The sequence below is a fragment of the Suricata suricatta genome, chromosome 9 (genome assembly GCF_006229205.1).
Source record: "Suricata suricatta isolate VVHF042 chromosome 9, meerkat_22Aug2017_6uvM2_HiC, whole genome shotgun sequence".
NCBI classification, from domain to species: domain Eukaryota; kingdom Metazoa; phylum Chordata; class Mammalia; order Carnivora; family Herpestidae; genus Suricata; species Suricata suricatta.
Genome location: NC_043708.1, coordinates 58935804 through 59007892, shown reverse-complemented (window position 1 = coordinate 59007892; position 72089 = coordinate 58935804). Strand labels below are relative to the sequence as shown.

Below are 72089 nucleotides of genomic sequence, written 5' to 3'. Positions count from 1 at the left end.
ATGTCCCCAGGTTAGGAAAATTTTCTGCTATGATTTACTCACATAATCCTTCTACTCCTTTGTCTCTCTCTTCATCTTCTGGGACCCCTATGATTCTGATGTTCCTTTTTAATGAGTCACTAATTTCTCTAATTTTTAAATCGTGATCTTTTGCTTTAGTCTCCCTCTTTTTTTCTGCTTCATTGTTCTCCATAAGTTTGTCCTGTATATTGCCGATTTGCTGCTCTGCCTCCATATTTGCCACCGTGGCATCCATTCAAGATTGCAGCCCATTTATAGCATTTTTAAATTTCATCCTGACTAGGTTTCACTTCTTTTATCTCCACAGAAAGGGATTTTAATCTATTTTCGACGCCAGCTACTATTCTTATTATCGTGATTCTAAATTCTGGTTCAGACATCTTGCTTGTATCTGTGTTGGTTAAGTCTCTGGCTGTCGTTTCTTCCTGCTCTTTCTTTTGGGGTGAATTACTTCATTTCATCATTTTGAAGGAAGAAAAGGAATGAATGAGGTAAAAAATTAAAATTAAAAAATTAAAAACAGCACAGGGGTGCCTGGGTGGCTCAGTCGGTTGAGCATCTGGCTTTAGCTCAGGTCATGATCTCATGGTTTGTGGGTTCGAGCCCTGTGTCAGGCTCTGTGCTCACACCTAGCTCAGAGCCTGGAGCCTGCTTCAGATTCTGTGTCTCCCTCTCTCTCTGTCCCTCCCCTGCTTGTGCTGTTTCTCTCTGTCTCTCAAAAATAAATTAAAAATATTTAAAAAATTAAAAAAGATTACAAACAACACACATATACACAAATCAAAGATGCTAGATCCTAGGTGTGTTTTGGTCTGCGTGTTGAAAGGAGCTGGATAGATTAGAGAGAAAAGGGGGGAAAAAAGGAAAATGTTTGAAAACTTGAAAAATAGATACAATGAAATAGGATAAAATGAAATGATGGAAGTAAACTAGAATTTGAAAAATTTACAAATTACTAAAAAGTAGAAAAATATAAAGAAAAATATTTTTAATAAAAATAATTTTTTTCTTTTTCTGTATTTAAGAAAAAGAAAAGAAACAAAAAATAAAAAGAAAGAAAGTTAAATAGATGGACCAGCGAAAAGACTGAAATATAGTTGAAATTACATCGTTTTCCTCTAGAAGTCAAACTCTGAAGCCCTTTATAGTCTGTAAACTAAGCAGGCAGAGATTTGTACTTCTGAAGAGCGAGATTGGCCTAGTTTGGCAGGGCTTAGTGTAGCAGCTCTGTTCTCCACTAGATGGCGCTGCTTAGTTTACTGGGATGGATTGTTGTGGCGCGCCTGGGTATGCGTACGCACATGCGCGGTAGGGGTGAAAATGGTGTCACCTACCTACCCAGTTTCTAGTATTGGAACTCTGTTCTCCCTGATTAGCAATCAGCACCCATCCCTTGCCTCTGGCTTGACTCCACGCCTCACTTTTACACTGTCCATGACCAAGCCATCAGGTTGCTAGGCGGCACCTCCCTCAGTTTTACCTCAGATGCGGCTGTTTTTCTTGACCCCTCACTTCTGAGGAACTGCGGCTTTGAACCATACTGCCCCTCTGTGGGAGGATCTCACCAAGCAATGGCCGGTGCAGACCATACCCAGGAAGGTTCATGGGACCGTGCTGCTGCCGATGTCCAGAGACTGCAGCTGGGTGCCAGCTCGCCCCAGAAAAAGTCCACGTGATTGGGTAGCAGCGGCATATCAAGGATTTTGGAAAATCACAACACTTCTGGCACCAGGGTTCACCCTTAACGACCTTGTTCCAGCACCGGCGAATGTGGTTGTTCTCCGAGGTCCACTGGAGCCTTTGCCTTGGGGGGGGGGGGCACACAGCCTCCCGCAGTGTCCTCCCAGCCAGGGAGCCACCCCTCCCCGCGTGGCCCGAGGACTCCCAGACTTCACCCTGCTCCTGGGGATTCGCCCTTCTCACCAGAGCATCAAGGTATCACACCAGGTATCAAGCTGTGGAGCTTCAAATTCTGAGCTCCCACTGTTCATAGAGTCTTAGTGGAATTTGAACCCTCTCCTTTCTCCTTTATCCCTTTTTGGTCCAGTCCTTATGCTGTTTCCACTTTCCCACTCTCTCTCCAGTTGCTTGGGGTGGGGGGTTGCTTTTCCGGTACTCTCCCCTCTCTCTGTCCTCTCTTTGGAAAAACAGCTCCCTGCCCTCTGTGGCGTCTCTCTCCCCCAGTTCACCTCTCTGTGCCATGTACCTGCTGAGTTCTGTAGTTCAGGTTGTGCATATTGTTGTGTTAATCCTCAAATCAGTTTTCTAGATGTGCAGGATGGTTTAGTGTTGATCTGGCTGCATTTCATGGATGTGAGACCAAAAAATACTTCCATGCTCTTCTGCCATCTTGGTTCCTCCCAAGTTTTGAGTATTTCTACCTTTGCTTTTAATATACTTGATTGTAAATTTACATAATTTTAATAATGGATGTGTTTAAAAACCAGCTTGCAAATTTCCTGAATATTTAACACTTTGCTATCCTGAGCTGGTGTAGCTGGCTCCAGCATGCCCCTGGGTAAGAGAAAGTGTGGTATGCAATGGTCTGACAAAGTAAATGGAGTATAACTATCTTAAGAACAGAGGTTATGAATTTTTTTTAAATGTTTAAATGTTTTCAGTAACCATATTGGTAATAATATTAGCATTATTATTCTGAGACTACTGTGTGTGTATTATGGGATATATTAATTTTATCACCCTCTACAGTCTTGAGAATCAGATTTCTTATATGGAAGAAAGGACATTAGGAAATAAGAGAAAAGAAGTTCATAAAAGCTTGAGTTGGAACTGGAGCTCTCAATGTGGATGAAATAAATATTTTACATAGATTTCTTAGTTCTGTCTGCTAAACAGGCCTAAAAACAGTGATCAATCTAGTAACAGTGAGCATCCTGTCCCCAGACTATGGCACAATCTATAATTCTTTTTACAATTTTCATTAATAGAAACCAGAGTTTCTTAGAGAAATGGTCAAATCTAGGAATTGTGCAAAAAATGAACAAAGCAAGCCTAGAATATCCTACATTACAATATAGAGAAAAATCAAATACTACTTGCATCATGTCAAATGATTCAGGGACCAGCTTTAAAGGGCTTCTAATGGTCAAAGATGAGACACTTTGAGCTCAGTGACAATAATTACAATAAATTGAAGTCCATCAAAATGTTTAAATTGCAAAGTTCATAATGATTGTGTGCGTGTGTGGAACCTTTGGAATATGAGAAGATATAATTCATTATTTTGAAAACTGGTAGATAAAGGGAAGGAATCCAACATTTATCCTGCCTTTCCTATATGAATTGCACCACTTGGTGATAAAAGAGTAGATGAGGGTAAGTGTGTTATTATAAAGGTAATCCAACAAATAAAATGATATGCAAATCACCATTTGGGAATTTCTAATGAATGGCTATGAGCACTAAACATCAGTGGCCGCTAAGTTCACAAAATAAGGAGATAATCAGAATTATGTGCCTCTTATAGTTTTGAACTGGAGTCTGATCCATTTTCTGGATCCAGCAGACAATTTGCAGACATTCAGAGGACAGAAGAAAATCTTAGACTTATTAAGAATATGCCATCAGCAAAATCCTGTCTGTGGAAAATGCTACAGGTCAAATGGCCCAAGTTCTTCAACTGAAAAAATTGTAAGGAAATGAAAGGGATAGAAGAACTTATAGAGTAGGGGGCGCCTGGGTTCAGTTAGTTAAGCACCTGACTTTGGAACAGGTCATGACCTCCCAGTTCCCAGTCCATGTGTTTGAGCCCCTTGTCAGGCTCTGTGTGACAACGCAGAGCCTGGAGCCTGCTTTGGATTCTGTCTCCCTCTCTCTGCCCCTCCCCTGCTTGCGCTCTCTCTCTCTCTCTCTCTCTCTCTCTCTCTGTCAATAAATAAACAACAACAGAAAAAGAACTTATAGAATAGGAAATACTTAAAAGTCATATAAGTTATTTTCTTTCCTTTTTTTTTTTTTATTTTAGAAAAAGACCATACATGCATGGGAACTATGGAAGGGGAGAGGGAGAAAGGGGAGAATCTTTTTTTTTAATGTTTTATTTATTTATTTATTTATTTTTTTCACGTGGGCGCGTGAGTAGGGGTGGGGCAGAGAAAGAGAGAGGAAGATAGAGGATCCGAAGCGGGCTCCATGCTGACAGGCTGATAGACTGACAACAGCAACCTTGATGCGGGGCTCGAACTCACAAACCCTGAGTTCAAAGTCTGGCGCCCCGACAGGGAGGGAATCTTAAGCAGGCTTCATACCCAGAGTGGAGATCGTGACCTGAGCCAAAATCAAGAGGCGGATACTTAACCAGGTGCCCCTATAAATTTTTTTAAATCAGTCAAGACTAACCTATAGGGTGATGGGGTGTGCGTTTAGGTGACTAAACCATTTTTAGAAAGCAAGGAAGTGATTGAGAGGCAGATGGTGGTTATTTATGTGAAAAGAAGGGTTGAGGCGAGGATGGAACACACGGAAGCAGCTTCTGGAGCTGCTGGCAAGTTGTGCTAACATACTCAACCATCTTACCTGTGAACCAGGCCTCGATATTTTCTTCCTGTCAGCTAACTGCAGGGAATATCTACTAGGCCACAGATGCGGGCTTAGGGAGATGTGCTGGTACAGAAGAGGCAGGTGAATGGGCAACATGTTTGTGTCCTTTATCTGTGCGCTGTGGATCTGCTCAGTCCTTTCTGTCTCCCCTCCCCCAATCTGTGTACTACTGTATGCAATTTTTTAAAATTAATTTATTTTTTGAGAGACAGAGAGAGACAGAGCATGAGCAGGGGAGGGGCAGAGAGAGAAGGAGACACAGAATCGGAAGCAGGTCTCAGGCTTTGAGCTGTCAGCACAGAGCCCAATGTGGGACCCAACCCAACACACCATGAGATCATGACCTGAGCCAAAGTTGGACACTTAACTGACCAAGTCACCCAGGCGCCCCTACAATTCTTGATGAATAGCCCTGGTCACATAGTCATTTGCTGTCCCATGATCAGGTGCTCAGTCTCTACTAATGCCCAAGAGCAAGTCAGAAGCCACTTTTCAAATGATGTATAATTTTCTGTTCTAGAACACTGGAGGTCTGCATTCCAGGTCTCCTATTTGAGACTTTCCAGAAACTGTAGAGCATCCTTAGCTACCACAGATACCTCTAGCATATGGTATTTGCTGGATTGTAACCCATATGCCAGGGCAGCTTGTAGCATAGACTAAGTCTGTTGCAGACCACTCTCTTATTCTTACTGGCAGTAGCTTGCATCATCTGAGCAATGGGTTGGATTCCCAAATGTGTACACTGTCTCCAAAATCTGAAGATGGCTACGATTCATTGTGCCTAGTAGGAGATGCAACGTTTAATAAGTGGTCCTTTCCGTTAGATAGTACATCTTAGCCTATCCAGTCTCACCGAGTATTGTAAGTTCACTAATGGGGCAGGTGCTTGAACCATTGTGTGGTCTTCCTCCACTTAATGCACATATTTCTTATCAGAGCATTTAGAATACTTGCCCCTCACCCCACCCCCCTAATTTCCTGGGTTGATTAGTAAGATATCTCAATGTAACTGACCAGCATAATATTCTGTGAAATGTCCAGACAATCAAATTCCCTTGGACTATATTGTAACAGAGAGCAGGAGAATTAATACATATCCAGTATAACCCTGGGACAAGACCATGAATGTGTACTGATGTCTTGTGCAAGTGAGTGTGAATTGCTTCTGATCTTTTTCCCTGGTAAGGATTTAAAAGACTACGTTCTCCAGATTAATGGTTGCATACCACATGCCAGAGTTTGTCCGCCTATTCCATTAAACATACCACACATCAAAATCACAGCACAGCAGCTGTGGTTGGAGCTATCATTAGTTCAGTTTACAGCAGCCCACTGTTCTGCCGTGCTCTATGATTTTTGCTGATACTGGATCTGTACATTAAAGAGCTATGATGAGGACCACCTCCTACCTCCTTTACATTTTTAAGTATGTCATGGCTCTGACATTTCACCCAGGATATAGCATTACTTTGAGTTTACTAATAATTTACTGCTAAGGTATTCTGAATCTCAATTTTCAAGTCATCTATGCTCTGTTTGTGTAACATGTTATCAAAAAATCTATAGCAGACATTTTAAAGACTAAAGTTTCTAAATTTTCTGCAATACTATAAGATTTAATACAATTTTATAAAACTAAAGGTACTGTTTAAATCTATTGGTTTACTTACTATAAATAATTGAACACATCATATTCTATAATTCTAGAACCCTTTTTTCGCACTGTGAGTGATTTTCTCTTTTGCATATTTTGACATGACTGTCAAGGTTCTTCTGAGAACAGAACCAATAAGATTTATACAGGAAGAGATTTATTATAAGTAATTGACTCACTTGGTTGTGGGAGCTGAAAAGCCCAACGATCCACCATCTGCAAACTGGAGATCCAGGAAAACTGATGGCGGAATTCTGTTACCAGAACTACCAGGCTGCACCCAAAGTCAAAAGGACAGGCAAGGCTTTACTGGGGCTACAGCTCTAACAGAAACACAGTACTGACAGAAAGTACCTTAACTTGGCCTCCAGCAACAAAGAAGGCCCTGCTTATATAGAGAAGCCGCCCTTGTTACAGGGCTGCATAGAGTTCTATTCTATGAGAGAAGCAGGTTAACAATAACAGTGAGTGGAAAGCTCCCCAAGTGCCTGGCTTTCTTCACTTGAGGCTTGTTCCGATTGTCTCTAACTCTCAATCTCAGTCTAGATGCAAAGGACCTGAGAAGCAGGGGAGCAGATGGCATAAATCCCATCCCAAGGGCAGGAGACGACCGTGTTCTGGCTTAGCAGGCAGACAGGAAGTAAGAAGGGGCAAATTAATCTTTCCTCCCCCGTTTTGCTCTATTTACACCCTCAAAGTAGTGGATGATGCTCACCCACATTGGGGAAGGCAACCTACTTTTCTGAATTCACCATTAATGCTAATCTCACCTGGAAACAGACTCACAGACACCCAGGAATAATGTTTAATCTGGGCACCCTTTGTCACAGGCAGATAGCTGTCTATTATTTTTCTTTCTTTGACAGTATTTTAATTGTTTTCAAATGAATTTTTAAATTTGGAAGCTTTAAAGCTTTCATTTGTATATTATTAGAATTGAAGTATTAGTTTATTTGGGTTTTGTACATTTGTTAAAATATTTAAAGAAAACATGTACTACTAGGTCTTGGGCATAACTTTTTCTTTTTAAAAATAGTTTAGAGGCAGGGTGCCTGGGTGGCTCAGTTGGTTAAGTGACCAACTTCAGCTTAGGCTCAGGTCATGATCTTGTGGTTTGTGAGTTAGAGCCCTGCATCAGGCTTGTGCTGTCTATTCAGAACCTGGAGCTTACTTTGAATTCTGTGTCTCCCTCTCTCTCTGCCCCTTTCCTGCTCATGTTCTCTCTCTCTCTCTCTCTCTCTCTCTCTCTCTCAAAACTAAACATTAAAAAAAAAAAAGTTCAGGGATGCCTGACTGGAGACTACTGCCCTTGATCTTGGGGTTATGAGTTTGAGCCCCACGTTATGTGTAGAGATTACCTAAAAAATATAAATCATAAGTAAATAAAGTAGTTTAATAAAGTCTAAGATTACTTATTATTACAGTAAATGCTATTCTTATTTTGTTACAATTTAAATCTCTAGATCCAGCACTTGAACTTGAACACACCTCTATACTTTTTTTACTTTATATTTTTTCTTCTAAAATAAAACCATCCACTTAAGGAGAAATCTGTACCAGTTGTACTATAGTGTTACAATGATTATACTAGAAAATTTCATATTTCCTAGTATCCCTTCTAAAATGCACATTGAAAGTTTGTGAAGAAACTTATTTGAAACTCTTGAAAATCTGAACACTTTTGTGAATAGCAGGAAAAAAATGCTTTCTTAGTTCTCTTCATAACCCACTGTGAATTATATTAATCTAAAATTAAATTATGGAAACTTCAGCATCAATTCTCCCATTGTGATCAGATTGATCATCATATTCCAAAAATCAAAAAGGATGCCAACGAAGAGAAGATCAAATGACTTTTTTAGCTAACGTGTTACTTATCACATGTGCTGTGCTGTCTCTCTTAGACCGATTAGTCGGTGACAGTGGTGGTTGCAATATGCACATTTCTTGCTAAGGCTACTGGCCTTGTATTCTGATATTTTCTATTCTGTGGTAGCCAGCTTCCAAGATGGCCTCCAATGTTCTCACCTCCTGATATTCACATCCTTGTGTTGTCTTCCACACTCAGTATGACTGAGCTGCACAGCCAATAGGGTGTTATCTAAACAATGGAATGTGACTTCTGAGGATGGGTCATAAAACAACATTGTGGCTTCTGCCTAGCTGTCTCTTGGATCACTCACCCTGGGAGAAGCTGGCTACTCTGCCATGAAGACACCCAAGCAGTCCTGTGGAGAGGAACTAAGACCTTCTGATAATAGGGCACCTTGTCAAACTTGTGAGTGAGCTATCATTTCAAGAATGTTATATAGATGAGGTCATACAGTATGTAATTTTTTGGATTGGCTTTTTAAACTCAGCATAGTTCTCTGGCATGGGACCACAGCCTTTTCTGTGGTATTTGGTCAGAGTAGAGTAGTTATTGTCTAGAGATTTTCTGTCTTGTTAGACTCTCTCTTTCCTGGTCCTTTGGCTGGAGAGAGCAGGTTTCTGTAGGGACTTTTTTGGTTGGTTGGTGATTATACGTGGCTAGTTTCTTCAGCTCCAAATTTGAGATATAGGAGACAAACAAAAACAAAACAAACAAAACCCCAGGGAACTAACCATCATGTTCCTCAGATCCTAAGTCCTTTAGCCAGTCTGCCTTTCTTTTCCACCTCACAGAAACTTCTTATGTTTATTTTATATGTTTTCAGTTGTAGTTAGTGGAAGAAGTAGGGAAAATTATTTCTGCTCTACCTTCTTGGAAGTGGAAGTTCCCAGGGCTGCCTCTTAACTACATGAAAGGAAAATGATTGTTTTATGGTGTATCTCTACACTTTTTGTCCTGATGGTTTGAATACTTTAATTGCAGGTGAGAATATGCTGATCTTTATTCATTTGTCCAACTCTTATTATTTAATTAAAATCCATAGAAATTAACTAGCTCTTTGGATTGTCCATGTTACTTCTGATTGTTTTTATACTTACTTGAATGGGTTAAGAGAAGTGCATAAGAGTGTGGAGGGTCATGAGCAAACAGTCTTGGGCTGGCTCCTGAGGTAGCCTCAGGAGCCTCACACTCAGCAAAACCTTTTTCTACAACTGAATTATATCCCAAGTCTTATAAAATGTTTTCTTTTTTTTTTAATTTTTAATGTTTATTTTATTTTTGAGAAAGAGAGAGAGAGCACACACACACACACACACACACACACACACACACACACACACACGAGTGGGGGAGGGGCAGAGAGAGAGGGAGACAAAAAATCTGAAGCAGGCTCCAGGCTCTGAGCTGTCAGCCCAGAGCCCAAAGTTGGGCTCAAACTCACAAACTATGAGATCATGACCTGAGCCGAAGTCAGCTGCTTAACCAACTGAGCTGCCCAGGAGCCCCATTATAAAATGTTTTCTAATTGACAAGTTTAACATGGGCTCAATTGTCTAAGTAAACACAATGAATAACAGACTGTTCCTATATTCCTTGGCTTTGAGTCATGCTGCCCCTTATGGGTGATTGGCAGTTTTGGGGGAACCCAGCAGTACAGTGCAGACAGCTTTCTGTCATTTCAGGTAAAGCTTCAGTTCCACCCTGAGTGGTGTACAGACAGGAAAGGAGGTTTAAATTAGCACAGAACCAAAATTGAGCCAGTGTTCATTCTTCACATAGGATGTGGAGAGATACGACCCCACCAGTGCAATGAATTCTTGTAAGATCAGAGTTACCCATTTTTAATATAAAAAGGTATCCGAGCTGAGCATAACTTCTTAGGCCTCTAATGTCAATGTTTTTACTTGACTTGCTCCTTGTTCTCCCCAGAGGAAAACAGGTTTTGCCTGCAGTCATTTGAGCTTCCTGGTCTCCTTCTGCTTTATCTTTATTTTTTAGAATGTGCATGATCTGTTTTCTTTAATTTATGTTTTCTCTTCTTTTAAGCTTTTTTATAAGAATACCTCAGTATATCTAGTTTTCCTATCCTTAGCCCCACCTTAATGAGATAGATTACATCACGGTCACCTAAGATTAGTAACAACTACTTTTTATACTATCCTTTGTGCCTAAAGCCACCTTGTCTCAGTAGTAACTGCCAAAGAAGCCAGAGAACAAACTGTCCTTGTTCCTCTGAGGTAATATTGCAGCGTTTGTTGTGAGCGTTAGTCTTGCTCCACCTGCCTGACCCACTCTCCCTTTTCTCCATTTCACAGAGGCGTTTCCTTGTTTTGCTTATCAAGACCTAGTTATCCCTCTACCAGTGCAGTATAACTTTGGTCTCTTTATTTTTAGAACCTTGAACTTTTCTTGGCAAATGATATCTCAAATTCCCTTGGCTAAACTGATTGATCTCCCAGTCTGAGGCTTCAAGACCAAGAGTTTGTGGAATCTTTACTTCCTGCCTGATTCCTAGACTTCGGCTTACTTTTGAACCTTGGCCTCAGTGACTAGCTTTGGGTCCCTTAACTTGTTTCTGATCTTCACCCTTTCTCATATAATCACGTGGCAAGATTGTGAAACGTGAACTCCTTTATGTCAGACTTGACCCCATCCAGTCCTCTCCAGGCCTACCCCTACACTTGGAAAATTTGACTTTCCACATCCAGTTGATCATGAAAGCCTATCGATTTTGTGTTCTAGAACTTTCTGAAACTTATTCCCTCAGCATGGGGCAGGACTGCCTCAGCTGCAAATTAACAGAAACATAATTCAAGGCAGCTTTGAAAAATAAAAAGGAAATTTATTCTTCCTTATTACTAGAAAAGTCCAGAGACTGAGTCAATTAGATCCATATATTCAAACAATTCATCGGGAGCCTGCCTCTCTCCATCTCTCAACCCTGTCACTTCTGTGAGGCTTCACTTTTTGGCAAGCAGATGTTTTATGGTGGGAAAGATGGTACTCTGCAGCTCCAGACTTACACAGTGCTTACAGATATGACTTTTGGGTAAGGAGACTGGGGGACTGGGGTCTAAGGATGGGAAGGAGACTTACTTTGGCAGGATTTGAACTTTTTTTTTTTACCTTGTGCTACCTGATTTAAAAAGTGCACAAATACATCATTACAAATTGTTTTATACATTGGACATTCAATGTGTAGGGATATGAGATAAGTAGAAAATAAAAACTCTGTTAATAAGGTAGAAGGTGACAAGGTATGGGCAACAGTATCAAATACTTACTGTCAAGGGGACAAGCAAGTAAAGAACTGAAAGGAGTTGATTGGATTCAACAACATGGAGGTCAGTGATGAATTTGACAAGAGGAAGTCTGTTAGGATGAATACCAGAGTGTAGCTGGTTATGAAATGAAGGGGGGCAGAAAGGGAGGGAGCACGTTGGCTGGGGAGAAAGGGGAGATGTTGGCTGATGGAAAAAAGCCAGTAGAATGAGGCAGTTTGAAGATACAGGACAGAGTAAGACACTTGAGAAGTCATAAGAGGTAGGCTCCTTCTTCCTCTGAAATAGGGAAGAAGAGAAGATTCACATATAGATAGATTTGTGTTATTGTTCTGGTGGCAGGGATTTGAGGGGGTCCTTTTGATGGCTTTTGTTTCTCTATGAAAACAGAAGTCTGATTGCCTCAGATTGCCTGCTGAGTGATTCTGTAAGGCTGAGTTGGGAGAGGTGTGTGTGTGGCAGAATACAGAAGTTTGAGAAGAATAGAGAAGATTTTATCTATGTTACAAAGATGTGGAGAATAGAAAAGTAAGACAACTATAAAAACATAATTCTGTAGTTTCTTTTCAGTGCTGAGAGCCCATTTGAGGTTGATGACCACAAAACGATAGTAGCTTCCATCTACTTGACTGTGATTTCTCTCCAGCAAGGCGCAGAGGACAATTGGAGGAGGTAGAGAGTTGGTGTTACCCAGGGTCGGAAGGACAATGGGACAATGGAGTTTACGGCTCTGCTCTTAATAGATTGTCTGTTCTACCTTCTTTGATAACATTTTCTGTTGCTTCCATAGATATCGATCTGATCAAGTAATGCTTGTCATTTTATTTTCTTAGAAAATTCTATATTTCATATATATTTTTTAAAAACTTAGCATAAAGTTGTAGACAGTATTTTGTAAAGAAAGTCTTCCATATCTATCATTACAGTCTCTATTTTATTCCTTTGTGCAAACATTTGTTCTTTTTTCTGGAATAGCTAGATGTTTTTTTCTTTTCATTTTTCTTCCTCAGAGAACCCATTCTTAATTTTTCTTTTCAGTTTCACTCTTTTTAAGCCACCTGTAATGTTCATGCCTCTTTCTGTTTCTTGCATTAGACAGCAGCTGTGGGGAAGAGGACACATTTCATTCATCCTTGTACCCTCAATAACACTGAATTCGGGTATCTTCCACAATCATAGGATTCAATTTGTTTTTATGGGATTGGTTTAAATTTCACTGTCTGGTACTTTTCCTTTAGACTCTGTAAAAGAAACTAGGGACTTGGTTAAATTTGCCTTAGTTTTTTTACGTTTTATATGTATGAATTTTTCCACTTGCAACAAATTGGTGGAAACTTTTACACATTATATTTCACAGGTTAAAAGGCTGTACTTACTGCGGCCATGTGGGAAAGAGAGGAGACACCAGAAAGCTCTATTTCATGGTTTCTGAAATTGGAATTAAGAGCTGATGTTTGAGTTGTTACCCGGCTATCACTTTGCTGGCTTTGGGTATAACTTCAGTGCCACGTACTGTGTCGTATGAATACACCACAACTGAAGAGGTTGATTTTCTTTCGGCAAAAAATGTTTCGGTAGAATGCTAGTGAGTGGTGAGATAATGGGTATTTGGGCACTCTTGCACACCACATGGAGAAGTGACTATCATTATGGCCTCTTTGAAAAGCTATTTGGCAATATAGGAAACCTTAAATATGCACATAGCCTTTGTCCCAGACATACTGTTGCTAAGAATGTATCCTTTGACAATAATATAGACAAGAGGGCAAAAACATATGTATATACATGGATATTTATTGCATCATTGTTTAGAGTAGAAAAATGGAAACAATCAGAATTTTGAAGAGTGATTTGTATATATTTCAATATAGCTATACAGTAGCTGGCATATTATGCTGGTATTTTGTAAAAACATGAATGTGTGTATATAATATTATCTGTATAATTATATATCATTTATACTTAAAAACCTAGAAAAAGGTTTTAGTCAAGGTAGAGCAGGATAGAGATGGCACACTCACTTTGAGTAATTGGGGAGGGTGCAATATAAGGATTATTCAAAAGTGTAGACAGGATATGGAGAAACATCAAGGAACAGTATAGAACCTGGAGCTGATAAGGGTGTGGAGGATAGGATGTCCTTACCATCTGCAGATCTGCCTGAAGGGGCTGGAGGAAGGGGGTGTGAGGCAGCGAGCTATGAGGAAATGCCTTTGACAGGATTTGTGACTTTTGCTAGAGGCCTGTAGTCTTCGCATAGCAACTCTACAGCGTGCTTGCTGAGGAATTACTGTCTTGGCCTCTCTTTCCCTCCTCCCCATATTCTTATTCTTCATTCACTGAGCTCAAGTAGAAGACAGCCTACAGAAGGTTCTTTGATGCCATCCATATGGATCAATTTCTCAATGGTGGTGGGATTGAGGGGGATCTGGAGGGGCAACTAGAAACAATCCTGACCAACAGAGGTACACCCATGTGTTAAGAGGTTATCTTGGACAACAAAATTATGGGTTTATATTCTGGCCTTGTTCTTCTGACTTTTAGAAAATGAACACAAATGACTTGTGTGTTTTTTTAGGTTTATTTATTTTGAGAGAGAGAGAGAGAGAGAGAGAGAGAGAGGGAGAGAGAGAGAGCAAGCATGAGTGGGTAGGGGCAGAGAGAAAGACTCTCAAGCAGGCTCCGTGTTGTTAGTGCAGAGGCTGACACAGGGTTCAATCCCACAAACTACAACATCATGACCTGAGCCCAAATCAAGAGTTTGACTCTTAACTGACTTAGCCACCCATGTGCCCCATGACTTGTGTAATTTTCTTTTTTAAGTTTAAAGATTTTGTTTTTCTTCCATGGCCATAGATTACCTTAAATTATCTGAAAAGCATGAATTTACTAGGCCAAAATTCAGTTGTCTTGTACCTACACAGCTGAATACCCACTCTTAGACCTTAGCCCTTAATTACTTAAAAATAGCCTCAGGGTTGCTTTAGTTATGAAATGGGATTTGCCTGATTCCAACCCATGTTAGCATTTGGGGGGTAGGATGGGGAATTGGCTTTATTTGGGAATGCTTATTGTTTCTTGGTGAAATTCTTAAGACCACTGAGACATTTAATGTCATCATATATAAAAGCAGTCTGAGTTTTGCAGAATAAAGAAGCTTTAAAAAGCCAATATAATTCTGTAATCCTGGTAGAATATAGAATTTACTTTAGTTGGATTATGAGATAGTGTCAGTGAAGCATTATTCTTGGGATGAACTTATTAGGCTAGTTTAAGAAAATAGCCTACATTATGTCCTTCAATGGTATGTAAGGAAATATTTATATTATTGATTTGTGAATACTGCTCCACCATGGGCAGCTTTAATGTATGCTTATTTTTCTTCCTTTATTTTAAGATCTTAGGACTTGGTAATAATATATAAGTATTCTAAAACTATTGTCTACAGTTAGCTAAGAAATCAGCAATGTCTTTTAAAGGTCTACCGTCAATAGAAAAGTGTTTTGTGTAATTAAGTCAACTATGCATCGTTCCATTTTCTCCTCTTTTTCTCAGCTATTTCTTTTATCTTTAATGGCACAATTTTTTAAATTGTGTTTTCTATTAGTGACTTTTCTGGGGAAAAGATAGGAATATGTGTATGGCATGTAAAGATGCTATCTGTGAAAACCAGTGAGGAAAAGAAAGTCTTAAAGTCAGCCAGAGAAGAAAAAAGGCATTTTATTAGTTTCTTACAGCTACTAACAAAATACCTTAAACTTAGAGACTTAAAACAACCCACATTTACTATCTTATATCTCTGTAAGTCAGAAGTCTGACGGGGGTGTCACTGGGCTAACAAAAGTATATTACCAAGGGCTGCATTCCTTTCTGGAAGTTCTAGGAAAGGGTTGGCCTCCTTATCTCTTTCAGCGTCTGGAGGCCACTCACATTCCTTGGCTCATGGCCCCTTCCTCCAGCTTCAAACCCAACACCTAGCATCTCTGTGATCCTGTGTCCACAGTTACATTTCTTTTTCTCACACTTTTCTGCCTCTTTCTTCTATTTATTTGTTTTTAAATGTTTATTTATTTTGAGAGAGAGAGAGGGAGAGAAACAGAACATGAATAGGGGAGGGGCGGAGAGACACACACAAAATCCAAAGTAGGCTCTAGTCTCTGAGCTGTCAGCACAGAGCCCAACATGGGGCTAGAACTCATGAACTATGATATCATGACCTGAGCTAAAGTCAGACTCTTAACTGACTGAGCCACCCAGGCTCCCCATCTCTTCTACTTTTAAAAACCCTTGTGATTAGATTCTACCCACACAGATGATGCAGGATAATCTTCCTATTTTAAGGTCATCTGATTAATAGCTTTAATTCTATCAACAACTTTAATAACCTTTTGCATCTAACCTAACATAGGTTTCAGGAATTAGAACATGGACATCTTTGGGAGCCATTTTTCTGCCTACTGGTCCATTTTTCTATCCCATAAGTATATCTATCCATGTCCCACATGTAAAATACATTCATCCATCTCAAGATCTCTAAAAATTATCTACATCTCATTAGCTCAAAAGTCCTAAATCTCATTATTTAAATTAAGCATAGGTGGGACACCTGGGTGGCTCAGTTGGTTGAGCATCCAACTTCAGCTCAGGTCATGGTCTCACAGTCTGTGAGTTCAAGCCTGCATCGGGCTCTCTGCTGACAGCTTGGAGCCCGGAGTCTGCCTTGGATTCTGTTTCCCCCTTTCTCAACTCCTCCCCTACTCACACTCTGTCTGTCTGTCTCTCTCTGAAAAATAAACATTAAAAAACATTTAAAAAAATCAAGTATGCGTGATTTTTTTTTTGGCTTACCACATAATGTTACAAACAGAGAAATAAACATAAGGAGGACAGTAGATTTCTTACCTGAAACAATGCAAGTGAGGAAACAGTAGCACAACCTCTTTCAAGCAGTGAGGGAAAAAATTGTCAGTTTAGAATTCTATACCCAGCAAAAATATATTTATTTTATTCAATTCAAAAGAAGGTAGAAAAAGAGGAAAAAATGAAAAGAACAGATGGTCCATATAAAAAAATAGTAATGTGATAGAATTTAACTTAACCATATCAATGATGTAATAAATGTTATTACATTTAATGTAGGGTGGTTTGAACACCCTAATTATAAGGCATAGATTATCAGAGCAGATAAAAGCAAAACTCAACAAAATGCTGCTTACAAGAAACACAGTTTAAAAATAAGGACACAAATAGGTAAGAAGTAACAATGGGAAAAGATATTTTATGATATTAATTATATAAAAGCTGACGTGGTTATTAATAGCAAACAAAGTAGTTTTCAGAACAATAACTATTAGTTGGGATGAGGAATGTGATTTCGTAATGATAAAAGAGTCAGTTTTATCATGAAGCAGAGCAATCCAGAACATTTACACAGCTAAAAAATTTCAAAATACAAGTAACACAAAGTCATGGAACATCAAAGAGTAGACAAAAGCACGATTATATTCAGAGATTTAAAAACCTTTCTCTCAATGACTCATGAAACAACCAGACAGAAAATAAGCAAGGACATAAAAGACTTGAACAATATTATTAACAAACTTCAACTAATTGACATTAAAAAAAAAACCATCCAGAAACAGCAGAATGCATATTCTTTTCATATGCACCAGGTCATTTAACAAGATAGACCATATCTTGGGGTATAGAACATAAAACATAAAAACATATCTTCTCTGGTCACTATGAAGTTAAATTAAACCTCAGTAACAAAAGGTCTCTGGAAAATTCCCAAATATTTGAAAACCAAAGAACACATTTCTAAATTCCAAGTAACCCATGGAACAAAGAAGAAATCAAAAGAAAAATTAAAGTATTTTGAGGTGAATTAAAGGGAAACCACAACACACCAAAACGTGTAGGATATTCCTGCCAAAGTAGTACTTGGTGGCACATTTATAGTACCAAGTGCCTCCTTTAGAAAAGAAGAGAAGTCTCAAATAAATTATCTCAGCTTCCACCGTAGGAAACTAGAGAAATCAGAGCAGATGATACCTAAAATAAAGAAAAAAAAAGAATAAAGAGAAGAGTAGAAATAATTGAAATAGAAAACAAAAACAGAAAAGTCAAGGAAACCAGTAGTGGGTTCTTTGAAGAAAACAAATAAAATGATCTACTTCTAGGGGCCCCTGGGCAGCTCAGTAAGTTAAGCATCTGACCTCGGCTAAGGACATGGTTTAGTGGTTCATGAGTTCGAGCCCTGAGCCTGTGTTGGGCTCTGTGCTGACATCTTGAAGCCTGGAGCCTGCTTCGGATTCTGTGTCCCCCCTTCTCTCTCTCTCTGCCCCTCCCCTGCCTGCATGCTCTCTCTGTCTCTCAAAAAAAAAAAACAAAACCATAAAAAAACAACAACAAGTGATCAACTTCTAACTAGAGTGATCAAGGAAAAAAGGGGCAAGACACAAATTACCAATATCAGGAATGAGACAGGACATCACAATAGGTCTTACAGCTGTGTAAGGATAAAAGGGTGCCTGGGTGGCTCAGTCTGGTTAAATGTCTGACTTTGATTTCACCTCAGGTAATGATTTCACAGTTTGTAAGACGGAGCCTGTCGCCTGGCACTGCACTAACAGTGCAGAGCCTGCTTGGCATTCTCTCTCTCCATCTTTCTCTGCCCCTCTCCTGTGAGCTCACTCACTCTGTCTCAAAATAAATAAATACATTTAAATAAATAAACAGACTTAAAAAACTAAAGGATAGAGAACTATTACAAACAACTTGAGGCCAGTATGTTTAACAATGTAGATAAAAAGGAACAATTCCTTGAAAAATGCAAACTACTGGAGTTCTCTCAGGAGGAATAGATTACTCGAATAGTCTTATATCTATTAAAGAAATTGAATGTGTATTCAGTGTAGTTAAAAACATTTCCACATAGAAAATTCCAGCCCAGGAGGCTTCATGGTGAATTCTCCTAAACATTTAAGGAAGAAATAATACCAACAACACTACATGAATACTTCTAGAAAATTGAAGAGAAAAGAATACTTCTCAATTCATGAGAACTGAGACCAGAGGTACTATGAGAGCAGAATAACTAGGGTATCAATAAGAGAAGAAAACTACAGACATATATCTCTCATTAACACATAAGCAAAAATCCTAAACAAAACTTTAGCAAGTCAAATTCAACAATATACAAAAAGCATACATTGTGACCAATGGAGTGTATCCTAGGAGCATAAGATTGCTTTAACATTTGAAAATCAATCAAAAATCAGCATGTTAACAAACTAAAAAGGAAAATCATATGTCTATCTCATTATATACATAAACACCATTGAACAAAATCCAACACCCATTCCTGATAAAAGCTGTCAGCAAACTAGGAATAGAAAGGACCTACTTTAACATGAAAAAGACTATCTGTGAAAAATCTAGAGCTAACTTCATACTTAATGTTCCTTCTAAAGTCAGGAAGAAGGAAGGGAATGAGGAAAAATGGTGGTATCGCATGCCTACATACTTATGTTAAAACCTGCCAAATTGAATTGCACACTTATATATAATCAGTTTATTGTATTGTAGGGCAATAATTCCTAAATAAAGGTTTCCCCCCCCAAAATGCTATATCCATTTATTATTTTTCAACCAGTACGGATTGTGATTGTGATAAAAAAAATCCTCAGAATATATTTTTGAGCTACTTTTTATATGTAAAAAGTTAGTTTGGAAGGCACAAAAGTTTATGAGACCTATTTTTACCAATGTTTCCCTTTGAGTGAAATACTGAGTTCTTACTATGCAATTATCTTTTAGTTATTATCCATGGAGTGTTAGCCAAGTGTTCTAGACCAACAACAAATTTCAAAATCTTTTTTCTTTCAATGTTCTATAAATAATAGTGATAAACACTTTCCAATGTTCACTTTGGCAGAATGTGAAGACACCTGAAATTGCCTCATTATCTTCTCTGACTTGTCTCCTTTCACATCTCCAGCAGGTAGCGTGCATGTCACAGAATTCTAAAAAGCAGGCACACTGAGGTGGTATCAGGGCTGTTTGGGTTCCTGGCAATCCCATGAAGTTTTCATTCACATACAAAGGGGGCTTTTAGAAAGAAACTGCAGATTTGTTTCCTGTGAAATAATTTCTTTTTTCTTCGATGCAAATAATATGACATTTTTCAAAGCTCAGGGTGCAAAAAACATGCTTCTGAATGTTGAGTTTGAGAGCTCTGCATATTCTGGGTAGCAGAGATTCATGAAATTTGTTTTTGAGGGATAATGGACATTTGGGAGTTTTTCCTCTCTAGTTTCTACTTTTGGGTTAAAGATAAGTCCAGAGATTGACTCTTCACTTAAAGATTGTTCCACAACTTTCTTAACCAGTGCATGTCGGTTGTAAAGGAGTAAAGTCACCCTCTTCAGAACGTGTTTTGCATCCATTCTAATCTGGTCTCTGACAATTGCTGGTTGCCTCTAATTTCAGCTAAATTATATGGTAGCTGACATAGACTCTAAAGTAATTTTATTAGTCATTTTGTTGCATTTCAAGAATGCAGGCATTTAGAAGTTCTCTAAAAGTGTAACAGGATAATGGATACATAGACATCAATGAACATTACCTTTGTTTTTGTCTCCCTTTAGTCAATCATCACATTTATGGCTCATAATAACTTGTGACTGATATTTCTAGTTAGAGCCAATCAAGGCAGGTAGTTCGTCACTTTCTAAGACAGATATTAAATGTCTCTGCATTTCAGCCCTGACTGCAATGCCCTTGGCTCAACTGACATCTTAACATTTGTTGATTAGAGTTTAGATTATATAAGCTAAGAACTTGCATAATACTCATTAAATAATTTCACACATGAAAAATTTAAAAAACATGTGTGTATGTATATATATATATATATATATGTTTTAAAACAATTGCTTTGATAGAAAACTATAAAAATGTGACATAATTTTATCAGTTATATTCTGTACCATATTTTTGAAGTCATAAAATGTTTGACAATGTGATAGTCATATATTTTGCTTTATCTTTTCTCTTGGCTACAATGATTCAGATATTTGAAATACTTGTGGCTCTTTTCTTTTAAATTTAAAAACATTTAAAAATATTTACTTTGAATATGATCAGAGTTTAGTTCTACAGATAACAAAAAACAGACCAAACTAATAATTACCTAAAGTTAAATAAAGAGTCAAATTATATATAAGGTGAATATATACACTTATTTTTTTAACTTTATTTTGAGAGAGAAAGAGAGGGAGCAGGTGTGTGTGTGTGAGCAGGGGAAGGGCAGACAGAGACAGAAAGAATCCCAAGTAGGCTCTGCACTGTCAGCACACAGCCCTACTCAGGGCTCCATCTCCCACGGTGAGATCATGACCTGAGCCAAAGGCAAGGGTCAGATGCTTAGCTGACTGAGCCACCCAGGCGCCCTTGTATGTATATCTTTTAAACATTTTTGAATCTAACTTAGTCTGGGAACTTAAAACTTTTTACCTGGATGCTTGAAATAACCTTTCATTTGGTTCCATTTGTGCTCAGACTGTAGGGTGGCTTCAGTGATTCCCATTCCCTGGTGTTCACATCCTGTACAATCCCCTTCCCTTGAATATGGATGGGCAAGACCTGTGACTTGCTTTCAGCCTATAGAATATGGCAAAGGTGAAGGGATTTTTCAGATATACTTAGAGTCCTTAATCAACTGATATTAAAATCAGTTGATAATCAAGATTATCCTAGGTGGGCCTGAGTCAATCATGTAGGAACTCTTAAAAAAGAGGGTCTGCCAACAATATAAGGGAGCTTGGAAATGGATCTTTCCCCGGTTGAGCCTCTGCTGACTCTGCTGACCCTTGGCTTGCAATTTAGTGAGGTCTGGGAGCTGAGGACTCAGCTAAGCTCAGCTTCTGATATAACAAAACTGTGAGGTAATAAATTATGTTGATTTAAACTGCAAAGTCTGTAGTAACTTGTTACACAGAGCTGGGAAACTCATATAATCCCCTCATTTCTTTCTAATCTCTTCTAATTTTTCTTTGTTTTCTTAAAGTTTATTTATTTAAGAGTAGGTGGAGGTGCAGAGAGAGAGAGAGAGAGAGAGAGGAAGAGAGAGAGAGAATTCCAAGCAGGCTCCACACTGTCAAAGCAGAACCTATGAGGGACTTGAACTCATGACCCGTGAGATCATGACTTGAGCAGAAACCGAGAGTCAGATGCTTAGCTGACTGAGCCACTCAGGCTCCCCCTGATTGAAAATTTTATTTTTATTTATTTTTTATTTTTTTAAAGAAATTGGATAGTTTTAAGGAGTATTTAATTTTATTTTTTTTAATGTTTATTTACTTTTTGAGAGAGAGAGAAACAGAGCGTGATCAGGGGAGGGGCAGAGAAAGGGAGGGAGACATAGAATCTGAAGCAGGCTTCAGGCTCTGCACTATCAGCACAGAACCTGACATGGGGCTCAGACCCACAAACTGTGAGATCATGACCTGAGCTGAAGTCGGACGCTTAACCAACTGAGCCACCCAGGTGCCCTCTGAATGAAAATTTTAATAGTATTTCTTCTCTGCTTAAAATCCTTCCTATGGTCTAAAAGATGAGGTCTAAACTTTCCACATGTGTTGAGAGTCTTCATGATTTGCACTCACCTGATTTCTCTCCTTCTCATTCTTTTCTCTTATGTACATCCTATGCTTTTATAATAAAAACTCCCATGTACCCAAACAGTCGTTTACTCTGTTCTCTTACTTCTGGGTAGATTATAAGATGGCAGTTCTGTTCCCCATCAAAGCTATGTGTGACCATGTGACTTGCTTTGGCAAATGAAAACAGCAGTGTTGTGGGTAGAGACCTTGGAGATGACATCCTCTTTTCTTGCTTATTGCAACTGGTGATGCTCCAGATGGTGAAAACTCTGTCAGTCTGGGTCCCAGAGTGAGAAGACATGAAGAGTTCCGAGGCTAACCTGATGAATTTTGTGAGCAACTATAGGTCTTTGTTATAATTTTGATTCCTGTGATCTGTGTTGCATTATACTGACTGATACATCATTGCTTCTTGGGGACATATAAATCCTGTAGGACTCAGCTCAACTGTCTGACCTATGTAGGATGAAAGGGCTTTCTTCTCTGTTCCAAAAAATCTTAAATATACCTCTTTATCTCTTTAGTAACTCTCTCATAGATTGCTCTGAGGGGTAAATATATAAGGTGCTTGTTAACAATGATTGGCACATGGACTGTGCTCAAAAAGGATTAGCTGTTATTATTATTTTATAGCACCTCTCTTATTTTATTGCCATTACCTTTTAAATGTTTGTCTTCTTTGTTTCTGGGCACCTGGGTGGCTCGGTTAAGTTTCTGACTTCAGCTCAGGTCATGATCTCGCAATTCATGGGTTCGGGCCCTATGTTGGGCTCTGTGCTGACTGCTCAGAGCCTGGAGTCTGTTTGGATTCTGTCTCACCCCCTCTCTCTCTGCCCCTCCCCTGCTCACACTCTGTCTCTCTCTTTCTGTCTCAAAAATAAATAAACATTAGAAAAATTTTTTAAATTTGGTCTTCTTTTAGACTATGCTCATTCAGAGGGCAAGGACTGTGTTCTCTTCCATGACTGTATCATGGACACCTGACCCAGTTCCTAGAACATAAGAAATGTATATTTAACATGTGCCAGACTTCTTTATTTCTAAGTTTCTTCATGTAAAAACACAGTCCCAATGTGAATTTTGTTACCATAGGTTTTAGACAGTGTGAATAAAACGTGTTTTTTGGGGCACCTGGGTGGCTTAGTTGGTTAAGCATCCAACTTTGGCTCAGGTCATGATCTCACAGTCTGTGGGTTCGAGCCCTACATCAGGCTCTGTGCTGACAGCTCAGAGCCTGGAGCTTGCTTCTGATTCTGTGTCTCCTCCTCTCTCTCTCTGACCCTACCCCGCTCACACTCTGTCTCTCTCTCAAAAATAAAAATAAAAATTAAAAATAAAAAAACAAAAAAAACCTGTTGTATTTTTCATTATTATCAGAGCTCTTGAACAATGAGGAATAGTTATGAGACTACATTGAAGATTTTCACAGAATTCAGTCTGTGATTTTGGACAAGTTATTTAACCATTTAAGCTTCTTTTTCCTCATTTGTAAAATAGATAACCTACCTCATGTGGTTGTTATCAGGAATTAACTTTTGTAAAATGACATAGTGCTTGGCATGTAAGAAAACTTTTTTTTATTTATTATGAATTTTTAATGGCTTGAATTACATATATTGTGAAATAATTACTGAAATAACATTAGTTGGCATCCATCACATAGACACAATGAAAAGAAAAAGCCAAAAAAGAACAAAATATACTTTTCTTAATTATTTGTTATTTGTTGTTATTAGTTTTTGTTTTCACCTTTGGCTTTTCTCCAGCTTGCTTCAGCTATTTGTTCAGGTGTCTGCTTACAAAACTAGGAGTCGAATACTTTCCCCTTGATTTTTTAGAGAAGTGATCTGATATTACTTTTTACCACACGCCTTGAGTTTCACACTCCACTTGTAAGTAATGTGAAATAATATTGTGTATATTTAACCATTTGAATTAAAAACACAGCAGAAGTTTCTACTGTCATCGTACAAGAAATTCACTAATGTATTTGGCATTCTCAATTCTACAAAGAAAACTCTGCTTGTCCAAAGAGATGTTAGAAGTGAAAAGCACATCTTACATATCTTTCCTGCCAATATCACAATTACATCGTTTCTATCTCAAAGAACCAAGTATTATCTGTATTAAATCTAGATGTACCATTTTTTACAGATCCTTGCATCTTTAAAGGTAGCTGCCAAAAATACTCTCAATGGGTAATCTTTAACTCATTCTAGAAAACCTGTTCAATTCCTTTCAAATGAAATTGCAATCTAGTTAAAACTAAGTATCCCTTTAGAAACAGAATAGAAGAGTGGAGAAGATTAAAAAAGAAAACGGTCCCAAAATGTGACTTATTCCTCTGGTTTGAAGTTTTAAAGAGACAGGCAAGGGAGAGCAGAATATAGATTTTCATTTCATGGTGAGTAAAAAATTACCTGAGTGGTAAAGTGGATACCGTTTTGCATGAAATACTGCAATTTCTTGAAAGAGTAATCTAAAAACTTATTTGGATTGTTGTTAGCAAAGTTCACACCAAGTTTCTTCAAAACATAGCTCCTAATCTTTTCCAAGACTTTTCACAGAACTATAATGGTAGAATGAGGAAAATACTTTGATATTAGAAAATATTTCCCCTGCATTGTAATGAAACCCCCAATTATCACAGTCCATTATTCTAGCTAGGCTTATATTGTGAACTCTTAGTCCTTTTCTCTTTCAAAAACCACGTTCCAAAATTAATTGTAGTACTCTGAAATATAAATTGTGGTGAATGAGTATTTGGAATTGATTTTTTTCTTATAAAATGTTTAAAAGTTAGAAGTATCCTTAAATGGTTGAGCCAATGTTTCATCTACTTAACTTTTAGAAGAAATTAAAATATTTTGTTTCACCACCTATAATGCCTTTTCTTTGATACAGATTTTCTTTTTGTAAAGTAGAAAGAGCTTATTGCTATCATAACAAAAGTGATAGGATGAATATTTGAAAAATAGGATTTTTATACATAAAATGATTTAGTGGAACTGTTTTATTTATCAAACTGTTATTTTCATACCAGGAAACTTACAGATTAGAAAATTCATATGTAGAATTGACAATTATATATTTATTTGAATACATAATAGCATTTTATTATAGTGCCACCATCACCAGTATGTCCTGGTGCCATAGGGGTTAATATCAAACATTTTAAAATGTAACCGTTAACAAGTAAGGATGTGATGGATTGTGTTTTTAGCACTTACTACACTCACACAAGCAACAAAATAAGAACAAAAGCAATTATTTCTAGGGTACAATATTTACCTTTTTATAAAAGTAAATACTACAAAAGAAGAGTAATTTGGAAAAGGTTTGTATGAACAAAACACGCCGTGTTTCAACTTTCACAGTTATATAACAACATCTGTAATTTCAGAGGTATAACTGTCAGTCATGAAAAGCACCGTATTCTAATATGGGAAGAAGGTCATCATTGTCTTAACAATTCCTTACATAGTGTAATATGTACAGTGTGCTTGGGTTTGGAGATCAGATTGACCAGGCTGCTTCCCAGGTTTCTCCTTGCTGTGTGGAACAGGCAAGTGACTCAGTGTCTCTCAGGTTTGTCACTTATAAAGTCACAGTGATAGCATCTATCTCCCAAGGTTGCTGTGAGGTTTAAATGAACCCTTGTAGAACATTTTGCCTGGTACAAGGTAAGCACTTAATACCTATTACTATTATTATTACAAGTGTAGTACTTTACACTTTACAAAGTACTTTCACATACAGTCTCTCATTTGAGATAATTAGTTCCTGGATAACAGTACAAATTTTATCACAGAAAGAACTACGTGCAAATATTTAATAAGCATGATTGCTATTGGATTTGTTCAGATGGAAAAGCAGCAGATTACATTCCCTTTGCTTTGATATAAAATCACAATGTGTTAGAGGTACTATTTTTTTTTTTTTTTACTTAAATTGTACCTGACTTCAAATCGTTTAAAGACACAATTTCATTCATTCACCCTTGTCAGGCTTTATCCCACAAAGCTATCTTTTATCCCTACTTTGTATTTGGGGAAGAGAAATGTGAAATAACTTCCTAAGGCCAGAGGGCAATCAGCTCTATAACCAGCCCTCACTTGATGATGAAATACTCAGAATATGCTATCTTCTGCTCTGGCTCTTGATGAATCCTGAAAATTTCAAATCTTCTTGGTGAGCATTTAAAGGCACAGAAATGAAAAGCAGACACTAAAACAGTGTGGTGTGAATGAGGCCTTTGGTAACGGTCCTGACATCCAGTCTTGTTCATTTATGCCTTTAATCTTCTCAGTGATCAGTAAGTATTAAACCTATTTTTAACAGTACCCTGTAACCTCCAACCTGAAGAAGATGAAAAATGGTTTGGGGAGCAGTTAAAAGCCCCATTATATGTTCTGTAATTTTTTTTACAAGATTTCCATGAAGGTACCCACATTTTACCGAAAAGTTGAGATTTTTTTTTTCTCTCTCTCTTGGTCTGGATGGAGTTAGGTTCTTGGCAGAAGGAAGCAGGGTAATATTGATAATAGTCTCAGGATAACTCAAGGACACTGTTTTAGGGGTATTTCTATAGGCAGATGACAATTGCTGACATTCTCTCACACCACAACAGCTGGTGATCATAGTGGCCAATTTGCATACTCAGTAAAGATGTCTGGGTTGCAGTTGAGCTCATTGACAAACTTCAGTTTGTTCCTGGGGGGAAAATGTTCTAAGAGCCTTGTGGGAAAACGGGACATATGTGGAGCCACTATTATTCCATTCTGATTTAAGCACATTGCTATTTATGAATGGCTTCCTTTTAATTAGGTGTTTAATTTAAAACAGAACTTATGACTCTAACAACCCCCAAAGCACATACTTGGAACATTAACCATTTGGGGGGAGGCAGAGTTCAAAGCCTTTCAATCATAAGGCTATAATTGATTGTGTAGCACATGAAAGAATTCTTTATCATTTTACAAGATAATTAAGAAAACATTATGGAAAACAGCTTCCTCAGCTAAATAAAACCTAATTTGTTTTTCAAAACTACATTTTTTGGTAAAAATTTCTACCTCAATAAGCATATTTATTTTTAGTTCTTGAGTGGGGTAAGTTAGAAGGGGTCTTTAGTAGGTATTTAACAAGAAAACTTATTTAAAAAATTTTTAATGTTTTTTATTTATTTTTGAGAGACAGAGAGAGACAGCTCAAGCAGGGGAGGGTCAGAGAGAGAGGAGGATACAGAATCTGAAGCAGGTTCCAGGATCTGAACTAGCTGTCAGCACAGAGCCTGATGCGGGGCTTGAACCCACTAACCGTGAGATCATGACCTGAGCTGAAGCCAGACGCTTAACCAACTGAGCCACCCAGGCGCCCCTAGAAAACTTATTTTAAAAGGGAAAAAGTAATTAAAAGTATTTTTAAATTTCTTGTTCCTTTGCAGGTAGTTTCCAAATCTAAAGCCGCAATGTAGGACAAAAACAAATGGAAAGGGACATTAAATTATTAATGGTCACAGGAACAAAAGTGCACTAAACTGAGTCATCAGTAAATTACTGTAACCCTAGGACTCAAACATCCTTAAGGAAAAACATGGCATGCATGGCAAATAATGCTTTAAGGGTTTACTTAACAATTTTCTCCCCATATGAAAATTGTTTCATGGAGTCATTCTGAGATTATCTCAGAAGTATTAGCAAAAGGAACTGGTCTGTTTTATACTTTGGGGGGAAAATGTTTGTATTTTAGAATAGCATTCTGTGATTATTTTTAATGGGAAAATAAAATATAGGTGACTCCTCCAGGAATCAATATCCTCTTTTCTCCATTCTTGGTGTTTTGTAGGTTGATTAATTTGCAGAGGTTGGGTTTGATTGCTGCTGAAGTAGAAAGCATTATAGATTCTCTGTTATTCTTCACTCCACTTGGCTGAGGTCTATGGTTCTATCTCTATGTATTTATCTACCTTTCCACATGGTGCTTAGCACTGTAGCTCTGGGCCTCTCCTAAACATATTGTGAAAATCTATTGTACTGAACTCTCAAGTCTCTTGCTGTGAATAGGTAACTACTCTACCCGCCCCCCACCCCCAGGAGAGCTGTTCTGTTAGGTAGAGGTAGATGAGCCAGACAGAAACAGGCATTTAGAAAACAGCTTTGTGTGTATATGAAGGATGTATCCAGCTAAGTTTTAAGAGCAAAAACGGGAGGCACTAAATGTCATAAAATTTATATAATTCATATAGCAATTAAAGAAACGATGACAGAGAAAACTTGCTCAACATCTAGTGTGTGGTATCTGTACATGGTTGAATGGAAGAGTTCAGTATTTCCAATCTTTAACACCCCTTGTACACCGTCTCAGCTATGGTTATCCCAGATAAATATTTTTTTTCAGTTTCTAATGAACAGTTAATTAAATGAACTATATCAACAATATTCTTTGCATCACCTCTTTTCAAAAGTTTGAGAGAAATAAAGCATAAAAAAAGGGATGCTGTTTTTTTGGTCCAGCCTAGCCAGAAATGTTTCTCACAGATGACTTCTTTAATCAAATATTTCTTTATATTTGAAATGTTTCAGCTTTAGATAGCTAAGTTATTAAAAGTCCTCTGACTTTTAAGCATAGGTATTTTGAAGTTGCATACATGCATGTATTGAAAAAAAAAGGTAATGTTTGTATAGCTTCAAAGGTTAAGTTGATTTAAATACAGACTGAATTGAGTATAATATAAAAGTCTTTCAATTTACTTGATCCATTTTTAGTCACTTGATGATGACTTATTGTACAGCTTGTTAAAATAACCTTCAAAACCACATTAAAAATGCAAACTATTTAAAGTCATGCTCTTGAGAAGGATAACTTAGTTACAAGCTAAACATATCTCTTATGTGGAAAGAGACTGATGCCTTTATAATTATGGTGATCTATAAATAATGAAAAACTGAAAAATTCCTCAAATGGGATTGTTGAAAATATTAGTTTACAATATTAAATTCAGTATATTTTCTGAAAAATATAGCATTAAATATTTTAATAGGAAGTCTATAATATACAGTATTCTGAATTCTTTCTAGAAGCAAATCCAGAATGGTATTGGTGAATAAACACCATTATAGCTCCAGCGAACAGCTACTTAAAAAATTTGCTCCCAATTAACCTTATAGACAAATGAAAATCTATCTTCTAAAACATGGACACATTTATTTCTATAAATATGTAAATTCCTTAGCATTTCTAGAACGTCAAAATAAAACTGTTTTCCATCTGTATTTATAGATCAGAGTTGGGAGCAATTTCTCTGTCCTTTACAAACAGCCTTGACTGCCTACTCTGAGTTCAAAACTGCCTTAAAATGTGTCATTTTTTTGTATACAAAAGGCATTCTAAAATTGTATTATGCAGTTATTGTGCTGAAAGAATGACCCTTGCCATGCTATGTTTACTGAATGTCAAATTTTCATTTATATTATAGCTGTGCTCCATAGCAGTTTCGGTTTTGTATGAAGGGCAACGAATGCACAAAACAGTCAAACCACAGAGCAGTAATTAGTCTGGAAAAGATCAAAGTGTGCTCTTCTAAATCCAGCCAATTTGCTCTGGGTGTGCAAAACCAATAGTCTTTCTTTTGCTAAGGTCTCTTATTAATTTTTCTTTCGTTTGTAGCAGGGCGGCTGCTTTACTGTCAATCCAACATCCTGCTTTAAAAAAATCCATTTGGATGCCATAAATGCAATTTCAGTGGGTTTAGGAATAATAACCAGCTTTTTTTTTTTCCACCCCACTTCTAGGAGATAGAAACTTGAAATAAGTTTTCAGCATCTGTAAAGTGAAAGAAAGCAACAGAAGGCATAGCCCTGTTTGGATTTGTTGCTTTGGAAAGAGCTGGAGAAGTGTGATCTGTAAATACTTCTGCTTTTAGTGCTTTTAACCAGCTCTACCCTTATCACTATATGTCTACTGCTCTCTTCTCTTCTTAATATGAAGGGTTTGTTTTTTTTAATACTTATGGTCCATTGTGGGGTTTCACAGCAACATAGAATGATCCAAATTATTAATTAAGTTCAATCCAGCAGGAAAAAAATCCTTAAACTAATAGTTCACACATCTCAGATGAAAGCACAGAAATAAGTACTATCATTTGCTATTTTCTTGATGTAATTATTACTATTTTTGAGTGAGTATGGAAGTGGCAGTTGAAGATAATGAATAAACTTCATCCTAGGAGGTAAGTGAATAAAACTTATGAAGGGAAAGAGTATAGTATCATCACTTACAAAATGAAATACGATCTTGGAGAATACATTTTAAGTGCAGTGTATGCATTTTCCCCCTTTTCCATTTTGTCGTTTCTCCTCTTTATACTCTCTCTGGCAAAAGTAGGGAGATAAATAAGCTGGTTAGTTTGTTGCTTCCTATTAAAATGGCAGCTTTTCTGTAATTGTTACCTTGAATTCTGTATACACACCCACACCCACACACACCCACACACCCCCCCCCACACATATATAGTATATAATTATATTTTTTATTTTTTTACGTGAGTTTCTTGGATATTAACATATATTAGCTGAATGGATATATTTTTTGTGTGTCTGGTGTTGCAGCAATTTTCCTGGATTCACAACAAACTATTTAAATTTGATTCTGAGTTACAGTCCACTCCAAACATGTGCCAGATATTTGTTTCAGGGTCAATGTCCCTGGCTAGCTAGACACTAAAGTATAGCCAAGTAAAACAAAAAGTGAAATGATACACAGAATTAGCATGATGAAAAGCACATACAGCAATTTATAATAATTGATTCATAAACAAATAGGTAATGCTCATGAAATGGTCAAATAGGTTTGTTTTGGAAATATTTTCAATTGAACAGGAATTTAATGCTTTAGGAAAGTAACAAAATGATCATGCAGAAAAGTTAAGTTGGCTCTTCATGCAACAGGTGCAAATCAGGCACTAACTCCTGATTTTACTTTGAACTAACCATGACATACTAAATGAACTTAAGCTTCAGAGCTCTTCATCCTTTGATAATATTAGTTTGTGTCTTATGAAAATCTGTTGTTACCTCTATCACCCTTATGGTACATTCCAGTTTTTTTCCACTCCATTCCATTATTTGTGGGGCCAACTCTGAAGATGATAGTGTGATGGGAATAAATCTATACTAGAAATGAAATAAATGTATTTAATCTACACTTACAGTTGCTATTAGATAAAGTCTTCATTTCAGGTTCAAATAAAATCCCATTGATTATGTTTCTCCAGCATGATGTAGGCCTTAACCTGAATCTCTCTTTTCAGAAAACTTGAAACATGGCAGTTACCAAATAAAATGGCCCAAGGGAAGGTGTACACAATCTCATTTAGAAAATTCTGAAAACCTTTGGATTCAGATTTTTTAAATTGAGGTATAATTGACATTTAACATTATGTTAGCTTTAGGTGTACAGCATAATGATTTGGTATTCATATATATTACAAAATGATCAATACAATAAGTCTAGTTACATCTGTCACCGTACATAGTAACAGAAGGTTTTTTCTTGTGTTGAAAATTTTTGATTAAAAAAAACATTTTTTAAACTTATTTTTGTCTCTCTGAGAGACTGAGACAGACAGTGGGAGCAGGGGAGGGTCAGAGAGAGGGAGACACAGAATCTGAAGCAGGCTCCAGGCTCTGAGCTAATGGTCAGCACAGAGCCCGACACAGGGCTCAAACCCATGAACTGTGAGATCATGACCTGAGCTGAAGCCAGACACTCAACCAACTGAGCCACTCAGGCGCCCCTGAAAAATTTTAAGATCTACTCTCTTAGCAACTTTCACTTATGCAACACAGTATGGACTGAGATTTTTAAAAAAGATATTGGGGAGAATGAGAGGTTCTGGAAAACTCAATAGACTTTTTTTTTTCCAGAAAAGAAGAGAAGTTACTGTGCAAACTGTAGTCTGGTGGTCTCATCAATTTAGACTAAATTATTGACAGGGTGGTTTGTGAATCCTTGCAAAAGTAATTATCCCTGGCCAATGCAGTAAGGCAAGCAAAAGATATGAAAAATTCAAGGACTGGAAGGGAAGAGATAGAAAACTTAAGACAACCAATAGGCTAATAAAACTAATGAAAGAGATCAATGAGGTTAGTATATAGAAGACCAACAATAACAACAACAAAAATCTCAACAAAGTTCTTCTATACTTGCACTAACTGAAAATACAGTGGAAAATATGATGCCTTTCATTAAAGCAACAAAACTTGAAATATCAAACTAGAGACTAACCTAAGAAAATCCAGAAAATACTTATAGAAAAACATTAATATTCTATTATAAGATACAAAGAAATACATCTAATTGTGATGACAGCATTTAGAGAACAATTTAAAATATGGCAAACACTGAAGAACTATTCACTGAATGAATGAATGAATCTGAACAAATGGAGAGAGATACCATTCTCATCAATGGGAAAATTAAGATGGTAGAGCCCTCAATTATTTTTTGTTTTTTTCAGTGCAGATCGAATGTGGTGGGAAGAGGTGAAGAGAAGAAATGGAATTGGAAACATGATATAAGGAAGAACAACAAAAAAAGTAAAAATAAAATAGTTGACATGCAGGCATTGATGATGATAGGATGCCATAAACCAATCAATTCAATAACAGGTACCTGAAGGCCAGGAAGGGCAAACAGACATGCCATGAAATTTTCAATTAGTAGAAGTTACCAAATGAAGAGATGAAGCTGGAACCTAGGGCTGATGGGCCTGATAATCATCACCATCCAAAGAGAGCTCCATAAACTTATTGGTGTGTCAACCTGAGCAAGACCAAGCAAAAGGGGAAAGTCTTGTTCTTAGGTCCATAAACTTAAAGGCAAAAACAGCATAACGAGAAGTGCTTTAAGAGCATCACATGTGAAAAAGATTTAATAGTTAATTTTAAACTCAGTGTGAGTTAGCAGGATGATATAACTGAATTTTCCTCTCCCCCAAATAAAGAAAAGCAATCTATTTTTCATCTGTATTAATAAAGTAATAAAGTGTAATCATAGAAACTGACAGCTCTCAACTCTGTAAGCCCAGCCTTCTGACATTAGCACTTATTTCTTACTGCATCCTAGATTTTAGATTTAGCAGGTATCTTAGTTTTTCTCGTAACCCTGCTGTTCTCTTGGTATTTTCTGTCTTGGAGGGCCTGTCTTGGTGAGAATACTACTACCAGTGAAGTCACTTATGCCCCAAACTAGAGCGTCAACTCTTACTTATGAGTCTTTCTCTAACCCTCACAAACTTGGTTTTCCAAGTTCTGTTCACTTTAGGTGCTATTCATTTCTCTGCCAATTGCTACTCTTTTAATTTAGGGCTAATAATCTCTCTACTTGACTGTCAAATAGTTTCCTAATTTGTCCCCAGATTTGCATGGCTATCTACACCATTTCTGGATATGCATTCAAAACACAAATGTGATTATGTTATTTCCCAGTTCTAAACACTTCAGGAAACACTCATCCAGTCTACTCTACATTCTCACCAGCATTTGGGGTTGTCAGTGTTCCACATTTTGGCCACTCTAATGGGTGTACAAAGATACCCCCTTATTCTAATTTGCATTACTCTGATGAAATATGATGGGGAGAATCTTTTCATATGCTTATTTGCTATCTGTATATCTTCTTTGGTGAGGTGTGTTTTCAGACTTTTTGTCCATTTTTCAGTCAAGCTATTTGTTTTCTTCTTGTTGAGTTTTCAGAGTTCTTTGTATATTTTGGATAATAGTACTTTATCAGATAATGTCTTCAAGTATTTTCTCACAGTCTGTGGTTTGTCTTCTAATTATCTTGATATTGTCTTTTGAAACACAGAAGTTTTCAATTTTAAGAAGGTTCAGCTTATCAATTTTTTCTTTCATGGATTGTGTCTTTGGTGTTGTATCTAAAAAGTCATCACTGCCCAAGGTCATCTAGGTTTTCTTATGTTATCTTCTAGGGTTTTGTAGTTTTGAATTGTACACTTAAGCCTGTGATCCATTTTAAGTTAATTTTAGTGAAGCATGTGAGGGCTGTGTCTAGATGAATTGTTTGGCATCTAGATGTCCAGCTGTTCCAGATGTCCAGCTGTTTCATTTGTTGAAAAGCTTGTCTTTATTGTGCGGCCTTTGCTCCTTTCAACGTCAAAGGGCAGTGACTAGATAGGGGTCTGTTTCTGGGTTTTCTATCCTGTCCATTTATCTATTTGTTTATTCTTCTGCCAATACCATATTTTTTTTATTGTAAGTCTTCATTTTTCACTTTCAGTACTGTTTTGCATCTCCATAAATACCTTAAAATCAGTTTGTTGATATCCATAAAATAACTTGCTAACATTCTGAGTGATATTTATTTTTAAAAACCCATCTGCTAGGTAGTATGAGATGGCAGAGTATTCTCATCACAGAAAAGGTGAGCAAATTTTGGGACATTTGTCTATTTGTAAAAGAAGAATATGCAACTTATCTTTATATATGCAAGGGCTTCTTCAGTTCTTTGCTGTGAGATAATCAACAAATGTCTGTGTAACACCTCAGATTTTCATAATTGTTTACAAGGTGATAGTAAATATTATAAAGACACAGACTACATTTTAAACATTTTGTTTTCATAAAATAAATACCATCTACAAAATGTTCATCTGCTTCACCATTTTTGAACCTAAATTTGCATATAGTAATGTAGTTAATGAATTTTACTATGGTATTAACTTTGTCACTTTACCCTAGGGCCTTTTTTCTCTTTCTTTAGTTAACTTGCTTTTTTTTTAAGTTTATTTATTTATTTTGAGAGAATGTGATCATGAGAGGGGTAGAGAGAGAGAGAGAGAGAGAGAGAGAGAGAGAGAGAGAGAGAGAGAGAGAGAGAGAGAGAGAATGCCAAGAAGGCAACACACTGTCCGTGCAGAACCTGATGCAAGGCTTGAACTCATCAATCAGAATCACGACCTCAGTGGAAATTAAGAGCTAAATACTTAACCAACTGAGCTACCTGGGTGCCCCTCTTTAGGCAACTTCCTATTTATACCTAGTATCTTCCTGACAGAGTATACTAATAAGAATATATACTCTTTTTACATTTCACTTTATTGGCTCACAAAAAAAAGTTGTTCATGTATTTCATTATTGACACAGTCAGATATCAAGAAGAGAAACGTGAAAAACATCTATAGTTTTATGCGAGTGTTTAGCAAATTTTCAAATACTTGTTTCTGCAAGTATTTAGCTTTGTTTTCCATTTATTTATCAGATATGTTTTAATCAGTCACTCTCTTAGGATGAGTTCCCAAAGAAGCAAGTCTGGAAACAAGGATTTGAGTGTAAGTCATTTCTTGGGGAGAAGGAGATCCTAGGAAGCATGGATAAGGGATGGCAGAAGTGAGAAAAGGAAGAAGAGAATGATCCAGTAAAGGACATGTCACCGAGCAGGTACCTGCTATGGGCAGCTGGCACTCTCTTCCGCTGGAGAGCTCAGGAGCTAGTGCAGAACTTTTCTGAGTTGTTTCACTTGAGGCACAGTTAGACAAGAGTCCCTGAGCACTTCTGGTCCTACCTATTTGTGGATCTAGAGAGCTCTCAGATAGAGGGCTACAGTGTAGCAAGATGTGGTCTCCAAAGCTCAGGGATGAGGTATGCATAAGGTGTGTGAGCAGGGTCACTGCATCATCTGCCAAGGTCAGTGGAGGGCCTTCAGAATGCTCTGAACCATGCCTCCTAAGGAAGAAAGGACAAGTATTTTTAACTAAAGTTATTACTATTAAGTAAAAATCCTGCAAAAGAAGCTATTAATCTTTACCAAACTTAGAAAAATTTTGTAAGGCCTTCATATTCTAGATGTAAATCCGTATCCTAAATAGTCTTCTTTATGTATGTATATACATATATTCATATATGGGACATATATATGTCAGTAATTTAACAGATCTGAATGTATTGTTGGTATTCTCACATGACAAAGTGATTATACAAGCAATTAGAAGGATCAGCTCTGACTTTTTCTTAGCCTTTATTTTGCTTACACCGTTAGTGTTATCTTCAGTTTGGGGTTTCTTTGAAGAGATCTTTCTTAAGTCACTTGTCTATTTTATGAAGGTTATTACTCTAAAGTAGATAATATAACCATCCATCTACTTAACTAGGCCCCATAAAATGCAACATTTTTAATAAAAGTAAAATGAATTACTGGGTGATGGCCAACTGTTCAGCCCTTCATGTTGTGGAATTCCTGTTTTTCCTTCAGGAGATGCTTTGCTTACTTTATATGACATGTGACACTTTGATATTTAAACCTATTGGGGATGCCATTCAAATGAAATATTAGTAAAGCTTAACATTTTCCTAATTCGTGGGGAAAAAATAAATAGAAGTTCTTCTGTTTTACCCTAATGGATAATTTTGTGCATCCCCTTTGGTGATACGTACACCTGAATTTGGAATCCAATAGACTCTAGGGCAAAGTTCAGATGCACTGGCATGGCATACCCAGTCCTCCACCATTTGGCCCTTGCCAACTTTTCTAACCTGAGCTCTTGCCTTGTCTTGCTTCATCCCCTGCATTTCAGTTATAATAAACTTTTAGAGTTCCCTGAATTTATCATGTCGAATTATAATGTGAGAGCTTTTAGTTATACTGTTGCTTTTTCCCAGAATGCTCTTTCTCTTTGGACTACCTGGTAAAACCTGCTCTCTGAAACTTTTTCTGGCCCTTTCCCACTCCCCAGGGAGCACTTTAAACATACTACTATATTCTCAAACTTAGCTTTCAGCCCTTTTGTTGAACCTGTTTACTAACATTCTTGGCTCCTCCTAGAAATTACCATCTCCCTGAAATCAAAGCTGTTGTCTAATTTATCTTCGTATCTCCCGCATATAGCTTCAAACAGGCACGTAATCATGCTTGTTAACTTACCCATGGGGTGATAGGCTATCGTACACTGCATTGGTCAGCCAGCACAGAGGATTGTGTTTGGCTCTGGGTGCCTCTTGAAGAAGGACTTGGATAACTGATGTGTACTCAGACGGAAAGAATTCCAAACAATGTTATAAGAGCAACTGTAGCCTAGGACCAATGTGCAGAATAACAGGGAACAGGGATTTGGTTTTCATATAATGAAAAATTATCTACCAATTATAGCTGCTTGAACACAGGATGAATGACTTTGAGGTTTTGTGAGAGTTTTTGTTGTTGTTGTTGTTTGTTATTTGTTTTTTGTTTTTTTGCCAGGGGAGATGTTGAAATAAAGCCTGAATAGATAACCTTCTTGAGCAGATTGAATAAGTGCTTAAAGCATCTAGAGTGATCATGGTGAGTGGAGGAGAATTTAGATAATCTTTCAGTTGTAAACAATCAAGCTGAGATTTGAAATCATTTGATATGTCTAGTGATGGGTCTAAATTTTAATAGATGCTGTTTCAAAAAAAAGCAGTGGTGTTATTTTAAGTAAACAATTCTTCTGTAATTCAGAGTCTCTGGATCTAGGTGAGACATAACTGTAAAGCCGCTTTGCCTTCTTGTGAGCCAGGCTAAGCAAATCTTAGCTGTTATTTTTCTTTGCGACATTTAACTTGTGTCCTCTTCTCAGCTTAGAAGTAGGGTACTTTCACTCTACCTAACCATGGATTTAAAATTTATAGTATGAGAGTCCATAACAAAATTATAATGACTCTTGAGTTTTAGAGAAGCAGCAGTTATCTTAATCTTCTATATATTTAGGGCTGCTTGAGACTCACTATGGATAGTATATAACAATCTAATTATAACACCTTTAAAGGGCATGAGTCTTATAAAAACTGAAGCTTTGTGTGGTTAAGACACTTGGCTAAGTGCTGTACAACAAACTGGAGTCAGAATCTGGACCACAGTCCATCACATCTAATTCCACTTCCATGGGTTTCTCCATTTTATTGATCCTGAAGAACTTCTGTAATCTCATAAAGGGGAAAGGCATATTCATAAAACAGAGAATAACAAAAGTAAAATCAAGTGCAATAAGTTGTTACAGCTAAGGAGTGCTTTGAAAGGTCAACAAGGTGAGAAATCACAGAGTAGAGGATATGGAAATTTTTATTAAGAGCAACTTTGAAAATAGCTCTGAAAGATAATTAGGCTTACAAAATTTTTCTTTGGTTCCCAAAGTGCATGTTGGCTCTGTCCACATTGCCTTTCCTTCTCTTTTATTTCTTTTTGGTTTTACTACTCTCTATCAAACTGGCCAATAGAGCGCAAGCATCTAATTGCAGCAAATTCTTACACATTCCAAGTGACCCCCACAAAAACAGGTTGCCACGGTAACCAAACAAAAAGGGACTAGAAAACTGAAGCAAAGTATTTACTTAATGTCTGATGGACTCTGCACGATTTTCATTAGACCTGTTGCTGGCTTTCTTTTAGGTTTGGGTGCTAGACATTGTTTATTTTTTAAGCCATTAAAAGATTGAAAAATTTGTCAGGCCCTTTCATATAGAAAATTGTAGCAAGCAGTGAAGCCACGACAATTGATTTTTTAAACATACAAATTTTATTTAGAGAAATGTTGATTTATTACATAGAGTTAACCCAGAAGCTTGCAACTCTGGCCGATGGGCTTCAAGAGAACAGAAGGGCCATCTGATGACAGTGAAGAGTCTTCTAAGAATGCTACCAAAAAATAGTAGATTTGAAATAATTTTGTTAAAGATCCTGCTATTTATTTTTACCACATCAATATAAAGGTTACACTAACCAGTTAGTATAGATACTTCGTTGCTAATTATTTTATGTACAAAGTCCTTAATTAATAGACTACATAATTAATATAATTTACTGTGTTCTAGCTAGTTTCGGTTTTTGATGAAGGAAGATTTCACGATGAAACACAAAATCATTTAGGCCCATAAAAGATGTCCAGCATTTTTTGATTTGGGGAATAGGACCCACTCCCTTCATCCGTATTGTCTTCCTATCTCTTTGAAGTGCAAAAAACATTAGAACTTCAAAGGTAGTCCAGGAATAGGGCATCTTTAGCTTATGGCAGACTCTGCAGGTATAGACAAATAACATAGCATGTCACTAGGTGGTAGGTTTGCTTGAGATCTTGGCACAACTGATTCTTCTTTTTAAAAAAGATAATTAAAATCGGCATACAAATAAATAGCTTCATCTGAAGCTTGGTGTGTGTGTGTGTGTGTGTGTGTGTGTGTGTGTTTTAAATGTATATTTATTTTTGAGAGAGAGAGAGAGAGAGAGAGAGAGAGAGAGAGAGCAGGCTCCAGGCTCAGAGCTGTCAGCATAGAGCCAGATGTGGGGCTCAAACTCACAAACCATGAGATCATGACCTGAGCCAAAGTCAGACACTTAACCGACTGAGCCAGTCAGGCGCCCCTGACCCTTGATTTTAAAAACCACACTCATATAGGGTTGCCAACCTAATTCTACTCTAGGCTCACAAGGAAAAAAAGTAAGAAAATATAATTTTTCCCCATATAAAGAACACTTGTTTGTAACAACAATAACAAAATACATAGGAGAATGTTCATTATGTATGTCTGTATTAATGCCTCAAATGTGATCTGTCCTATTTTTATACTTTAGGATGCCTTTCTAATGATTCTGCTTTATTTTTTAAGCTTATCTATTTATTTTGAGAGAGAGAGAGAGAGGGAGAGAGAGAAAATCCCAAGCAGTCTCCACACTGTCGGTATAGAGCCTGACTTGGGGCTTCAACACACAAACCGTGAGATCATGACCTGAACAGAAATCAAGAGTCGGACACTCAATTACTTGAGCCACCCAGGCATCTTTGACTCTGCTTTCTGAATTGGACTGTTTGTATAGAAGATGTTAATGTGGCTTTCACCACTCTCATTGCTACCATTGTAACCATACAGGAAGATTAGAGTCAATGTGATGGCTAATTCCTATTTGAAATGTTCCTGTGTTGCAACCTCTAATTTAGTCATTCTTTGGAAAGGAGGTGGGTAGGTTGGAGTGAATTTTTGGAATTAGGATCCAATAGGAACAGTAGTCATGGAGTTCCAGCCTAAAGGTTAGTGGAGGCAGGGCAGGGTTGGTAGACATATTCGCATCCCAAAGTTCCTGCGTATGATATCCAGTACATGCACAGAAAGGCCAGGCTTTAAGGACCTGAAGTCAACATCAGAAGAATCCTGTCAAGGGTTTTTTTTTTACTGAAGTTAGGGAGATTGGGAGAGTAACTTTGTCCTTTGTCTATCTCCAGTGAAAAATGTAGGCTGGAGGCCAGAAAGGACTTCTAAGTTCTTTCTGATTTGTCCCACAGTGGCATTAAATACTTGGTTTGTCAACTTACTTAATGACTAATACTAACTTTTCCTTGTTTAGAGTTTATTCATTGTTCCATTTTGGTCTAGTGAAGAAAATGCTAATGACTTTTCTTGGGTGTAATTTTAATTAATAGTCACATTTATCTGAAATATTTCTTTAGAGTTTGAAAAAGAGGCCTAAGGATAATTTTAAAAATTGCTCCTCTCCCCTAAACAACGAACCACCACCTCCACCATCTCCACAGCAGCCTCTCCTTGATTGCGTAAAGGATCTAGTAAAACAACATCAGCTGCTTTCCATTTTTTTAATTTGTTAACCAGAGTCTGATGGGCCTCCTCAGTCATTCCCTGAAGTATCCAAAGGAGTCCCTGTCTTTAGCTTCCTCCCTCCCACGGGGTCCATTATCTCTATTAACCTGCCTTAGAGAAAGAAGGGCATCCATGACATGGTGTAAGTTCTCTGAAGTCAAGGATGCCTTCAAAAGCAGAGCTTGGGTGCCTGGGGGCAGGGAGCAGGGAGGGAATTGTAAACAAAAGGACAGCTGGGGACTGTCCCATTCTTTCTGAGCATTCTGTGGAACCTTTTGCAGTGAAGAAAGTAAAATCCAGGGCATCTTTATAAAAATGCTGTTTTCATTTCTGACTTCTTAAGCTTATCTACAAAAGGAAAAAAATGAGAGAAATAATGCAAGCCAGGTGGCCGGGTATGAACTTAATCCAATTTTCACTTGTTTGTTAGAGTTTTGAAGGGGCCATTGCACCTTTATTTGGAAATAGAGGAATCAAAAATGGGTAAGTTCTGATGTCTCATGGCTGTAGTTTCCTAAAGCAAGATCTAAATACCCTTGAATGCTACTCTGGTTAGATGAGTGTGGATTTACATATGCCAGTCTGAACAAGAAGCCGTAGATTTCTTTAAAATTTAAGTTTACATCTTAAGTTGCTTTGGGTGAGGTATGATTAAGAAGGAGGGAAATCATTGAGAAGGGAGAAAGTTTTTTCTTGAGTAACTAATTTGGATTTCATTTTTAAAAATTAGCCAGTTGTTTGTCTTCCTAACATGTCATGCAAATATTTAGTTTTCTTAGGGAATTGAGAGCAAAATTCCACTTCCAAGGAATAAAAGATTGAAGATTAATTAAATTTGCTATTAAAAAATAACTTTTTCTGAGTATAAAAACAATCCATGTCCATTATAAAAAATGAATTCCACATTGCATAAAAATTATAATAAGTTGAAAATCTTCTTTGTTGCTTTATAATTAAATTGGTCTGAGAAAAAAAGCCGGAAGAACTTACTAGAATCAGAAGATGAGGGACAATGAGGAAGAAACCTTCTTTTATGTGGCTGCAAAGGAAAAAGAAAAAAGATTTTTAGGTTAGCATCTCTGTGGAAATAGTCACCTTCCCTCTTGTGCCCAAGAACCATGACATTGAATCTTATTCACGATAAACCCTTTAATATATGTGAGCAACAGGACTGAGTGGGAATCAACTTGGGGCTAAAATCCTAAAAGAAGGCTCCTCCAGGATTGCTGTCTAGCATGGCTGCTGGCTTGGCAACCAGATATAAAAGTCCCAGGAAGACCTCTGTGCAACAACTAGAAAGTCAGTGTGGGCCCCAAAGAGTTCTCCCACAAAAACCCATCCCTCTTTAACCTGGATTGAAATGAGCTTTAGAGGTCTACTGTGTAGTTGGGAGATCCCCAGGTTTAGCACTCAGGAATATTTAAGAATCACTTCCATGTGGGTTGAATTCCATTTTGCATATGCAAATGCATCATGTGCTTTGGACTTTATCCCCCAACAAAATCATAGTTTTCCAAAATTAGTTGAGATGGTGAGATACTCTACTCTTTTTGGCATGGTGGTCTTTTTGATTCAGGAGTGGAAAAATGGTTTTGAGGGAGCGGAAGAATGGAAGTCATTTTTGTATATGTTGACTTGTAGTGAATGGCCAAGCAAACTGTTGGGTGCTCCTGGAGGGTGCAGGCTGTCATGGTCATGGCCTGGCTCTGCAGACTGTCACCAGGATTTAAGGATTAGAAACCTGGGAGGCAGTGGTGCTGGTTCCTCTTTTTTTTTTTTTTATGGTTTTTATTATTTATTTTTGAGAGACAGAGACAGTGCGAGCAGGGGAGGGTCAGAGAGAGAGGGAGACACAGAATCTGAAGCAGGCTTCAGGCTCTGAGCTAGCTGTCAGCACAAAGCCTGATGTGGGGCTCAAACCCCACAAACCATGAGATCATGACCGGAGCCGAAGCTGGATGCTTAATCAACTGAGCCACCCAGGTGCCCCGGTTCTGGTTCCTCTTGATAAATTTGAGTGATAGCAGGACTGTCATTTTGGGCTGTTGTTGATATGTGGGAATACTGCATATTTGTGAATAATTCAGAAATCCAGAGGTCTTAGAGTGAATTTTAAAATAGTTATGAAAATCCCGACTTGTTGGTTGCTTTTATGTTTCTTCCCAGACATATTTAGAAGGAAAAATTGGGATTGCGCCATCCTTTTCTTTTCCCTTTGATTTGCCCTGGCTGTAGGGGAGGAGGGCTGCAGAATTGGTTTAGTCATCACACCTTTATAATTTAGTTGCAGTTCAAGATGTTCTCTTGTGAGAATTAGCAACATGGGCCTGTAATGTGACATCTGTCTTGCGTGGTCAAAATATTCCTTTGCTGAGCTAAAATGCCTTTTTAATGCTTTGGGGGTGACGCTTGAGGCGATGCTTTATCTGCTTCTGTATGGTCTATGAGAAAATAAAAGGGCTTAAAGAAAGCTTTTCAACAGGAGATGTAAACCTCAGAACAATTGGAAACAATGCCCATATCCTTTCCCATTCGAAATGTCTTCTGTGAGCCTGCCCCAGAACCAGAGAGAGGAGGAATATCTGCACATTTCTCTGGAAGTTGGAAGCTGGAGAGAGGACTGAATTGCAGGTGAACCCAGCACTGTGATTTCATAGCAAAGTGGCCGAGTCTGTGGCACCTGTTGCTGGCATGATTAGAGCATTAGCGCTGGCTCAGCCTCTGCACCATTGATAACATCACCCCGGGGGAGGCTTTATTGGAAGCCCAGTCACTTTGCCTCAGCAATAGTGTACATTGGCGCCCCATTGAAACCTTTTTTTCTGACATTAGCACATTTGAATGGGCCACCAGTGAAGCCATTCACCGAGAACATGCAACCGGGGATTCTGGGTGGCCTGGGGCTGAGCTGAGAATTCTCGTTAATGGACTGCCAGACTTAGCCTATTGAGGTACATGAACTCAGTGACCAAAGAAAAGTGAGACAAAGATGTCCCTCACAGGAACATGTAGGTCAGAAGTGGACAAAAGCAGACATGGACCAGTCACAGCTATTTGATTACTGAGCTGAAAAGGAAACACGGATCCCAGGGGGGAGGAGGTGAGCAGCGCGACTGATTCGACAGAAATCTCAAAAATGCCCGCACAATCTGAGAGCAAGGCATTTACCAGAATTGCAGGTGGTTTGTGAAGTTATTTTAAAAATGTTTTTTCCTTCCACTTGTCCTTGTGGTAATTTCCTATTTGGTAGCACTTAGAAAAAGCCCCCAATAACTAGAAAGGTAAGAAAGGAACATCAAATTGAACTGGAAAAAGCATGCTTAAAAGTGAAAGGTGATCACCGGCAACATTCCCCAGACTATTGGTGTTCAGCTGGTTTCCAGCTCTAAAGGGACCAGAACTTTTGCATGTTTAGGATTATAACTTTAATATATTAGTGTAATTTCAAAGTCTTCTACTCTAAGATACGGGATAAAAAAATGTTTTTGAAGTTTTGCAAAAAGATGAAGGATAAAAGAATAATTACAAAAGGTTCTAAGGGATCACTTTGGATCAACACAGTCGATAACAGCATGTTTAATTCTGATTGACCCCACACTGTTGCTTCTTGCTGTATAAGTTTCTGTAGGGGAGACATTGGTCCCTCAAACTTAAATATGTGATCTATGCAAATATCTAGAGATCTAATATTCAGATGCATATGAAATTTGAAGTGTTCTGTAATTTTTCAAAGTGGCATCTTAATAACAACATGAACAATTCATTCCAAACCAAGCTTACTTATTAAAACTTGATTAAAATTTTTACAACTTCTTGAGATAGCAGTGTATTTTAAAATGTTGTAAATTTCAGTTTTAAAGGATTTGGGGAACCTTAAGTACCTGTAATCCTGTTCTATAAAAGCAGCTGAGAACAAAGTATATTTTTTTATCATGACGAATATAATGCAACTATTTTTTATGAAGAATGTATTCAATTTTAAAAACTGTGACTGAAGGAAAAGGAAGAGTCCCATCTTAACAAGTGAGTCATATCCATTTATATTGAAACAGAATTTTATGAGGAAGACCACTTGAGGGTCCATTTAGTCCATTGTATCGATAGTGTAATTGAGACCCTCAAAGGTTTAGAAGATTGCTGAAGGCCTACCTAGTACCTCGACTTAAAAGTAATATTTTATCTGGTTATGTTTTATCTAGAATTCTTTCATTAGAGTAGGAATCAGTCTTTCTTTGTTAAGGGCTTGAATCTTTTAACTTAGATGTTCTACCTCATGTTGAGTTTACTAAAGGTAAAATTGATTTACATCCCATATATATACATGCCATATATACATATGTTGTATACTTTCATTAAATGTTTCCCCAACATTTTAAAGCTCTAGTAAAAGATAACAGGAAGAATATCAAAGTTTTGACTTCCCTGGAAAAAAAAAAACAACAGAAACATTCCAGCTTTTCCTTTTTTTTTTTTTTAGTCAATTCCCACTACATGGCAATGAGAAAGAAAGAAATCTGGCCATTTGTAGCAACGTGGATGGAACTCGAGGGTGTCATGCTAAGTGAAATAAGTCAGGCAGAGAAGGACAGATACCATATGTTTTCACTCATAAGTATAGCAGGAGAAACTTAACAGAGGACCATGGGGGAGGGGTGGGGGAAAATAGTTGGGGAGAGGGAGGGAGGCAAACCAGGAGAGACTCTTGAATACTGTGAACAAACTAAGGGCTGATGGTGGAGGACGATAGGGGAAAGGGGGTGATGGGCATGGAGAAGGGCACTTGTGGAGATGAGCACTGAATGTTATACGGAAACCAACTTGACAATAAACTATAAAAGAAAAAAATTTTTAAAAAGAATAAAAAACAGTAAAAATATATTAGAAAATCAATTCCCTTTCTTTCCACCTTCATGATAAGAAATCTTTAACTTTCTTTTGTTATATCCTATCTAGTCCACTTCTAATATTTTTCCTTTAGGCTACTTCAGTTGTGTGGTATAACAATTTTATCTATTTATGTTATTCAGAGCCACCTGATTTTGGAAACTTCAGTGTGAGTCCTCAGTTGCTTTCTAGTGAAGGGGTCCAGAAACACCACCCCCAGATATGTCACTTTGGTGTAAGGATTATTTTGAGCTGGGGCACCTGGGTGGCTCAGTTGGTTAAGCGTCCGACTTCAGCTCAGGTCATGTTCTCATGGTTCATGAGTTCGAGCCCTGTGTTGGGCTCTGTGCTGACAGCTCAAAGCCTAGAGCCTGCTTCAGATTCTGTGTCTCCCTCTCTCTCTCTGCCCCTTCCCTGCTCATAGTTTTCTGTCTGTCTGTCTCTCTTTCTTTCAAAAATAAACAACAAAAAAGGATTATTTTGAGCTGAAGGCAATTGAGAAAGACATAGGAAAAGTTCTCTGTCTTCCCCATTCTGACTAAAAGCAGCGCATAAATGTCCATTTGTAAATATGTTCCCAGGGGTCCCATACCAGGAAGACTAGAGAGGTAGCACCAAGAGGAGTCTACATAACAAACCCTCCTAAACAGCCACCCTCCCACCATTTACCACTCGTAGGTGACTTGAACCCCTTTTCTGTGTCTAGCCATTTCACAGTTCGTCAGTCTTGGTTAAAATGATACATATATATATATAAGCCTTCCCCCACCCCAGTCTAATGGCTTCTTTTGGCTTTCACTTCTTTTCTGTGATACCCCCATGCATGATGTTAATATTAACATCAATATACTTTGTATGTCTTTTTTCTGTTAATCTATCTTTTATCTATTTAATTTGAAGGACCCCATTTTCTAAATCTGAGAAGGTAGAGGAAACGGTTTTTTTCTTCCCCATACTAATTATCACTGAATTTTCCCTCTTTTTGCTCCATGAAGCTTACCATATTGCTTTTTCTTCTCCAGTTTCCAACTCTTTAGAGTATTGTTCTTTAATGTTGCTTTACCCTACATAGTATTTTAATCTCCTTTGCATTGATCTTTTCAGTTAAAAGTTTAAAGTCCCAAAACCCTCCAATTCCTATCCTTACAATAGCAGGTAATAATAATCGTGCCTTTTTGTGTGCCAGACATTAAATCTTCCAACCACCTATCAGTTAGATATTATTCTCATTTTACTGCAGAAACCTAAAGCTTGGAGATGTAATTTGCCTAAAGCTAAGAGACAGACTTTGAACATAGGTCTGCTGGGAACCAACATTCATGCTTTCTAACCACTAAGTTATACTATTTGGTCCTGGTAGGAACATGGTCAGCCGTTTAAGATGAGCTGCATGCCATAAAATGTTAAACATTTAAAAATATTTACCTTTTTAAACTTTTTAAACCATATATTTTAAAAAATCCCAAATCACAGTAAAATTAAAAGAATATATTGAATGCTATATATCTTTTATCTACATTAATCAATTATTAACATCTTACTAGATCCACTTTATTTTGCTATTGATTGATATGCACACTGTTGGAAGCCATTTTCTGAACTCACTAAGTTGAGAAAACTCCTTGTGAGGTAAGGCGGGTTTGCAAGGTGGGGGGCCTCCCGCCATCATGGCGACCGATGTCTACCCCCCATTCAATTATTTTTGCTTGAGCACCAATCCCCAAGGCACCTTGTTGACTGGTATCAAGAGTGACTTGCCCCCTTAACTAAAAATATGCTAATTGCACTTTGGGAAGGAACTTATTATAGGAATTTCTTCTTTTGTGATTATGGGAGCAAATATTACATTTCCTGAGGAACCTGTTTTTTTTCCCCTCAAGAAAACAGGCTATTGACCCCTGCTTACAAAGAACTAACTTTTGCCTTTGCTATGCTAAAAACATTGCCTGTATTTGAATGCTAAAGATACCTTCCTTCCCCATATGATAAGGGTCTAAGTCACCTACATCCATCACTATTGATAAAGGTTATGCATGAGTTTTCTACCAATCTATATTCTGGGAGATTTTTACATACCAAAGAACATGTCGTCAGAAATCATTGTCTAAGGCAATTGTCACTTCCTGTTTTGTACCCCATACATTTTTTAAAAATAAATAAAGCTGACTCTCCAGTCAGTGCAGAGATGCCTGTCTGGTGAGCAGAAAGAAACTCGAGGCTCTCTCACTCCCTTTTGTTGACACCGTCCATCCTTCAGGGAGCCCTGGATGGCAGCACACCTTCACTTTATTGCATTTTGCAGATATGGTACTTTTTTTTTTTTTTTAAACATATTGAAGGCTTGTGGCAACCCTGCATCGAGCAAGTCTGCCAGCACCAATTTTTCCAACAGCACTTGCTCTCTTTATGTCTCTGGGTCACATTTTGGTAATTCTCACAAAGTTTCAAACTTTCACATTATTATTATGAGTATTATGGTGATCTGTGATCAGTGATTGCACTTGTTGAAAGCTCAGATGATGGTTAGCAATTTTAGCAATCAAGTATTTTTAGATTAAGATAATACTTTCTTTTAGGCACAATACTATTGCAAACAATAGACTACAGTGTAGTGTAAACATAACTTTTATATGCACTGTGAAACCAAAGAAGTCTGATTCACTTCTATGCTTTTTTGTGGTGATCTAGAAGCAACCTTGCAGTATCTCTGAGGTGTGCCTGTACATAGATACATACGTATCTTTTGCTGTTGTTCTGGTTGTTGTTCACCCATTTGAAAGGAAGTTGCGAAGTTGCAGACATAATAATAATTTCCCCCTGAGTACGTCAGCACGCACTGCCTGAGAGTAAGGACAATGTCCTATATCACCACTGTAGTGCTTATGCTTAAGAAAATTAGCACTAATTCAATTTTGTCATCAAGTGTGCAGTCCCAGTTTAAAACTTCCCCAGTTATACCCAATGTATCTATTCAGTTGCTTTTGTTGGCTCAAGATTCAGTCAAGCCTTATTAGTTTCATTTGGTTGTGATGTTTAGAGACTTTCGGTTTATGAGTAGTCTTTTCTGACACTGACTCTATTTTGGAGATCTTGGTCAATTGCTTTCCAAATGTCTCCCTTTCTGGAATTTATCTCATTGTTTTCTCATGACTGGATTCCAGTTAAACACTCTTGGCAAGAATGCTGGATAGGTGATGTACATTTCCTTTTAAAAAAATTTTTTTTAAGTGTCTATTTTTGAGAGAGACAGAGAGACAGAACGCAAACTGGGGAGGGGCAGAGAGAGATGGAGACAAAGAATCTGAAGCAGGCTCCAGGCTCTGAGTTGTCAGCAAGAGCCTGTCACTGGGCTCGAACTCATGAACTGCAAGATCATGCCCTGAGCTGAAGTCAGCCGCTTAACTGACTGAGCCACCCAGGCACTCCTAGGTGATGTATATTCCTTATTGGATCAATCAAGAGACACATATGAGGTTGTCTCATTATTGATGGTGCTAAGTTTGATCATTTGGTTACAGTGGTGATGTCATACCTAATTTTTCCATTGTAAAGTTAACCTGTTTGGACGTACTTTTAAAACAATAGTATTTTATGCAGTAGCTTTAGCATCCATTAGTGATTCTTATTTACATAGTGGGTTGGAAAATGATGTTTTAAAAAATTCTAATATTTGTTAGTTATTGTATTAGTTGGCTCAGGCTGCCGTAACAAAATACCTCAGACTGGGTGGCTAAAACAGCAGAGAGTATATATTTTCTCAGACTTCTGGAGGCTAGAAATCCAAGATCAAAGTGTCATCATGGTTGGCTTTTGGTGAGTCCTTTCTTTCTGGCTTGTAGACAGCTGTCTTCTCATTGTCCTCACATGGCCTCTTCTCTCTGGCGTGTGGAAAGAGAGAACCCTTTGGTGTTTCTTCCCTTTCTTATAAGGACACCAGTTCCATAGGATTAGAACCCGACCTTTATGATCTCATTTAACCTTAATTACCTCCCTAAAGGCCCTATCTCCCAATATGGCTTCAACATATGAATTTTGGGTAGGACACAATTTAATCCACAACAGTTGGTATTCTTCCGTAAAGTAGAGCTTTCCTCTTTTATTTTTCTCTTCCTGTCTTCTTCCTCTCTCTTCTTTCCCCCAGTTTCTTATTCTTTTCACTATGGACCTATGTATTTATTTTTCATTTAATGTATTATTCCTGTCATTCATTCTGATGCTCAAAATGGAATGTGGCCTTCAAACCAGCTCCAATATTCTTTTGACATGACTCTATTAGTGTTTAAGCATTTCCTTGCTTCCTTGAACAACAAGATGTTCAAGGCTACCTTGTATTTTCCCTATCCCAACCGTTTCTGGAATCATTTCTACAAGGAAACTTGGTTTCTTTTAGTGGGAGATGCTATTTAGAAACACGATCTGTGTGGTTGTTATTACTAGCTATGATTACCCTGTGACTCTATTATTTTTAATATAGTTCTCTATGTTATAGCTATAGAAACTGTACCAATAAAGACTTTATTGAATTAGAGACTAACTCTTCAAGAGTACAATCATGCATTTAGTAAGCCTTTGAAAAGCTTTCGAGTGGCTTGGAATGTAACATATACCTAGTAAACATTGATAAATGAATGAATGAATGGCCTTGAATTATGGGGTTTGCTTGGTCTGCCGGGAGGGTCTTCTCGCCCAAATGAATTTGCCCGGGTTGTAGTGAGTGGAGAAGATTGGGATTCGTTTTTATATTTTATCTACATTTTCAGCCTGTAGCTCTCTTGTTATTGAGAAAAATCCAGATTCCCATGTCCTGACCCTCTATAAACTCTTAGGGTTGTTTTCCCAGGAAACGATTCTATGGGGCCTCCCACTTTGCATCTGTGGTTCTTGGTGCATCCCTTCAGATTTCTAGGGGGATGAGATAACTTATCTTGGAAAGAATACTTGAAAATAAATTTTTTTCCTGTTTTTACAAAATAGCTAGCTAAGGAATATTTTTTTCACAGATGAAGAGAATCCAGTTAAAATGAAGCTAGGAATACAGATTTCAGAGCTCTTGAGACTCTCGTATATTTAATATCTATTCTGAGGAACAAGGATTCAGTCACAACCACTCTTTGAGGATCTATTTACTGTCAAAGTGTAATTGGATTTTGATATAGCAGTTCATTTTGGTGGGGGTGAAGATGGGAAGGTGATTACAAAGTAACAAACAAAATGTAAGTGATGGTACCTTTGATTTTTTTTTTCTTTTCCTGCTCCTGGATCTTTATAGATACTGGGAATAAACCCCTTATCCCCCACAGTGGTCTTAGAAAACAAGCCATACACTTCAACTACTTCTGCTGTGAATAATCCATTGAAGCCAAACAGTATTATGTAGATTCATCAGTGTTCACACAAAGGTCATATCCGTACATATCTCTTTGAATTTGTGGGACGCATATGGTGTACCACTTCTATAGAAGAAATATTTTCATTTTAGAATTCAACTTTTGTAACCTTTGGCAACATGTAGTATCAATGGCTCTTTGTTGTTAAAAAAAAAAGTAAAACTGTAAGCTATCCCCAAGGATATGCAGGGCGTTGCTATAGCAACAGAATCTGCCTCCCAGCACCACAAGAGAAGCTATGAATAAAAGATGGTGTTCTAAGGACAACAGAATAGAAGAGGTTGTTTCGATCCTTCTAATACCTGAAATTTGCTGTTATTTTGTTAAATGCAAAATAAAAATCTTGGGAAAAGGCCCAGTTCACTAAAAGGATGAATTTCTATATTGTGCTTCAGCTGTCATGGGGAAAAATACATGCTGAATAGAGTCAGCCCATGCTAGGAAGAAGTCCAAGAAAGGGCCAAAATATTTGATTTGTGTTTTTTTGTTTATTTGTTTTTTTTTTTTTTTTTTTGCTTAAGATAAAAGAACTCAAAGACAAAAACATCACTTGGACGTACAAAAAGTGGGACTGTTTTAAATTCTGACCCAAAATAGTCTTCTTGTTCTATATTTAAACATAAGCACATTTTACATAAAAGGACAAAACAAAATGCTCTAATTTCAGCTCCCATTGTCTATTCTGAATCCATTTATTTCATGTGTATCCACTTTGGTCATTGAGTTCTAGTGCCTAGTGGCTTCATTATAACTGCCTATCTACCTACTAACCTAGCTATGTTTATAATACTGGATGTTTAGGACCGAAATTATAAGGCGATAGTTAAAGATTTCTAATGACACAGAAGTGAATGAACTTGGAATCTTTCTCTCTCTCTCTCTTTACACACACACACATACACGTGCACACACACACGCACACACACACACACACCTTCCCACATTTATCTTTATATCATATTTAATTTTTAAAAAACAAATTTTTTGTTGTGTGAAGTTATTGGTAAACTGTTATTCAAAGAAGAGGTAAAGAACACACCCCTCTGGAAGTGCTTATTTTCAATATATTAAGAGCTAAGTGAACTTATTGCCAGAGATAATGACTGTCAGAGGAAAGAGATTGCTGTGGAATGAATTGTGCCCCCTCCTCCCTGTTGACATGTTGAAGCCCTAAACCCAAATATGACTGTATTTGGACACATGGCCTTTATGGAAGTAATTAAGGTTAAATGAGGTCTTAGTAGTATGACCTTGATCCGATAGGATTAGTGTACCTATAAGAAAAGAAGGAGAGGCCAGAGCTTTCTCTCTCCCTGTGTGCGCACACACGTCAAGAAAAGGCCATGTGGTCACATAGCAAGAAGGCAGCCATCTATAAACCAGGAAGAGAAGCCTCACCAGAAACTAACCATGCTGGTACCCCATATCAGACTTCTGCCTTCAGAACTGTGACAAAATGAATTATTGTTGTTTAAGCCACTCAGTCTATGGCTTTTGTTATGGCAGCCCAAGCTAACACAGGGATTAAACATGTGGTATAATTACTTCCTTAATTTCCCTTCAGAGTAGAAATTTAGCCTCTGTTGATAGGGGAACAGGCATGCACACAATTCTCAAAGTTTTTCTAAGACGTTTCTTTCATTATTGTCATCTAGGCATCTGTATACAACTGAGGATCTAAAGGTTACTAATACAGTTATTAAATGTGTGAAGAAAACACTGTTTGGGCTATGATACCTAGAAAATAGGACTTTCTGTTTTTGTTGGAATGATTTTCCCACCGAATTTATGGATAAATACAATCAGAGAAGGTTAACCAAAATGTAGCATTTTGTTTTTCAGCTCTTTTAAATTTAGGTATGGGTAGCCAACATTGGGGAAGGATGGCCTGTATATGAGTACTAATCTTATAAGAATAAATTCTGGAAACCATTGTCGAAATTTTAAGAGATCTCCTTTTTTTGTTAAGTGTTTTCTTCTCCTTGGATCTTCCCATAATTTAAAGGCTCCAGAGATTTTTTTGATTAGCAAGGAGTATATTCAGTAGCACTAGTTATATGACTTGGTTGTTTCTTCTACATTTAAAACTAAGCAGTGCAGGGTGCCTTTCGGGCTCAGTCAGTAGAGCATGCAACTCTTGATCTTGGGGTTGTGAGTTCCATCCAATCTTTTAATTAAGAGATTACTTTAAAAAAATATGGTGCCTGGTTGGCTCAGTCAATAAAGCATGTGACTGCTTTTTAAAATATCTTTTTTAAAATGTTTGTTTATTTTTGAGAGAGAGAGAGAGAGAGAGAGAGAGAGAGCGAGCGAGCGAGCTAGCAAGCAAGCAGGGGAAAAGCAGAGAGAGAGGGAAACACAGAATCTGAAGCAGGCTCCAGTCTCCATCCCGTCAGCACAGAACCTGACATGGGATTATGTTCTTATTTGTGTAAAACATAAAAAGAATATTTTCATATTCTTGTAAATACGAAGAAAAATGTCTGCAAGATCCCTAAGAAACTATTGATGGTAGTACAAAGTCATCAGATACTTTTGTTGCTTGGCACACTTTCCCCTTCTTTGGATGACAATGTCCCTCTCCTCAAGAGAATTGTTCCTCTTCTGTTTCAGTTATGAGTTTCTGGGTGCTGCTGATTACAGTGCTTCTTTGACCTAAATCAAGCCAATGAGAGCATGTTCCTGGGATTTTTTTATACAAGGGAGGAAAAAAAATCCTTTTCTTGTTGGATGACAGTGCTGCCAGGAAGTGATCCTTCAGTCATGTGAAGCCCTGTCCTCCACGACCTGAAAAAACTAAGAGAATAACTGTAACATGTATGTAGAAGTAGAGACAAAAAGTTCACACCCCAAGTCCATTCCCAGGGGCTCTTTATCCTGCCCTGGTTTTCAGAGTGGTTGCTTTGATTCCTTGTCCTGCACTAGTGACCCCATCAAATTCCTTGCTTGCATTGACCTTCCTTCAAACTACAGGTCTGTCACTGGCAGTGGAAAGAATCTTGACTACTTGAATACCTCTGGATTGGAACTGTGTGCACAGGAAAAGAAGGGTATGGAAAAGAATATTGCTTAAAAGATATTTTCCCCCAATAAACATATACTACATATATAATAAACATACTAATAGGAATAAAAATAAGAGAAATTTATCATGAAAAATGTGTCTAAGAAACAATGAACAATAGAGGGCATATCTACAGAAAATCAAATGTACTGAGGCTTTATTCATATGTCTATTTCTTATATTGGGCTTTGCTAAAGTCTGAAGATAACCCTGAAGTGGTCCTGAGTGAAGGAACTAAGTTAATGTGCTGCCTCTATATTTATACTAGAAGAGACTGTAGAATACTTAGAGCCGTGGACAGAGAACAAATCTCAGGCTAACAGCCTCAGGGCCTAAGGGTCTTTGACAATTCCAGATGAACTTTTCTGATGAGAAGTATGTATATTCTGTTGAAGACACAATGACATGCTCTGGATTGCAGATGAGGGGACGGTAGGAGTAACATTATTTTATAAAAGGAGATATGCTGAATTGTGTTCTTAACTAAATGAAAGGTCACTTCACTTGCAAATGGAGGTAAGTCATTGAGGTCCCTGCAGGTCGGGGCCAAGTTTTCTTCAAGAGGCAACTTCAGATAGGCTAAAGTCCTTGTAAGTATTTTACTGAGATCTTAGGTTAGCACAAGATGGATTCAGCACATCACAGGGGAAAGAGACTTGAACTCTACATTTTTCTGGTTTGACTCACTGATACCTATAACCTTAGCAGCCTCCTAGGTCTGGGTTCCTTTTGTGCAGCTATAGATCCAGAGGTCCAACTGTGTGTGTGTGTGTGTGTGTGTGTGTGTGTGTGTGTGTGTGTGTTTGGACTAATTAGTTTGAAAGTCCTTCAAGGTCAATATGTTGGAAACTGAACTCATCATATATGTTTGAAAATATGTCTTTATTCCCTCTTGAGTTTTGGATACCTCCATTCATCCAGTGATCCAAGCCAGTGACCTGGGAAATATTTTTCCCTTTCCCTCACTCCCAGTATACAATTGATGCCTCTTAAATATTTATGCATTTTGTCTTTCTTCTCTTCATCTCTGCAATCTTTGTTTTTGGTTCTGCCCTGATTATTTCTCATATAATTAATTAATTAACTCAGCAAGTTTTATTGAGCATCTATTATGAGTCAAGCACTGTGCCAGGCTCTGAGGATTAAGTGGGAGCAAAATGCACAGTCACTGCCTTCACAAAGTTTACAGCCTAGGAGATTACTGCAATACATCTCAACTGATGTCCTTGCTTACAGAGCACAAGCTCAGTCCATCCTTCACGGAACTGCCTGAGTGCTCTCTAAAATGCCAGTCCAGAATGCAAATCTGACTTAATTAGTTGCTTCTGGGATAAAATAGAAACTCCTTAGCCAGGCACACAAATCATTCATGACCTGGCTCCTTCTTCTGTTTTCAGTCTCATTTTTTTTTTCATTACAGTAGCAAAAAGAGTGACTTAAAGAATGACCATTTCTCCAAAGCCATCATTGAACGCATCTTACTATTCATACAAGACTTCACAGTGGGGTGAAATCATGTGGTGGTCTATATTGATAAAAAGGAAATGGAAGGAAAATATATTTCTTTTCCTCTCCGTCTTAAGACTTTCTATTCAGTTCCTGGCCTCAGAAGTAATGGATTCAGATACCTGATTTGGAAGTTTCTTTGCCCTTTGTTAAATACCCTCTTAAAAATAAAATGATTTGCAGATGAATTATTAGAATTCACAAGATATTTCATCAGAGTTATTTAATACAGGTTCAATATATTTAAAAAATGAGAAAATATAAAAAGTGATGTTATTCAAAATAGTGACAAAACTTCAAGGTGCTAAGAATATATTTGACAGAGGATGTATAAGACCTTAAAGAAGTTAATTATAAAAGTTTACTAAAGTAAATAAAATAGAATTAAATAAATGGAGATAATGTAACAAGTTTATGGAGAAGACTCAATATCAATGTTGTTTTTCTACAAGTTAGTCTATAAAGTCAATTTATGCTAAGAAAAGTTCAAATTGTTTTATCTTGAAACTTGACAAGTTGGAACCAAAGTTCATATGGAATAATAAAGTTGTCAGGAGAGCCATAACCATTTAAAGAATTGGGGGCAGGGTACCCTATTGGATAGCAAGGTATAATGTGAAGTGATAGCAATTAAAATATTGGCACTAAGGTAGACAGTCAGACCACATATACATGTGGGACATTGATGTATAACAGAGATAGCATAAATCAATAAGGAGAATATAGATGTTCTTATAAACGATATTGGGACAATTGACTATACGGGAAAAGAATTGGGTATTTATTTTGCACTGCACACAAAATTAAATGCTGAAGGGAATAAATACCTCAAAAGAAAACAAAAACTTTAAGAATTGGGGATATCTTTAATCCCAAGATTAAGGAAGAATTTCTTACATTGAAGGCACAAGTCAAATAGGAGAATAAATATATTAACCAATTGAAAACTCATAGGCAAAAGGCATAAAAAATTAATCATTAATTTTTTTTAAATGTTTATTTTTGAAAGTGAGAGAGAAAGTGCACAGAGCCTGATGCAGGGCTGGAACTCATGAACCATGAGATCATGATCTGAGCCAAAGTCAGACACTCAACAAACTGAGCCACCCAGGTGCCCTCAAAATTAACCATTTTGAGAAGATATTTGCTATATATTATCCCACACTGAACTCCTTAACTGTTACTGAAGAACGTGCCTGAAATCCCTTCTTTTCTGTTTGGATGAAGAACATCATTATGTACCCAGTAGCTTAAGTAATTATTATTATTATTAAAATAATAATTTCATTATTTTATATGGAAGAAAATAAGGGACAAGTCAATAAGATAAATTAAAACAACTCCATAAAAAAGAGCAAATGCTACCAAAGGCCAAATCGTGGAAGAAGAAACCCCAATAATTAATATATGGAAGATATTCAACTTCACCTGTGATAAGGTAAATCTAAATTAAAACAATAAGGCAAGAGTCATGCCCATCAGATTGGCAAATTGTTACCAGTCTGGTAGTTCCAAGTATTGGCTAGGATGAGATGAAAGAGGAGCTGTCGCATGATGGAAATGATTTGATGAGGCCTGATGAAGGAAAAGATGTACAGCCTTTAGTGATTCCATTTTTATATAGCACCCTAGAGAAAATGTCACGCATTTATAAATATTTTTACTGTTACCTTGTTATAATAGCAAAAATTTCTAACATCTGAAACTTCCTTGAGAGCTGGATAAGTGTGTGTCTTGGGGTGTTCAGCTGCTCTAACAAACTACCATAGACTGGGTAGCTTATAAACAACAGGAAATTTTCTCACAATGCTGGAGGGTGGAAGGTCAAGATCAAGGTGTCAGCATGGCCCCCTCTAGTGAAGTCCTTTTCCTGGTTCATTGCCAACACCATCTCACTGTCACTAACATGGTGGATGCGGCCAGGGATCTCTCCGGAGCCTCTTTTCTAGGCACTGATTCCATTCATGAGAGCTTCACTGTCATGACCTGAGCCCTTCTGGAAGGTCTCACCTTCTAATACCATTTCCTTGGGAATTAATGTTTCAAAATAATGAATTTTGAAAAGGTACAAACATGCAGGCCATAACATGTTATTATATATTTCCACATTTAATGTAATTACTGACATGTTTGGGTTATAGATACACTGTTTTATCCTTTAATTTGTATTTATCGCATGTTCTCCATTCTCCCTTTTCTCCTCTCTTTTGGATTGTATGAATTAAATATTTCTAATTAACTAATTTCTCCCCTCTATTAGCCCAATAGTTTTGCTTGCTCAGGCAATTCTTTTAATGGTTGCCCTTATGTTACAACACGTATCCATGCTTGACTAAATAGATCTCCTATAACTTACTACTTTTACCACTTCTCAGTAGTCCAAGGTCTGTAGAACACTTATCTAATTTCACTCCTACTTGCTTTTGTGCTATTTGTTGTCATTGATTTCACTTATACATATATTTTAAACCTACCTTATCATTATTGTTTTATAAAGTTAATAATAATTTCAGTTTGACAACATATTTACCTTTTCTTGTTCTCCATTCTGTCCTGCATTCCTATACTTATATCTGAAATCACAGTACTTTTGCATGAAGAATTTACTTAAATATTTATTTTAGTGTGGGTCTTTTGGCAATAAGTTTATAGAGTTTTTATTTGTCTGGACATACCTTTATTTTTCTTTCATATTTGAAAGATATTTTGCTAGGTGTATAATGGCAAATTGGAAGTTATTTTCTTTCTGCATTCAATGATATTGCGTTTTCTTTGGTTTCTTTTTTTCTGTTGCTGAGTCAACTAACTTACTGTTTCTTCCTTAACAGTAAGTTGTCTTCTTCTCTGGCTCCTTTTAAGATATTCTCTTTGACTTTAGCTGTCAGCGGTTTTGCATGATGCATTTAAGTGCTTTAAGTTTTCTTGATATTTATCCTGCCCATGTTTAAGAGTTTTGTTAGTTTTTGAAAATTCTCAAATAGTATCAGTATCATTCTTTCTTACCTCTTCTCTGAAACTTCAGTTGTATAGGTATTAGCTATTTACCATGTTCTACTTATCTCTTATGCTTTTTGCATTTTTAATTTTTTTCTCCATGTTCTAGTCTTGATAATTTTTATTGATCTATTTTTCAGTTTTCCAATTTCTTCTTCTTTGTCTGATATGCCTTTAACTCTGTTTATTGAATTTTTATTTTCAGCTATTGTATTTTACAGATTCCATTTGCCTGATGAAAGTCTCCATCTTGTCAGATATCTTACTGGAAGTATTATTCAAAACTATTTTAAAGTCTATTTTTGATAGTTCCAATACCTGGATTACCTTTTGGTTTATTGTTTATTTCCTGTTTTTTCTTCCTCTTGGGTTTTGATCATTGTATTTTTTGGCATGCCTTATGATTTTTTAAAAAATTGAATCTACATTGTCTAAGACAAATTGAAAAGGCTCTGATGTTATCCTAGTTCAGATAAGAGTTAGTTAATTAGTTTATTTGTTCTAATGGTATATAGAATGAAGGCAAGTCATCTTGATTCAGTTAGGGAGAGAGGTGTTTCAAGGATGGATTTAAGTCTTTGTGGGGGCTGGTCTATATCTGTTTTGTTTTACTGCTAAGACAAAGCATTTCGAGATTTTGAACTGAAAGCCTGGGGTATTTATCAGATCATCTCTTCCTCACTGGGCCTTGAACTTCAATTTTTATTTCTCCAGAACCAAAAGACAGTTGACAGCTTGACTCAGATTCAGCCTCTTAGCTGTTGCTTTCTGCTTTGCTTCCTGGCTTCTCATCTTTTGTGGTTTAGGAATTAGTAAATTGTTCGAAGATAAAAGTGGCCACGAAATCTCTAGCTAATTTCTCTGGGATTCCCTTTTCTTGTGGATCCTGCTTCTTCTAATTCCTGACTGTTTTATTTTCTAATTTTTATCTCTCTATCCCTTCATGTAAGATTGACAAAACCTCTGAGTCACTGTTTTCCACTTCACTTCTTAGTCCTGAGCCTTTAAGGTTTGGTAAATGCCTTGAAAGAAAAGGTGATAGGAAGTGTCATGGTCATTCCAATGCATTTACCTTCTCTCAAGGGTAGCCCTCAAATTCTGAAAGATTTGGTTGCTCTCCAATGCCTTAGAAAATGGCTTTGTTTTTGTAACTTATTGAGGTTTTTTTTTGTTATTCCTGGCATGAGGGTTGGTCATACAGGTTAGTCTGCTAGCTACTCCAACAGAAGTACTTAATCTCCCTTTTATTTTTTATTCTTCTTTTCTGTTTCTGGTGAGTTATATCTGTTTTAAGACAACATTTTCATTCATAACAATAACTAGCCTCTAATTGATCCACTACTATAAATTTATACTCTAGCAGAGTAAAATATCTCAAAATGAGTAAAAATGTTGGAACTTAGCATGGTCAGAGAACTATGCCAGAGTCTTGTGGTTAGAGATTTAAGTTATACTAGAGAAAAGGTACTACTGTCTATAGGAAACATATTCATAACTTCATAATATTTTATCATTAAAACTCAGAAATGAGGAAGACTAACTTATAAAACTTTTCTTCATTGATTTCATTAGCTTTTTGATCTGAGAATTATTTTTTTAAAATGCCCTTTTATTGCTCTACTGGCTAATAGTTTTTCTTTCTTTTATAATTTTTAAATTTTTTTCCTTTTTAAAAAGATTTTTAAAAGTTTTTTAAGTTTATTTATTTTGAGAGAGAGAAAGAGAGAAAGGATCTCAAGCAGGTTCTCACTGTCAGTGCGGAGCCCCACACAGGGCTCAAACCGTGTCAGATTTAATTTTACTAAATACTCTCTGTATATTAACTCTGTAATCTCACGAGTGTGAATTTTATAAAAATTCAGAGTCAGTATGAGTTAATGGGAAGGAACATGAATTAGGAGTTCAGATTCTGGTTTCTAGTCTTGCTCTGCCATTGATTGTGTGATTTGGATCATACAGATTGCTCTGGGCCTCTGTTTCCTTATCTATAAAATAAAGCAGTCAAATTTATCAGTGGTTTTGGTAGATTTTATTTTTCAAAGATGGCTATACCAGTCAGAATATCCCATCTCACATGACACTACTTACTGAGAATGGGGCCTGTGTTCTTCCCCCACCTCTGTCTTAATCTGGGCAGGAACTTGTAACTACTCCAACCAGCAGGCTATGGTAGAAGTGATGTTATGTTATTTTTGAGGCTAGATCGTTAAAAAAAATACAGCTTCCACTTGGCACTTTTTTGGCACATTTGCCCTGGGAACTCAACTACTCTGTTGTGAGGAAGACCAAATTAGTCTTTGGAGAAAGACAAGATGGAGAGAGATTCATATGGATAGAAACTATTTTCTCTGTTTTAGTTACATTCTGTATTATTCTGCCTTCAAAGTAACTGGTATCTCCAATTCCTGGGTCCTTCTATAGATCTGGCTTGTTTTTTCTTGGCTTTCCTTATTGTAAGTATTTAGTTTTTAATTTTCTCTGGTCTGCAGGGTTATTGGCCATTCATCCTTCTGCTTTCCAGATTCCAAAATTTTGTCTTTAGCTCTTATTTGCTGTTGTCTATGCTCCTGTATTCTTTAGTTTTTGGGCTTCATATCTACTTATTTCTTGTATTTTGTTTCATAGCATTGAGAATTAGAGATAAATGCTTGTATTCTGTGCTCCACATGTAACTGGAAGTATCCTCTTTCCCTTTTTAATTTTATATTACAACTCTGTTTCCTTTTCTTGTCTTTACATAATCTTTGAGAGTTCTGATGATAACAACTACTAAACTTCCTGAAGGGTCAGGTATTTGTTTTGATGCTTCTAATGAAAAACACAGTGTTGGATGCTTTGTGTTTAGTAGCCCATGGAGACATGAGTGGGAATTAAAAGATAATCTCCCACATATGTGGGATCAGTTGATTTCTTTTTATTTTAAAAATGACTAATAGACTTTTAAAAGTAGTTTTAGGTTTGCAAAAACATGAATGGAAAGACCAATGGATTTATTTTTTTAACAGAAGTGCAAAGCTAATTCAGTGGAGAAAGGATATCCTTTCAACAAATTCCACTGGAACAAGTGGATACTTGTGGACAAAAAAATAATCTTCCATCTGTATCTCACACCATATACAAAAATGAACTCAAAATGGATCACAGACCTAAATACATAATCTAACCCAAAGATGTAAAGGAAAACACAGTCTAAAGGCTTTATGACCTTGGATTAGACAAAGTATCCTAGATGTCTATGAAGGATTGACCATTCCAAGTGCTGGGAAGGATATGGAGCAACTGGAACTCTCATACTCTGCTGGTGGGAATGTAAAATGATACAAACATTTTGGAAAACACCTATCGTATGCTACAGTCATTGTACTCTAAGGTATTTACCCAAGGAAAAATGAAAGCACATATCCATACATTGTACACAAGTGTTCATGGCAGTTTATCTGTAATAACCATAAATATTGGCAGACAATCTAAATGTCCTTCCACAAGTAAATGGATGAACTATTGTGTTTCCGGTAATGGAATATCACTTAGCAAGAAACAGAAATCAATTATTGTTACATGAGCAATATGAATATACCTGGAAATAAGTATGCTGAGTTAAAGAAGCCAGATTATAAATAGTACACATGTGATTCCATTTGTGTAAACTTCTAGAGAGTGTAAGTTAATTTGTAGTGATAGCCAATTAGTTGTTGCCTGGGCATAGGTTGGGGCAAGGGTAGAAAGGAGGAATTGTAATGCGCAGGAGGAAACAAGAGACTCCTCCAAATGGTTGATGGCAGTGTTCACTTTCTTGGTTGTAGGGGATGGTTTCACCTGTGTATACTTAGGTGAAAACCTACCAAATTGTACACCTTAGATATGTGCAGTTTTTAAAATGTCAATTATACCTCAATAAAACTGTCGAAAAAGAGCAACCCAGACATTTATGTCTTGAATGTCTTTTAGTGATTTTGAGGGGGAAAAAAAAACCCAAAATTAAATGAGAAATTCTGTCTCTGAAGAGTTAAAAGTCATCGTTAGAAAATGCTCCATTAACCTGAAGTGTTTCTTGCCTCTTCTCATTTGGAAATATAAAATGATGACTAAAAACTACTCAATATGCATGCCAAATTGAAGTTGATTAACCTCTGACCTTTACACATCGTTTAATGAGGCAGCATGCACACTGGCACGAAGAAGGCTCTGTCAAAATGCTGAGTTTGAGATGATTCCTTTTCTGGAGCTCTTTGTTTTGCTCCCAGCCCACCTAATTTGACTCTTGTCATGCTCATACAAGGCCGGGGGCTTTATGTGAATCCCAATCAGTCACAGTTGTTGGCAGAAAACAGCCTGGTGGAGAATGATAGTGTTGTGGTTTTTCATGTATAAAAAGATGTATGTGATCAACAGAAAATAAAATTTCCTTTTGTCTCTGGTGAGTCCAATTTAGCAATTATTATGGTATTTGAAGAAAATGTCAGTGCAGTCATTTTGTTTAGATTATTTTGTATCTTGATGAGCTAAGGAAGGAGAGTGAATGCGGAGATAGGTGGTGTGTGCCAGAGCGCCGCCTGAATTTTCTGTGCTGTACACAAAGACTGAAAACAAATTGCCCACAGATTGAAATAATTTCCATGGGGTCACAAATGTCAACAACATCTTTCAGAATTGGTTTTCTTTTTAAAACTGAGAATTTCTTTCATGACGTTGTCCAGCTATGAAAACGAGCCTTGCATTAAACATGTTTAGAGCCTTCAGAGGATAACTGAGCCCTTGGCAATGTGTCATCCTCTTATTTTATTTATTTCTGTTGTTATTGTCATCGTGATCATCCCTATCATCATTAAGTCTCTGTTGATTGTCAAGGTGCAGGGACAAACAAACCCCCCACAGAAACCATGCATTTAAAACAATGTGAAAATTAGACTCCTTTTATATAGTCTCAGTTAATCATGTGACAGGTCTGGAAATGATGAAACATCTATAATTCTCACATAAGCAATGACAACTTTTTAAAAATTAGCTTTTAAAAGCAATATAGTACCACAGTTAATGGACGCTTATTATAGAATCTTCCTACCTCTTTTACAAAAAATTACCTCAAGACCTATTAAGGCTCTTCAAAGGGAAGCAATAATCTGGGCCTTAGTTTCACAGAAACTACTTGTTATATGGAACAGGCCATGATGTAAGACGATTTTTGTACTCATTCATACGGCTGAGATAAAAAACATAAACTCTTAGACAGAAAGGGCCATTCTGTCATCTCTCTGACTTCTTTAGCAGGCATGCATTCTTTGTTGGCATGCATTCATTCAATAACCCTTACTGAGTGGCTATATCTGGGAACATTTACAGATAATAAGCAATTACTTCGGTAAGAATCTGATAGCACAGAAGTAGGATCTAGGCATTATGAGAGGCACAGAGGAGGCTCCAAACTTCATGTTGGCAGGGGTAGTGGTGCTCAGAAAAGGCTTTCTGGAAGAAATGATGTCTTAGCTAAGATCTGAAAGATGAATAGGAATGAACAAGACTGAGGAATTAAGGAGGTAGAGGACAGTGGGGACAGAGGCCAGTATTCATGAAAGCTCAGAGGGGAGAGAGAACTTTGTACTTTCATAAAACCAAATGTAGTTCAGTCTGACTGGAGAGCACAATGAATGGAGGAGCAGTAAGGCGTATGTCTGGGGAGGTAAGCAAGGGCCAGAATAAGACCTAACATACAAGATCAATGTAGTCACTAAAGTAGTTTAAGTGGGGGATTTGCCTGCTTAATTTCACTCTGGAAAAGGACCTAATATCGTCCAATAAGAAGAAAATTAGATTTAAAAGTAGAGTATTACAAAATATTGTAATGAAAATTTGTTAAATATATGAATGTCAGTAAACATATTGTCATTTATTTGTCCCTTTCTCGATATTTCTTTGGGGTAGTTTTCATTTTATTTTATTGTAATATGCCTTTTGAAATAGACTGATATTCATGTCTGAATATATCATTTAGAATTAAAAAAAATTTTTTTTAGAGAGAGAGAGAGAGAGAGAGCTTGAGCGGGGGAGAAGGGCAGATTGAGAGAGAGGGAGATGGAGAGAGAAACTTTGGCAGGCTCCATGCTCATCACAGAGCCCAATGCAGGGCTCAATCCCACAACCTTGCGATGATGGCCTGAGCCAAAGTCAAGAGTCAGACACTCAACTGACTAAGCCACCCAGGCACCCCTATCATTTAGAACTTAAAACCATAGCTAGTAGGATACTTCCACTGGAAGGGAAACTAAGGGAAGTTTCTTAGGGAAACTAAGAAACAAACTCAGTGAACCAAATTCATAGTGTTCTCATAAGCACAGGTTCCATGAAAACCAACTAAAATGGGCAAAAAAGGTTTGTATTTTTACAACTTACCTAGAAAAACTCAATGCATCTAAGAAATGGAAATTAGAGCTAGAGGCATCTGTATTTTGAGACCAAGTTTTTCTACACAGCTATGCAGGAACCATTATATGAAATAGTTAATTAGTGGACCCAGCAAACATTTATGAGTGCAAACCTGTGTCAAGCACAGTGCCACAAGTTTGAGCAAACCAAGCAGCTAAGTTTTGTACTGACTATAAGAACATTTTACCATCCCTGCATCCCACTTACTAGTTGGTCAACGTGTCTCTTCCTCATAGATTAACTATATGCTCCAAGAAGAGACACGCAGACCAATTAGTAAGTGGGATGCAGGGATGGTAAAATGTTCTAATAGTCCATGCAAATCTTCCCAATTCTTGGAGCAGTAGTGCTCAAGTGCAAGGTAGAAGAGGCTATTTGGACACCCCTCTTTAGCCTCTAAAGACTCCCTATGTGTTGTGGAGGGAAGAATCTCTGTGAACCCTATATACGTTTATGTTCATTGAGCTTCTAGTCCTTATTCTGTCATTAGAACTTTATCCTTTTATGATCTGGCTTCTTGTATCATTCCCAGATTTTGAATACTGTTTTCACCTGTAAGCTAGGGGTCTTGCTGTAAGAACCTCTCCACTGGAGTCATAAGAGGACTGATTCAAAAGTCAGTTGATCACTATAGGATCAAGGAAGAGTTTAAAAAAAACCTTTTGTAGAGAAGCCATGAAGCTTGGACATGGCCTGTGTACAGTGTGTTTCCTGGTAGTAGTCAAGTCCCAGACTATGGTGGTACAGTTCTGTTCCCTAGTTAAAAATGCCTTTCGATTATTATTTTTGCTGTACAAACTCTGGTGGGTTGAAGTTCATATCCTTGTTTAACTGATGACTACACTTGGATCCGTGGAGAATGAATGGAATGACATGCCTGTGGTCCTTATATTTTCCTTAAATTGTGTCTTCTTTGCCCATGGTAAGTCAGGGGATTGCTTTAATTATAGAGGAGGGTTCTAAATTAAATACATGGGTATAAAGCTAGGCATATATATATATATATATATATATATATATATCCTGGGCTTACCACACTAAGCCATGGGTAGATTTGCATCTTAAAAGCAGTTTGTGTATCTTTGATAGAAACAGAATAATCTTAGGTGGTGAAATGTCATAGAGGTGGCTTTTGTTTTAATTTCTTTGAATTTGGTGGGTAATGAGATTTGTCTGAAGGTACATATAAATGTGGGAATGCAAAGATGTGGCACTACAGTGTTTTGCTTGAATGTTTTCATTTTGTTTCCTTTTCATAATGGGAAACAAAACAGTTTTCTGTCCTAACCTCCCTCTGGCACGTTGCCAAGAAGTTTGTGCCCTTAGCTTCTGGGGCCCTGTGATTTAAAAAGTTATAGCCAGCCAAGTAGCATGTGTATTTGATACATTATAAAGAAAAAAATACATATATTTTATTAAATTTGGCTTCTATAAACTGCATGTGGCCTCGGCCCCCAATGCCTTGGCCAGGGGTCAGAAAACATGGCCTCTGGTCCTGGGTTGGGACTAACTGAGACTTTAGACTTTCTAGGCTTAGATCCTTACCTCTCCAATGCCTGGTACACAGGGACATAAAAATATCTGTGGTCTCTAGATTAAGGAATTAGTCTGTAAAACAGAATTAGTCTGAGCAACCAGTCTTTTTCATAGAGAGAGAACTATTTCATATGACTATGGACTCTAACAATTCAAATCCATTTGCTCACTCTTGTTGGTACGTGACTCATGGAAGTGGATTTTTTTTCCTTTAAGGCTGCACTGTGGGTATTCACAATGAAGACAGTCATAAATGCTTCTAAGACTTAATTAGTGGAACATTACAGACACACGGGAAATCCCCTTGCGGTAGGGTTCTCTATTATGCCACTGTGCCTGATATGTTTCAAGCACGGTTTCTCCACTTTAGAGAGAAACTGATGTACAAGGTGGCTCTGGGAATTAGCAGAAACCTCTTAACATTTACCTAGAGATATAGGCACAGTAAGACGAATGGATCCCTTTGGATTTAAAAATATTGTCACTTTTGTTTTCTATTTTGCAAAACCCCAAAAAAATGATTTAGCAGACAGAGCCTAGGGGTCCACAAGGCATAAGGATAAATCCTTTCCATCTGACAGTATCACAGTAACGGAGTATTTAATAGTCCTATGGGACTTGTGTATGCCAAAGCTCTCATCTAATCTCAGAAACTATGATTTCCAAAACAGCAGCACAATCAGTTGTTTATTTTATTACATTATCCGGCAGTAGAGCTGTAGAAAATGATTCTGGATTTCTTGCTTTGTTGTTGAAAATAGTGGAGTTTAAGGCCGGACCTACCACTTACTGGCTATGAGATCCTGGACAATTGTTTTTTCTTTGATCTCTCTAAATTTGTGTTCCTCAACTTTAACATGGGGACAACAAAAGTACCCATCTGAGAGGGGGGGCGCAAAGATTCAATGCAAAGCACTTGGAGGAGGTCCTGGCACATAGGCTGTCCTAACAAACGTGATTACGCTTCTCTCACTTGGCCCTGAGCAAAGAGGACCTTCTTTGTGAATTTGCTTGTGGTCTTCTTTTCAATTCACCTTCTGCCTGAAGACAAATGCCATGGCAGATATTAACTCATATTCTCAGAATAAGAGGGACCTTAGAAGCAGCGGGATGGGATGGAGAATGCATTGGCCGGGGCTCAGAAAACATTGCCCCTGTCCAGGGTTTGGACTAACTGAGACTTTAGACTCTCTAGGCTTAGTGCCTGGAACACAGGGACATAAAAATATTTGTCATCTAGATTAAGGAATTAGCTTGTAAAACATCTTTCACATCTTTCAGGGCTCCCATTACTACTGAAGAAAGTTCCTCAACAACTGGACATTTGTTCTAAAGCTGCCATGTAGAACTTTCTGTGGGGTATTTCTGATTGATGTGAACCAGCTTTGAGGTGGTGCTATGCTTATTGGAATGGCTTAAGCCAGTGGTTTAAGAAAATAGCTACCAAGGGATAAAGAGATGGTTTTGTCGGAAGATGCTAAAAAAGAATTGCCAAAGCATTGGCCTCATATACTTTTTTATTCTCTTTAGCTAGGACTAGGTCCTATCAAGCTCTACATTACATATTTATTTGAATCTTTTGATAATTCTCTTCTTTTTCTCTTCAGTTCTGCCCTTGATATTTTAATTCCATTTCATGAAAGATTTTCAATGAGGGCAAGTGCAGAGGGAGGAGGACAGTAAAATGACTTAACCTCATCATGAACTCTTAGGCATGGTTCTGAGCCCTGGATGTTTTCAGGGATGGTCAGACTACTTTCTTTCTACTCTCTTGGGGTTGGGCATAAAAGCAATTCATAAGAAGTTGCACTTACCCTTGCATCCAGGTGTAATTTGAGAGGTGTTTCTTCCATATCCATCATACCAGGGTGTGTGAGGTTGCCAGGATCATCCATAGAAACTGAGCTGTCTGTGCTTTTGGTCTGGGATGAGTATCAGCAAGAATGATTCACTCAATGAAGTAGCGCTTGAGAGAGGTTAAAAGGAATCCAGAATGGTGAGAAATAAACTTTAGGCTAGGTCTAGTGAGGTCAGCCTCTTAAGAAAATAAAGTTATTGATATATATATATCATATATGTATGACTTTTAAAGAAATACTTACTATGTATCACCTACTATATAAGCCCTTTAATTAAATCACCTCACTGTCTTCACAATACCCCATGAGATAAGTGCTGTATTTATCCTCATCTTACAGATAAAGAAAACTGAGAGACAGGTTAAATAATTTGCTCAAGGTCACACAGCAAGTAGCAAAACTGGAATTTAAACCCAGAAAGTCTTGCTCCAGATAAAATCTGTAGTTTTACTACAGATAAAACTAACACATATATCATACTCTGGTCGTCCTCAACCCAGGGAACATTAAACCAAGCTTTGCAAGGGTCCTGCATCTTGAACAATACCCCTGTTATACAGGAATGCATGGACTTCCACTAGAGTCAAAATAGACCCAGCAAGTACAAGGCACTCTTGTGGCTACTTCTGAATCTAGAGTGCCTACATTGTCACCCTACATTTCTGCTAAGAATATACTTGCCTTCATAGGGTTATACTACAGTGATTCAAGCCAGAATCCTCAAGATTCTACTTCTCCAACTATTTTGAGCTCCAGTTGAAATGTAACATCATCATCCTATGCTATTTAACTCTAGTGTAGATGAATGTTCACCTATATCCGAAGAACTGCCTTAGGTTTGAAGAGAACTCCATATTCAAATATATCTGCTCTTTCCTCTCAATCCCCTTAGAAAAATACCATAATCAATAAAAATAATGCATATGTCCTCTCTCTTGTTTGCACCCAGGTACAGCCATATGACTAGTGTTTGTCAGTGTAACACAGAGGCACCTGTGACCCAGCTTTCATCAAACAGGCATGAACAATGCCCTATACTCTTATTCAGAGTATGGTCCACAGGTTGGCACCTTGACATCATATGGGAGCAGAATCTCAGGCCCTACCCCAGACCTCTAAACAGAATCTGCATTTTTAGCAAGGGCCCTAGCTGATTCAAATACAAATAAAATCTGATGAACCAACAACAGAAAAATCCTGGATCTCTGCTTGATCATGTGGAGTGTGGCTTTCCTGATAACTGGCCCTCTCATCTCATGACTGTTAGGTAAGAGAGGCATAAGCACTTATGATAAACCACCATACTTTGAGGTCTCTTAGTTGCAGTAGCTTAGACTTCATTTGTACGTAGTATTGTTATCCTGATTTTAAGGACAAGAAAATTGAGATTTAGAAAATGTATCATCAGAGCCCTCCAGAAAATAGAACTCAACTTGGGTGGTTGGAAAAATGGGATTTTCATAAACAGAGGTGGGCAGGGTTAAGGATAGAGAACAAGTTTAGGGTCTCCTTTCAAGAAGTTGAGCAGTAAAGGGAAGGAAGCCAACTGGTAGCTATAGACTGGGAGTTAAGAACTTGAATGTATCTGTGGGCAGTGGGGAAGGAGTAAAATGTAAGAGAGTGAGGTAAAAGGAGATATCAATGGGATCTTGAAGAAGGCAAAGGGCAGAATAAAAGCATGGCTTCTGGGGAGAGGGGTGTTTGCCTCTGTGAGATCGAGGGTAAAGAAGAGAAAGACGTGTATGGATGTGGTCAGTCTGTGATGTGCATGTGTGAGTAGGCTTGAGGGAACTCATGTCTTCTCTGCAACAGAGATCAAATCTTGTGCTAGGAGAGAAGGGCCCATCCCCTGTGCTTGCTGAGGAGATTGGCTATGAATCAGGTAGGGGAAAGGTGATGAATTGCTATGGAGGAAGGCTACATCCAGTTTAACAATCTCTCCTGCTGGAGGACTTCTGCTTTGTTCCTAGGCACAAAGGGGTTAAACTGGAGAACTACTCTGATCTGGTAAAAAGTAAGGATCTGATGAGGACTCCCCTGTGCTAGGTCTAATTTGGTAGAGAAGTTCCTCAGAGTAAAACTGGACAAGAGCATCATATATTGAACTACCCTAGAATATTTGAAGAGCTAACATATTATTATTGTTTCTTTGTCCATTGGGAAAGCTGCACCCTAGTCCCAGGGTTTGAGCCCCTGTGCTGACCTGGTTGCTTCAAGAGGATGAGCCCATGTACAATAATGGAGCAGCCCACCTCAGCCTTCCTCATTTGAGCCTCCATTCAGAATCATACGTGGAAAACTTGTTTGGAAGTTGCCATAACCAGAGTGGGCTTCCAGCAGTTCTGTGTCTGATGTGGCAGACGGCCTGGAAAGATGGGGACTTGCCCCAGGGGACTCAAGTTGTTGGCCACCTACTCTGCAGACTCAGGCTGAGGATGATCAGGCCCCCGGGATGTTGCCATTTTGTACTCATCTCCATGTTAGCCAGCTTTGCTGGCCAAATTATCAGGCCAGCTGGTGGCTTCTCTTTGTCAGCTGTTTTAAGAAAAGGATTTCTTTTATGGAGACAATGGATTTTTTCATCCATGTTTGAATGGATTTGTGGTCTCTCTTCCAGTATTGAATGGTTTGTCCAGTTAAAAAAAGAAAGTGAACAAGGACACGATTCTCAGCCTCTCTGTAACTTCTGACTCTTAAGTCTACAGGATAAAAGGGCTCTGCTTTGTCCTTACAGGACATGAACATTTTTGAATAATTTTTTATGTTGTCATATATCATGTCGCATATAGGCAGGGGATGATTTTTGGAAGCATTAGTTACAGTTTTCACAGGTCATATAAGGAATGATTTATACCAGCATAAAATAGCAAAAAAAAATAGTAATAATAGTATTATTATGCATAAATTATTAGACATTTATTTAATCATATTGTTTTTGACATGAATCCATTTGATAATTTTATAAAAGTTCTTGGCCTTTTTAATAACTCCAGGAGCTAAATAATTGGGTCCTCTTGGGAGAATGACCTTGTTCTGAATGCTGTTTCTTTTTAACAGAAAAGATAAACTCGATTATTTAATTGTTTGCAAAACAGAGAAACAAATTAAAATTTGATTGAAGAAACAAATTAAAACAAATTAACAGAATAACCCACAACTTTAGGTTTTCCACGTATCTCTGCCTAGATAGTACTTTTATTTCATTTATGAAAACTTAAACTTCTTTCTTAATTATAGGCAAACATATCCAAAAATAACCATGCATGGAAAAAATGTTCATAGATGTTGTTAAACAGTAAAAGTGAGTTATAATATGTATAGTATGATTCCCAAACTTATAAAACAATATATATATATTCCTATACAAATACACATAGACAAACTAGTATGTATGTAGATGTGTAAAAAATAATTGGAAGATATGCTGAGATTTAATTTCATATTTTATTCACTCTTTCTTGCTTTTACTATTTTCCTGGATTGAGGTACTTCTCGTGGGCGGAAGGGAGTAAGCTCTCAGAAATAAAGGACATGATGCTTCCCAGACAAGGGTGGGGATGGAGGTCTCCTGATGAAGTTGAGGTGTTGAGAGATATCACATTATTTTTCAGAGAAGATAAAGAGTTATAAAATCAGAAGCCTGTAATAACTAAACCCTATTTATCCCCTAAAAAATGCTGTGCATGTATTTATTCCCAATTGTTTTTTTTTTAATTCTTTAAAATGCTTTATTTTTGATACAGAGAGAGACAGAGCATGA

The 72089-nt window shown here is 37.4% G+C and overlaps 2 long non-coding RNA genes across 2 annotated transcripts; both read right to left on the bottom strand.

Moving 5' to 3' along the window:
• Positions 1-35159: 35159 nt before the first annotated feature.
• Positions 35160-37152, bottom strand: LOC115300682. The gene is made up of 2 exons (XR_003912782.1): positions 37000-37152; positions 35160-35804 (listed from the first exon to the last, which is right to left on the bottom strand). It is a non-coding gene; the product is annotated as an uncharacterized LOC115300682 (long non-coding RNA).
• Positions 37153-38585: 1433 nt separating this feature from the next.
• Positions 38586-49481, bottom strand: LOC115300753. The gene is made up of 3 exons (XR_003912827.1): positions 49280-49481; positions 41670-41718; positions 38586-38727 (listed from the first exon to the last, which is right to left on the bottom strand). It is a non-coding gene; the product is annotated as an uncharacterized LOC115300753 (long non-coding RNA).
• Positions 49482-72089: the final 22608 nt, after the last annotated feature.